The 72,089-nt window shown below is 40.9% G+C and overlaps 1 protein-coding gene across 1 annotated transcript; it reads right to left on the reverse strand.

Moving 5' to 3' along the window:
- Positions 1-28,785: 28,785 nt before the first annotated feature.
- Positions 28,786-33,661, reverse strand: MRPS30 (mitochondrial ribosomal protein S30). Its single transcript, XM_054186594.1, has 5 exons — positions 32,937-33,661; positions 32,546-32,691; positions 31,389-31,491; positions 30,695-30,871; positions 28,786-29,255 (listed from the first exon to the last, which is right to left on the reverse strand). Exons 1-5 carry the CDS (start codon positions 33,619-33,621, stop codon positions 28,987-28,989), a joined length of 1,380 nt encoding a protein of 459 aa, XP_054042569.1. The 5' UTR covers positions 33,622-33,661; the 3' UTR covers positions 28,786-28,986.
- Between the last annotated feature and the right edge of the window lie 38,428 nt (positions 33,662-72,089).

Here is a 72,089-nt window from a genome sequence, read left to right on the forward strand (position 1 = left end):
CTTCAAGTCAGCACAAATGCAGCTAGAAAAGGACACATGCCACAACCCAAATTGCCAAAGAAACAGCAAAACTAGCAGCTATGATGAAGAGCTGAGAAACACTGATACTCTAAAAAAACCCCCAATATAGTTCACTTTTAGAATATTGGGTTTGAACTGAGAACAGGACATTCAGAAAGACAGGCTGAAACGTGAAACTAAATTGAGAGAGACAGAATGGGGTGAAGAGGTAAGCTTGGGAGTTGCCTGCAAAGAGAAGCTAGCAAAAGCTCTCACAATGCTTTACATAATTCAAAAACTAAGAATATACGGAGGGAAAAGAGAGGGAAAGCAGGACCCGTGGTCGTATGTTAAAGAATTCAAATAAGGAAGAAGAGACCAGAGACCAGAAGAGTAAAGGGGATTCTTAAGTAGCAGCCAGAGGAATAAGAGGAAATCAACAGCAGGAAGAGAATACAGATTTGTCAAAAATGAAAAAATGAAAGAATATAGGAAAATGACAGGACTATCTGTGTCAAAAAAAGTTGGTCCACTAAGCAGGATAAAAATTAAATAAGAGTCCATTTAACTTTTACTTTCACGTATATTTCTGAGAGTTTTTTTGTCCATAGCAATAAAGCCAAATATTAGAAAGATAAATATAATAATTATAGGAAGCCCTGGAAAAGCCATTCTAGGAGTTGACTTGCACTTTCAGACAAAAGGATTACTAAGCTATTTGGATTTATTTCAGTATCTTTCAGAAATCTCTACAGCTCCAGTGTGTCCCTATATATTAGTCTTTGGCATTTCATTACAGGACCACAGTATATCATATTACCTCTCAAATAATAATACCCTGACTATGCAGAGTTTTACCTATTATTTAGCTATACATCTCTAATTTCCAGATTTCCCTTCCCTAAAATATTCCTAAAAACCTGCTTATATAAATAAGGTCATTTCAGGTACGACTTTAACAAATTAGCAGCTGTTATGCCACTATTAGTCACTGAGAAATCCAGGCTGTTCCCTCATTCAATTATGATGCTGCCAATTCCATTTCCTGGCTTTTGTCTTTCTAGCCAATGCACGCAGCTCAGGAAAATTCACTTCTGCTGTCCTTGTACCTAATAGGACTGCACCACAACACTTTGGCCTTAGAAAATGATGAATAGTTACTCATCAACAACATGGATGAATTTTGGGGTGAAATGCACGTAAGCAAATTGTATAGACATCTAATAAATTGAGGAGGAAGACATGTTATAACCCAGGACCACAATACATCAAGTTTAACTTGTTAAAATTCAAAGTGTTTTAAGATACCTCTTTTACTTGTACATTTAGTATCATGTCCAGTCAGTTTACATACCACCTAAATTCTTGTGCTTAGTTGATAGGGACAACTAAAAGCAACAGCATTCTGTAGTAACCCAATTCTCAAGTCCTGTCTGGAAGCCATCTATGTTTCTTGCTTTCACTGCTTCTATTGGAAAACCACTTGAAGTAATGATATACTGGTTAGAAAACCAAGGCTAGTGAAACATAAAACAACAGTATTGTCTCTGAGAAATTTGGAAACCTTTTTTCAGTTCTTGACTACTTCAAAGCAAGCATGTAATTATTATTTCCAGTTCCAGAATGCTTTGCCTATTCCAGAAAAAGCTTTTGAACGTTTCTGTCATTTCTGTAATGTGTTGTAACACTTTGCCTTTGTTTTTACAGTTTAAATTAAAATCCTTCCATTTCTTCTCTGATCCCCTGATTATCTTAGGAGACATTTTCTGCACTTGCTCCAGTTTGAGGCCATGCTTTCCAAACACAGGTGATTGAATAATACAGTCTTCCAAAAAACTATTAGTGGCTTGGGCATTGCTGTTAATAATCTCAATCACTTTCACCTTATGTATATATAACGATACCTTGCTAGATATTTTATGCTCACATTTCCTTTTTTTTTGTTTTCTCTCTGCAAAAGCAAATAGCCAACTGCTGTCTTACAGTCATTATAAGATTGAACAATATATTGGGTTTTTTTTCTCTCTAGCTAATGAGCCCCTACTTTATGGCATCACCTAAGTGTGCAACCTTGCAAACCATATTAATAAAATTTATTTTATTTCTGGAATTCCAGTACTCATATGTATTAAGTATTTCCTCTGTCATGTGCTGGTTCTTATATTGATAATTCCTCCCAATTTTGTCTCAAAACAATTATTAAAATTTTTCTGCCCGTCAATACTTATCATTAACGAAAATATTAAATGACACTGATGAAAAGATTAATCCTTTGAGAAAGTCTTTCAGACCAAATATTCATTTCAGAGATCCTATCAGCACATTAGGCTCATTTTTACCAATGCTAACCTAAGTCTAAGCCTTACAATTCCTACATTAACTTCCTTCTCCTGTAGCTTAATTAAATAATATTATAGCTGTTAACTGTATCAAACACTTCAGTGAAATGTAGGCAGGCTTCTTGTTTTTAGTGAATCATTTCAACATGAAAAGCACTAAGCTAGTACAACATGAGCTACCTTTTTGGTAAACCGAAATGCAGTGATTTATGATCTATTTGTCTTCAATCACTATCCCCTTCATTTTTTTTCTTAAAATTAATATTGAAATAATATAACAAGTCTATAATCACCTGAACCACTTCTCCACCCTTCATTTTTATTTAGATACTCCTTTTTTTAGCCCTGGAGTGCTAGACCACAGTAATGCTGCCAGAAATAATCCAATAACGGTCACTTTTGTGGGATGGAGCTAATCAGGTTCCCTTCTTCTCAGGCAGTTGAAGCCCTCTTTCCCTCACATACTGATAAAATTCATGCTCTCCTTCAAGTCCTTTACTACTCCATCTTCATCTTAATATTTGGTCAGATTCCTTTTTGCAAAGAAAGGTATTCGAGTATTTTTTCCTGTCCAGAATGTCTTTAGTCTTGGCCTATCCTTAGTTCCCAATAGCCTCACTTCTCTTTCCTTGTTCTCTTTCCATGTATGTATGAGAAAAAAAATAAAAATAAAAAAAATGCTATTTATCCTTAATTTCCTTTGTAAGGCTAAACTTGGCTTAGCTTCTCATGAGCTACCCTTTTTGACTTCCAAGGTATGCCTTTCTTTGCCAGATTCTTTTTCCATTTCTGTATTTGGTTCTTCTTTGGACATAATTCAGTTAAGGAATTTGGACCTGTCTGGCTGCTCACAGGCAGCACTCAGCATTTTACAAGATCATACCCTGCAATGGAATAAATCTGCATAAACTATCTGTGCATAAATTAAGTCTTAAAATGAAAGCAAGTTTCTTGAAGAAGAAGAAGAAGTATATTCTGAAATGATTTCCCAACAGAAGGAGGGCAAAACCCCTGAACTCATTTTAGGAATAAGATTTCCTCACTCCATGGAAGAAATTTATATTATTGATAACTTTGCTTTTATTCTTCCTTATTCAAACAAAACATCAGTTCTTAAATGAATAGACATATGAAGCTGTATGCAGTCACTTGTCAACATCTCTTACAATTAAATAGTCCAACCAAGCTCACTCAAAGTGTGTTCCACAAAAAGAAAGGACTTCACCAGTGCAACATGAAATTTTAAACAGTACAGAAGTCTCAGGTTTGCTTCTGAATAATAACCAATTCTCTTCTGAAAAGATATGTTCATTTGCTGGTGTTTTGTGGTTTTTTTGAAACAACAAAAATCAATTTGTACAACATTTATCAAGTCTCTCAGTATACGGCACTAAATGGAAAATGTTTTGGTTTTGTAATGATTTACTCTCTCCAGGGAGTCAATCATGGACGGGATGAAATACGCTGACTTAGTATCTTTATAAACTGTCTGGTCTGTGAGGAACTCTCCCCAGACTTGCATTGAAAACTCTTCCCAAAAATTTCAGCCACAGTATGACAGCTTGCTTGGCTTTTCTCGTTGTCAGAGACTACATCCAAATCCAGAATGTGACAGTTCTATATCTGGAGGCTGATGCTTCCTCTAAGGCTTTCATTATAATGGCAGTGACCCATGTAAGTGGTATATAAAAGTTCCCAAATTCCCAAATCCAGCCAGCAAAATAGTCACCCTGTGATGATATCAAGTTCTCATATGAAGCCAAAACCATATATTTGGGAAGTGCTGACTTAGAATAGTGTTTCTCTAAAAAAATTAAAGCACAAGGCCCTTACAAGAATAGAGACTGCCATGCCCTATGTCCAGACTTGCTTAACAATCCCTAGATGGCAGAAGGAACACTGACTGGAGCCAGTCAAATAGGGGTTTCAATGAAACTGGAAGTTTTTGTCTGTCTTGCATTTCTTTTCATTTCTTTCCATTTCTTTCCATGTTGCTAAAAATTCCTCCTTGTGGTGGACCCACCACCACATGTGATATTTCTCTATCTTTAACAGGATCAAGCAGGCATTGGGAGGTAGGAGAGGTAAGGAGGAAGTTGTACTCATCTGTAACAGAACTGGAGTCTCACACCGCAGCTCTCCTCCTCAGGATACCCACATCACTGAGCACAACATCAGGCTCCATCCCTGTTTTCTCCCTTCTCACTCTAATAAACTCTCAGCCATGCCCCAGAGTATTCACAGCCAGAAGAATGACCATTTTCAGCTACAAAGACAGTAAATGGAGAACAGAAACTTCCCACTCCCTTATTTATTCCCTGTTGGTTTTTTATTCCTTAACAAAGAAAAAAAAAACGAAAACATAAATAAACCCATCCAGTCTCCATTTATGAAAACAAGACTTATATTTTATGAATACATGATAACCAGTAAGTCTTTACGTGTTCTAATGCTTTCTTTCAGTTGATGTATTGACTTTATTCAGGTGAGCTTAAAAGACCTACAATCTCACTGGGAATTTATTTCATAACAGAAACCTAATTGTCTCTCCCTTGCATTATCATGGTATAAAAGGTCACCACACTCTAATACAAAGCAAATAAAACTGAAAAAAATCTAGTTTTTGAAAATTAATTACCTTGCCAGAAATCTTTTTCCTTCCTTGGGAGAAAGGTATAAAGGGAGCCCAAGAAATAAGTTTGTCCTGTAGCATTCAGGGAGGCAGATCCAAAATACCATCCTATGCACCCTAACCCAGACAGGAGGCTCCAGCTCAAGGCTGGGAAAAGCTTGACCAGCGTGGAGGTTCAGCCAGGCTCTGCCCTGGGAGGGCTGTGAGCAGCAGTGAATGCAGGAGAGTCCATCCTGGGAAAGCCTCCTCCGCAAAGGAGGTTTCCTGCAGGGCCAGATCACCCTCAGCACCTCCGTCCTCTCCACTCATTCCTGCCCACACCATCCCTCAGCTGGCCCCTGAGAGAATACAAAATTTTGCTTGCTGAAATCTTCCTTCTGTTTACGTATGTTCAAGAAATAATCAGAAACTCTTGTTAATTCATCAATATCAAAATCTCTACCTCATCAAGCTGGGGAATAGAAAACAACCCATACGGACAGACGTGCAAAGCAAGCAGAGCTGTTCCTATTTTCTAGCAGAAATTCTGTCATGCACATATTCTGTGTCTCAGACAAATAATGACTTGAAGCACTTGACTAAATTACTCCCAACTACTTCTGTCAGTGATGACTGTAAGATGTACCTCTCATTTTCAGCCACTGGAAAAATATCTATAATATGTTCTTTGAAGACCTCTGGTGGCAAATACTGAGCACTGACCTTCCCTCTCTAATTTGAGCACTGGGAGGCTCATACAGTAATTTTGGATGGTAATCCTGTGCATTTTCGAACAGCTTGCACTGTGGCTGACTGCAGTTTTGCTGTAGGACACAATTCCTGGAACTAATATATCACTGTCCTCATAATACCCATCATCATGAACAATTGCATAACTAGAGCTGAGCAAATAATTACTTTAGCTTCTTTTTATGCTTCATGGAGTTATCTATAAATTGCAACTACTATAGACATAATGTTAGATGAAAGAAAAGAAATAGAGTTTATTCAAAATACTAATCAAATTACTAATTTCAGCTTCTTTCTTTTGCCTCCCTCCCTTATGAACTACAGGGCTGAGCAGGGCTACTGCGTCCAATTCTGGGGCCCCTACTACAAGAGAGATATGGACGTGCTGGAACATGTCCAGAGAAGGGCCACGAGGATGACCAGAGGGCTGGAGCACCTCTCCTATGAGGACAGACTGAGAGAGTTGGGGTTGTTCAGTCTGGAGAAAAGAAGGCTCCGAGGAGACCTTATAGTGGCCTACCAGTATCTTAAGGGGGCCTACAAGAAAGCTGGTGAGGGACTTTTTAGGATGTCAGGTAATGGCAGGACTAGAGGGAATGGATTAAAACTAGAGATGGGTTGATTCAGACTGGATGTTAGGAAGTTCTTCACCATGAGGGTGGTGAGGCACTGGAACAGGTTGCCCAGAGAGGTGGTGGAAGCCCCATCCCTAGAAGTTTTTAAGGCCAGGCTGGATGGGGCTCTAAGCAACGTGATCTAGTGGGAGGTGTCCCTGCCCATGGCAGGGGGGTTGGAACTAGGTGATCTTTAAGGTCCCTTCCAACCCTAACGATTCTATGATTCTATGACTCTATGACAGGATAAATGTTTATGATATATTCCCTCCTCTCCTTCACTTTAAGAAAAAAAAATACCATTCCATTTTCCTTTTGTTTTCTTTTTCTTTTGTTGATATTAGTTCAAGTAGTCAAAATGATCCCAGGCACTCTATACAGCTCAAAATCTGGATGTAGATTATTTTGGACACTATATGCTAACTAATAATAAAACCTTGCTTTCCAAGATGTAAAACCATCTCTCTCAATGGCCCAGTTCCATCTAAGAGGTTTTATTTTATTAATTAACTTGTGGTCAACCTATCCAAACAGCTTTACTTCTTGCTCCTTCCTAAATCAGGATGGTAACATCTACAAAAACACAACAATATAAATGTCATGAAAGGTTAATTGGCATCCTAGTTCTTTTAGACAGTTTAGAAGAAGTTTTATTACATCCATCTCTCCCAGACAGCAAAACCCACATATGATAAAGAAAAATGAGTCAGTATTAAAAGGAAAGATTCTCTCGATTTGAAGCTGGATTTTATGCAAAAGGGTGCAATTAGCATCCTCTCCATTTTTCAAAAAAAAAGCAGAAATGAATCCTTTCATCTACAGATTTCCTACACATATCAAATGGCCAAAGAGATGTCTTCTCTTTTCAGTAACAACAGTAAAAAGCACCGCTGCACATGAAGGCAAGACCACCAGCTGGACTGATTTAATGTTGAAGACCCTAAATCTTTGGGGACTCAGAGGCCCTGCAGGACACAGCTCACACATTCCCCAAAACGCTGAGCACTCCAACCTCACAAGTTACTTTTTTCTTTATTTAAAGTGCTGCTAGAAGTCCACCAAGCTCTAAGATGGTGAACAGTGCTCTGAGGGCATCTGTCTCCACCAATGTCTTAATACACATCTGAACGTGAATATCAGGCCCAAACTGATCATTACCATGAAAAAAAAAAAACCTTGTTCTTCTTATTATAAATGAGAAATGACTGTGACATAGTTAATTTGCAGTGATATCTTCACATCTTTTAAAATAAAATGTATTTAAAGGGGATTTCCCCATTTGTTTTTACTATTGATTACATAACAGATAAAGTTTCTTCCTTGTCTAAAGTACTGTGCAGACAGGAGCAGAGATGAAAAATGTCAGTTCCACTGCAGATTTTGCAACTGACCTTTCATCTGTTGTGAAAAATCTCCACAAGATACATGGCAATGCGTCCAAATGTAATGGCTTCACTGCCTTAAAAATCAGCCCTTGATTTCTTTTTTAAACTTTCTTATAAGCTGTTCATTGTAGAAGTCACAGTTTGAACCTCAAAGCATGATATACTTCATGGGTGACTAAAGTAAGTATTTTGTAATTCTTGTCCTAGTAAGATATGCTGAAGGGGAAACTACAGTAAAATGAACAAGTCAGAAGGATAATGAACTGTATGCAAGATATGCAGGAGACAGCAGCAGCAAGAGCTGAACTTATTTCAGAATATCAGAACACAATCCACACAGTTGTGAGTGAAACAATCATCAAAGTCATTCAAGTGGTCATTCATCCCTCATATAGCATTATGGTCTCTCCCAGTTCGTCCATATTTCACTAGTCTTCAGCAGCAGCAGCAGCAAAAGACATCAGGCTGGCAAAGGACTGCTGCTTTGACTAGCAAAACCGTGGCTATAAAGATCTGAGATGTGCATTGTTAAGAAAAAGTTGCTTTCACACTTCACAGATTAGCAGCAAGGAAGAAAATACCAACAGCTCACCTCTATCTCAGGAATTGTACAAAAGTTCACAAAAAAACCCAGAAAAGTCTGGAAACACATCTGTTTCAGTTGAAGGTTTTACAAAATAAAAAAAAAAAAAACATTCAAGTGTCTAAATAAGAGACCCAGTGCAACATTTTCAACAAAAATCCACTGTTACCCAATTTACAAAGTCAAAGCTAGTCTCCCAGAGAAAACAGAAAGATAAAGAGGGACAAAATGAAACCCCTACAAGTGAATCTTCATAAGGTTCAATTATCTTCTTCAGCAGAATTTGTTCAGAATATTGTGCTTACTTATTCTAGAAGCCTCCTCCTACCATTATATCCTATAAATGTAGCTGTCCATAGAAAAGAAGTTGACAAAGGTAACCTTGTCTTTACCTTGAGCAGACAGGACCACAAGTTATTTTTGCTGTTGCCTTAAACAGCATGTTATTTTCCTTACCTTCAGTATTCATAAGCTAAAAGAACATATGCCAAATTCTATGATTCTATGAAATCCTATTAGCCAAGAAGGCCAATGGTCTCCTGGCATGCATTAAAAAGAGCGTGGCCAGCAGGTCGAGGGAGGTCATCCTCCCCCTCTACTCTGCCCTGGTGAGGCCGCATCTGGAGTACTGAGTCCAGTCCTGGGCTCCCCGGTTCAAGAAAGCCAAGGAACTACAGGAGAGGGTCCAGTGGAGGGCTACAAAGATGATCAAGGGACTGGAGCACCTCTCTTATGAGGAAAGGCTGAGAGACCTGCGTCTGTTTAGCCTGGAAAAGACTGAGGGGATTTTATCAATGCTTATAAATATCTAAAGGGCGGGGGGCAAGAGGATGGGGCCAGACTCTTTTCAGTAGTGTCCCCAGCAATAGGACAAGGTGCAACGGCCACAAGCTGGAACACGTAAAGTTCCATCTGAACATAAGGAAAAACTTCTTTACTTTGAGGGTGGAAGAGCACTGGAACAGGCTGCTCAGAGGGGTTGTGGATTCTCCTTCTCTGGAGACATTCAAAACTGGCCTGGACGTAATCCTGTGCAACCTGCTTTAGGTGACCCTGCTCTGGCAGAGGGGTTGGACTAGATGATCTCCAGAGGTTCCTTCCAACCCTATCATTCTGTGAATAAGAAAATAGGGAACTCCACTGAATCAAGGTTTATTAGTAGCTTTTAATGCTTAAGTACAACACTGTGAAAACAGTAGGCAGAGATGGAAAGACTTCACTCTATATACATATGTAAAACATACATAATGTAACATACAGACCCCAAAATGTTGAACTAGTTAACTCCAATACTAGTAATAACCCTCTGACTTCATGAAAATCAGTGTAAGCTCATTCATGCTCATTTTTCTAGGACTGAAATGCAGAGAATATCATCATTACTAATGTGATCTCCATTATTTGAAAAAGTGTATTTTACATATAGGGGCTTCACCCAGGATGTTGTAAGAACATAAGCCAGGCAGGTGTGTAGAGATGCAGTATCTTTCCTTGGACTGACTGATACAGCCAGAATAAAATCAGACAAGTTTCTGGAAATTTCTTCAGGTCTGCAATGTTGTCTGAACTACATTTCCCTCAAGCTAATGTGGAGATATAATTTTCCTTTGAAGCTTAAAGTTCACAGAAAATTGGCTATAGTAATCATTTGGTCAAATCATAGTTCTAAAGCCAGCTCCCATTAGTTCAAACTTATTTATTTCTTCCTTATGCTGGATTGCCAAGTTCACCTGTGATGAGTGAAAATTACATGTTTCCCCACTCCATAGGCAGATCACTTTTTGAAAGTCAATAGGTAAATAATTCATTAGAGCGTCAATCAACAGAAATTATAACTTGAGCTATATAACTCCCTCCAGCACGAAGCTATAGACCAATTTCCTTGCATTCTTCCAATCTTGTAAAAGCAGATTTGAAAACTGTATTTTCAGCAGCGTGCAGATCTATCTTAAGGAATAGTTTAATATTCATTATTTGACATTTACACTACAGATGGTCACAGGAAACACAATATAGTTGTCTCAGGTTCTAAAAACAAGATTCTCAGTGCTTTTGTAGAAGTTGGAACAGTGGAGATTTTGCGAGCTGATTGCTAAGCTTCCAATTCAAAAGGTGTGTTCAGACATACAGCTTCAGTTTAAGTCCAGCAAAAACAGGAATCTGACCCTAGATGACTTGAGCCCCCTAAGCTAGCCAGGAGTGAAACAATGAGGAAAGGTGTGGGATGTTGTAACTCACAAAGATGATCTGGCCATAAGGAGGTCCTGCTGTTACCCCAACATCATCTGCTTTAATCAGTCTCTTCAATCCTGAAATTAGGTACCCACCTTCCAAAAATAAGAAGGGACATCATCACAAACATCTATCAGCTCAGAGAATTGTGCTCTTACTGTACCATGGCAAGACTGTCTTCCTTCCCATATCTGATATACTTGCTCCAAACTGGTGCTTTGGATGTCTATCCCAGGTGAGTCTTCTTACCACTGCTTCATTTTTCCAAAGTAGATCATTCAAGTTCCTTCTTCCAAAGTTTTAAAAAGTATTAACTGGTCAAAACACAAAATCTATATTCCACAATATAGAAACTCTGTAGGTTCTGGGAAACAGGGGTTTAAATACATTCTGCAAAACCAGACAAGCAGGAATTTCAAGAATGGCCTTCTGCATTCTAGGACAACTCCTTAGCCATAAGTGAAGCTATGCCAAGTCTATTTCATCTTTTGACCACTTTTCTGAAGGCCACTTCTGCTTTATTGCATCTCTCCGAGACTGTCTTCACGTGCATGACAGACCAGGGAATGCCTCACCTGAGAATCACTGATACTATGGTTTTAGATTTGGTTCCAAGTCGTCTGCATGGACAAAATCAGTCTTTAGATAGCTTTGTACTACTTGATACTCAAATGATATAATATTATTATCAATTGAGCTGCGAATAAAGAATTCTAGTGACATACACCTGATGTCTTAGGTATCTAAAGGTGCTTAAAGCCATAGGTAGCTTACTACTTTGAGGGTCTAGAAGAAATTATAAAGATGTCCAAATGGATTCATACTGCTCATTCCACTTGCCAGAGTAAAACAAATCATCTGCTCCAATTCTAATGCTTTGCTTTTTAAGAATGCTTGCAATGACTTTTTTAAATGTAAGAACCTAAGGAGCTCTCTAAACTCTGATTGACAGATGCTTTTTCTTGTTTAGAATTTGAAGAATAGATTTTACTGAGGCAGACTATGAAAGGAGAAAGTTCGTAGAACACCTGCAATTACAAAGAAGAAAGTGAAAGTACCTGTTCTGAAATTGTATGATAATGTGAGCGTATGATATCATAAAAAGAATTTCATCCATCCTGTCTGCAGAAAAGTATGGAGATTTAAGATACAAAATAAAAAGTACCATGTCAAAAATTTCTCCACAGAGCTCTTAGCCCAGGACAACTTGAGACTGCAGCAAAATGGGAAGCTCCACTGATGCTAAACAAAGTCCAGTTGTTTTGGGGCATTGCTGCCTCAGGCATTTTGTAAGGATAGAAAACAAGTCCACTTGCAAAACTGACATTTGCCCAGAACTCGAGTTCACTTTAGGTGGATGATGAGAGGCATAACCCGTATAACAAAGGAGAGCAAAATAATTCTGTGCTGTAGTCATCCGTTGTGGTCCTTCAGCAGTTTTGTCACTGCATCTTGGCAGTAACACTTTAAGCTTTTTTGACTTTCTTTCATTAGGAATTATGAATGCTGCTTGTCAATATCTTTTTTGGATTCTTCAAATGCTTTCAGTATTCTGTAATACATATTCTACGCAATTTTTGGTCTAAAACAAGTATTTCCTTTGGAATAATTTATACAACAACTTACACTTGTATTACAGACCAAGTTTCTTTTCTGTTTTAACAACATACTTAAAACATGATGACGAGTTCAGGTTATAATCCCAAGCACTGTCTTAAGCCTCTTTTCTGTGATTTTTGTTACAAGAAGTACAGAAAACAATTGTATTAGCCTATGACTTGCAAAGTCCCCTTCACATATATGTAAATGCTGTATTCTTCTGTTTTGTTGAGTCACACTATGTTTTGACTCTGTGTTTGACTTCTGTGTTTCGTTACTTTCTTAATAAAAATAGGTCTCGATATTTTAAGACTACATTTCTTCTGCTATTCTCACCCTCATTGTTCTTGAAAGAACTGGAGCCCTAAATGCATTATCTAAGAAAACATGAGTTAGACAAGCAACTGGTTCCAGTCGCAGGTCGTAATCTCCCTACCCCATCAACCTCATCTTGCTAAACCCTCCTAAATCCCCTAGCTTCTGCTCCTCTAATCATGAGGGTTAGAATCTGCAAGGGCTGCTTTTCACTTCATTAAAATTTCCTTTTAATCTTCTATAATCTGTTTGCACAGTACATAAACACCCATCAGAAGCTTATTCCTTCAATTTCACAAAAGGGGATAATTTTACTATACATTCCATATTTGCGAAGTTAAGCCTCATTTCACACCACCATAAACCTTGGTCAAAAGGATGAATAGTTAAGCGGTTGGGCAAATGGCATTTAGAGATACAGCTGGGTGCATTATTCATGGTGAAGCATTTATTTCGTGAAGTTAAACCTCGGGTTTGCTTATGAAACAGCCAAAAGCTGATCCCAAATGATTTCAGTATGTGGGGCTCTTTTCAGAAAGTATGTTTTGGACTGTGTTGTTGCCTGTGCACCCTTTGCATGACTGGCTGTCTAAATCAGACTAGATTAGATTAGTTTTCCTTCCTGAGGGGGTGACTAAAACTTCTTTTAAAGAGGAACAACTGCTTAACCCAAGCACATAATGAATAGGTCATCTTCTGTTGCAAATTTTCAAAATTTTAATGAGTAAATTAGCAATTACCTAAATATTCAGTCCCAATTATCAATAAAGTATATTTCCCCTAAAAATACTGTTATCACCCTATAGCTCTACGTAACTTATATAATTTTACGGTCCTATGGCAGAAATGCCTTCAGATAAATCCTCTAGGAAACCACAATACAAATCACAATACACACAATGCAAGCTTACAACATAAACTAAGAAGTAAAAAGTCTCAAACAATGGCATTCTTTCAAACTAGATTTTCCAAGAGGTAACATGAGAGAGGTCTCACTCATGAGAGCAGTAATTTACCATCACTTTCCTTCTCTTTCCCTTTGTAGAAGTACCGAAGTATTTAGATTGGAAGGGACTGCTGGAGGTGATTTAGTCCAACCTCCTACTCAAAGCAGGTCTAAATTCAAAGTTTCATTCCGTTCCATTCTCGTTCTAACCTTTCCTTACAAGCATCTCATGACAGAACATGTTAATGTTCAAGACAAAGGGAACTGGAAAATTTCAACCTGATGTTGGCTTTATCTGATTTATTATTATTTCCTTAGCTTTCTCTTCTTGGGGTGGATTTTTGTTGGTTTTGGTTTTTTTCTTTTGTAAACACAAAGCATTGAGGTACTGTTTTTTAGAAGCCAGAAACACACACGAATAAAATGAATATTAAAATAATACTTTATTCCCTGTACCACCATAACCAGCAGCCATCCCTAGTCATAAATATAGGCCAGCTCCTGGTCTCCAGAGCATTTCCATTTGGAAATACACAAAATTGTGAATTGCATGAAGGTTCTCAAATACTTCCTTGAAAACAGACTCCATAGAGCTGCCACTTGCAAATTTGATAAGGGTCTGTTTAGCAAGTATTTTCTGATATATAGTTTTGATAATATGTAAAGAAAAATGGTGGCAGGGGATTGATATATGAGTTGCTAGATCTCAGTAGGATTAAGTATGGAATCATGCAGTTCTACACTCTCACCTATATTTTATTGTACACTGTTTATTTTGCTACTTCTTCCTAGTTTGTTTAATAGTTCTCAGCTCTGTTCTTTTTTCTTTTTTTTTCTTTTTTTTTTTTTTATTCAGCTTTAACATGCACTCCTACTCTTCCAGTATATGCAAAAATCCCCTTGTTTTCATTGGCATTTCTGGACAAAAAAGGCAGTGTGTTTCCTCACTCACAGAATTTTTTTGGCTCACAGAAGTCAGTAACTATTAGGCTTCATACATTTCTATATAGTAACAGAGCAGCCAAGTATTACAATTGCTAGTCTACCAAAAGCCTCAATAGAGTAACTCCAAATTTATATCAGTGCAACTGAGACTACAATTTGCATACTATTAAGTGCAGCAGAAGCTTCTCAGAACAGCTTCACAGTAAAAACTGAGTGACAGTGAAGTAAGGAACATAAGGTTAAACTCCATCTGCAAACGAGCTCCTTGGTTCTCTTTACAGTACTCAAAATAAGCACTTTCCTATTCCACTTTATGTTTAATTTTCTTTTCCCTCAGAAGACGGTGAAATGACTGGATGTTGAAGGAAAAATCACTTTTCTCGCTCAGGCAAGCGCTTTGCTTCCATTAAGTACTCATCTGAAAGTCATGCTGCAAACACTTCTTCCATTCTAATCTTTACATGGCATACAGGACAGCATCTGAATTTAAAAGGCTTCACCTTTTCTCCATGAAACACATAATGAGGAATCTGCATCAGATTTAAACAACAGCAACCAAGTTTTGAAGTTAACTCTAAGTGACACCGAGAAAAATGATTATGAAGTGTTAGCAAATTATTGAAATTTAGCAGTAAAAGGTCCATGGAAATATTGTCAGGCTCTTTTAAATCTTCCACCACTATTTGCAACATTACATCCCCTTAGACTTCAACTCCAACACCGTACTCCATTTGTTCACTCTCTCTCCTCTGTGATGACTCCTTCCCTTCTGCCAATATCACTATATATTTTAACAACTATTCTATCTTCCATAGGAAAAAACAGCTGCAACATTAAAGGATTTTTGAAACTGCTTACCTCAAAACCATGAGGTCGAGGGAGATGATTCAGCCCCTCTACTCTGTGCAGGTGTACATCCTGGTGTACTCCCAGCTGGAGTACTGCATCCGGCTCTGGAGGACACAGCACAGGAAAGACATGGACCTGTTGGAGCAGGTCCAGAGGAGGGCCACAAAAATGAATAGAGGCCTGGAGCACCTGCCCTGTGAGGACAGGCTGAGAGAGTTGGGGTTGTTCAGCCTGGAGAAGAGAAGGCGCCAGGGAGAGCTTATAGCGGCCTTCCAGCATCTGCAGAAAAGATGGGGATGAACTCTTTACCAGGGTCTGTAGCAATAGGACAAGGGGTAAAAGTTTTAAACTGAAAAGGCATAGATTTAGATTAGATATCAGGAATAAATTCTTTACTCCAAGCGTAAGGCACTGGAACAAGTTGCCCAGGGAAGCTGTGGATGCCCCATCCCTGGAGGTGTTCAAGGCCAGGCTGGATGGGGCTTTGAGCAGCCTGGTCTAGTGGGAGGTGTCCCTGCCCAGGGCAGGGGGGTTGGATCTCAATGATTTTTAAGGTCCCTTCCAACCCAAAACAGTCTATGATTCTACAAAAACTGGTTTGAAATTAAATATATTTCTGTAGACAGGAGCTAAACGCATTGATTTTAAAGCACTGAACATAGTTAAAAATTCCCTTGACTTTCCCTAATGAAATTCAGTAACCTCCTTCACAAACACGATAGAAAGCTTTCAGTATGCTATGATGCCACATTCTCACTCCTACAAATATTGCTGAAGGCTGCCAAGAAAAAAAAAAAAGGAATGTCAAAGAAAGAAAACAGTCAGAGACATGAAGATGAAACAAGCAAAAAACCCAAACCCTTGGAAATCCATCCAGCTATTCCTTCTAGCAGCTAAGACCAAGACAAGAAAAGTTAATCAGATACTATTAATGCTTTTAAAAATCATAGAATCATAGAATCATAGAATCATAGGGTTGGAAGGGACCTCTGGAGATCATCTAGTCCAACCCCCAAATAATTGTTACATCTTTTGCGTTCAACAGTGCTTGATATTCTGAAGGATACAGAGATTTCTGCATGAATGTCTTTGACAACCCAGTCCAGTCTCCTTTCGAACAGCAGTGATTGGGATACCCAGTCACTCAGAAGGATCCATAAAGCAACTATTGCCCATGTTATCATATTTCAAGCAATGCAGTTGCCTGAAACTAGGACCTATAGGAGAGAAAGAATCAAAGCTACCACCCCTAAAAGAAAGAGGGAGACTGAAATTATCACTACTATCTTTGAGTAGGCAGTGGCGGAGATTGTTACACTAATTCTGATCAGGACTGAATTGCTCTTCAGAGGGGTCTCTCCCTCTACCGACTCCAAAAGAGGTGAAGTTACTTAGTCAAAGTGCTTCCATTAGGCAAGATAAGTCTCCATTCTCTAGTAACTATTTCTTAAACCTGTTTTAGCAAGCACATCTAGACACCTAAATTTTAAAGTACCTTAAAAGCATAAGAGGGAGAAGGAAACTCCCCCTGCAGGATTTGTGAGGCTAAGCTGTCAGCATCGACCCAGCTTCTGGTGGGATTCACAGAGAAGGCTGCTGCCCTGGTTATCGTAGCTGAGATGAACTCCAGGATGCACTGTTCAGAGCCACCTGAAAGGGTCTGCCCAGAAGGAACTTGAGAGAAGAACGGTGTGTGATCTCCGTGGGGAGACTGGCAAGGGCCAGGGAGGCTCCAGAATGCTGGAAAGCTCTAAAAGGGTGAGGAGAAGGAAAAAAAGACCCTATTTCTTCCTCACAATCCTTCACCTGATTACTACAGGCTTCCCACCCATACCTTTCCCTCTAGTGACAGCACCCAAATGCTCTGGCACTTGCCCCCATCTCTGAACATATATATACAGTTGGTAGCAGAGCTCTCTTTTAATCAATCTTCTTTCTAGTGTGTGTCAGTACAATTTTGGAGGCAAGTCTCTTAGTAAGGACATGCCTAGCCCACGGGTGCCTTGGTTATTTATTGTCAATTTCAATTAAATATATTAATACCTAACCAATGGAACCACACAGTTTGCATTATTTTAATCCTGTTTAGCTATTATTTTTTCAAAGTCATCAATTTTAGATCTTATAAATAATCTGTCCTCTCCTGTAAAGACATTTCTGTTTACAGTTTCAAGATGCACAGTTTACTTTTACACCACTTACTTAGCTCAGAGTTTGCTTTTAGGAGATAGACTTGACTTCTGTCTTCACGATTGTTTCCTTACCTTATTTGGCTCAGGTGGTACTCAGTGAGGTGTTTCAATCCACCCTGCCCTTTCCTAGGCATCTTTTAACACAGAAGGTAAAATGGCAACATCACACTTGACATTTAAACTTCTGTCCCAGTTGCTTCCAGCCATCCACAGATTCAAGGTAATGCCATAGTCTGATCCAATGGCTTGCAACAAAAACATAGTTGATTTATTTAATTCTTTGTGCACATATGACATTTTCAGAAAAGCCCAGTAGGTATAACTCCAGAGAGAGCAAATGTCCAAATACACAGTCATTATGTTGATTTTGTTTAGCGTCTCTTCAATGCCAGGCTGGCCATGTGCTACTTCAGCTCACCATCAGCATAATACTAAGCTTTAACAAGAGTGAAAGCAGCAAGGTTCAGAAGTTATGTACTGCCCAGTCTGAGCAAAGATGAATGTTTTATTTAGTAGATTTGTATTGTAATGAAATCTTGCTGAATGTTTTCAAAAGGCAGATTAGTGTCTTCAGAAGTACATTTAAAAAATCATCAAAATATCTATGTATCTTAGAAACCTAAATTAAAATTCCATTAACGTTATTAGGATTTAAGAATCTAACCTGTTTAGATACTTCAAAAAATTCTAATGGAAACCTACCTAATTGCAACATTAAGTATGTAAGTAGCTTTTTTAAAATATCCAGTCCCAAATGGTGTTCATCAAGAATAACATGCTATTAAGAAACAACATCAGATTACAGCCTGTTATTACCTTCAAAACTATAAAACAAAGTCATCTAATAGTGCAAATCCCTTGTATAAACACAGTTGCAATCCTAAATTGTATTATTCTACCAAAGAGTTTGACTCTTAACTCCACCTCGATTTTATCTTTATGGTTTTGGATAATTTCTCTAAGAAGCAGGCATTACTCTTTCCCTGCTTTTCGTCCAGCCTTCTTCACTTTCCTTATCAACTTTAGAAGCTTTTCATGGCAATGCCTGTCTGTATATTCACAGACAGACTGCGTATTTCCCAAAGAGCTTATTTGGGTATACCTTCAGACAGAATAGTGTCCTACTCTAGCAGTTATCATTGGGAGGTTCAGGAAAAGTTTGCATTTTAAGTCTATACTTATATACAGAATGAAACACCTACATTCACATACAGGCAACACAGGCTGAGTCACCACTGCCTGCTGTTGTCTTTTGGAAGGAAGGAGACACTTGGGCATATCAGAGGTTATATATAAGGAATTACTATATTGATAGGAAGCTCAGAGGCAAATCTGCTTTGAGATAAACTTGGAGAAATAACAATACTGTGTATAGCCTTAACTGCATTCTCAGTGTCCGTACTCTGCCAAGAAAGGAAGATGTAATATAAGGGTCTTCTCTTCTGCTGAAGCTATTTGCAGCTGCATGTCAAGTAAAATTTGTCTATGCTGAATTAATATACAAACATGGATAGCCACACTAAGACCACAAGAGAGAAGGTCCAGGTCCACTATTTACCTAAATCTCCTCACATGTTTTCTTCTTATGCATTTATAGCACCTCATCTACACACTGACCACTAATTCACTTTCACAGAATTGGAGAGTGGTTAAGGTCGGAAGGCATCTCTTGTCTAGTCCACCCAGCATGCTCAGAGTCACCTACAACAGGTTTCCCAGGGCTGACCAGTCTGGTTTTGAGTACCTCCATGAATGGAAACGCCATATCCCTCTCTGAGCAACCTGTTCCAGTGATCAATTGCCATTATAGTAAAAAAAAAAAAAATAAAATAAAAAAGTTTAAGTAGAATTTCCTGGTTTTCAGTTTCTGGCCATTTCCTCTTGCCGTTTCACTGGATACCACTGAAATAAGCCTAGACAAATCTTCACTCTTTCTCATCAAGTATTTATACACATTGATAAGGTGCCTCTTGAACCTTCTTTTCTCCAGGCTAAACAATCCCAGAACTTGAGTTTTAGAATTCCAACTCCTGACCACCTTCAATTACCTAGAGAAATGTGCTGGTGCAGAAATTGCTTTTAAATACAAACAAACGAAAGCCTTTACAGGCTGAAATTCAAGGTTGAAATTTAAGCCAGTTCTGGGATATCTGACTGACAAAAGCATGCACGTTTGCATTGCAGACACTCCTTTCAACAGGGAAAATGGTCCTCTATGGTGTCCCTTGACAGCAGTGATAATGTGTACTGAGTTGATTACAGGTTAAACAAACATTGACAGCAAAAAAAGAGGAAAGAAATAGAAGGAAGATTTCCTTTAAAAGACAGACATTAAGATCAACTCTTCTTGCTATATAAGGAAAGAAACAAATGAAATCAAGCATGACTTAGTAAGAATAAGAAAGGTAATACAGAGAAGACACTGTAGTAGGAGATGTAGTTCAATAAATTGAACTTCAAATAGTTATTAAAAAACCAAGAAGAAATACTGAATGTTCACTCAAAGAATATTTCAGCTAAAGACAGAACCTTCAATTATGCAGTAACCAGGCACAATAAAAAAAAGAGAGTGGATAGATTAAAAATTATTGCAGATAGTTACAGGTCAATACAGCTGAGCAGACACAATAAATCTGCCTGTCCTGTCTGAAAGAATTATCTGTCTTTCCAATAGCATAAGCTAGAGAGCACTTAGTCCTGCAGAGACATAAAAAAGTATGCCAAGTGTCCTTCTACCTCTTTGACTTCTTCAAGGATTTTTGAAAAGGTTGTAAATAAACTCCTTATATGGCATCTGTTACTGGTGGCCCACTCTGAACATCTTCAAAGCTGAGAAAACTATTGTTGACCTCACATCTTCAAACTCCAGCTTCAAGACCAATGGGTTAGTTACCAGGCTTTAGACTGCCTTCCTTCATTCTGAATTAGATATGAATAATCCCTTTGATTCTAAACTCCTGCTCCTGTAGCAGGATGTAGCGAGGTTCACAACTTCCTCCTTCGCATTAACTAACATCCATTAATAAATGTATTAGTAGTGTCCATATGCTAACTCCTTGTAGCTTGTAGTTCTTTTTAGCCTATTTCTAGATGTAGGACAGACAAGTCGTCCAAGAAACACGGTTCTGAAAATTAATTTTACCATGTATTAACCAGGTAAACATTACATAATTTGTCAGTAAACTAGAGAAGGGCTGCTGCACAATCTCTGTAACTATTACTGACCTCCATTTACTAACATCCTCCAACAGTTCACGGTCCAGGGTTTCCAGAATCGGAAGAGAATGGGCTTCTTTAATACTATCTGGAACCTCTCCTGTGGCTAACCAGCCACAAGATGATCAGCCCTGCCAGGAACTCCCCGTGAGGACCCACCTGACAAATCTCTGAAATCTCTAGACTTGGCTGAGCAACTTGTCATTTCTCTCATGTTCTTGATACAATCTCAGCCTGTATTAGATCGTCAAATGCAGTGTTACATGCACTTGTGATCCTTTCACAATAGCAAAAGAGGGGGAGCAGTTCCCTGTTTTCCGCTACCAGTCTCAGGCCTATTGTGGGATTCCACTCTAACAATATTCAGTATTATCCAGGAATACCAATGTAATTTTCAGTAATGGAATTGTAGGAATACTCCTTCCTTAGCAGCTACCTGCCCTTTCTTTGTCAGGGATTTGTTGTGTTTTGCTTTATAGTGACTGGCTATCTTGCTTTTGGTGACACTTTGTTGGAAGACAGAGAATGTGAAAAAAAACCCAAACCTGTTACAACTACGGGCCTCACATTTGCTGTTCCTGGTCCCAGACAGAGGCCTTCATATTAGCTGTTATGTACATTTCTAATTCATGGGTTGTTGTTTGGTTTTTTTATTATTTTTTTTAAGATCCTCAACTTGTATTTCTTGAAGATCTTGTCTCAGTGGGTTTCTGGTACACTACTAGAATATAATGTTTGTGAAGTCACATGCTGTTTGCAACCGGTCTAGTTTTGAAGCTACCTCAAGGTTTGTCATTGCTAACTTACTTCACAGTCTTCATTGTCAGCTAGTTGATGTTCCATTAACTTTGACATTTCTATGCAGCTGATTAAGTTTTTTCCCCCAAGAAAAAGCAGTTCTTGTGCAATCTCTTCTGCAAGCTTTCTTGGGCCTATGTTTATCAGACTAAGTTTTGATTCACAGGATATCATTCTTTTGTACCAGACCAGACTTTGTGCTAACTCAATGAAAAATTCACAGGTCTCCTATTCTGGTGCACTTTGGTGATACTACTGGTTGAAGGTTGCTGCTTCAGCATAGGATGCACTGGAAAAACATTTTCATTGCTTCCATCAGAGATATACTTCCAGTATGCATGGTGTCTACAGAACCACTAGGCCAAGTTGTCAATAGATTCTCTCACCAACAGCTGACTTCAAGACTTGCTCTTGCCTCAGGAAAAAGAAAAAATGGAGCTCCAGAACAAGGAAACCTTCACACGCTTCTGAGACAAAAGCAGCAGGGTCTTCTCCAATGACAGAAACCCTGCGTACAGAAGGGATATCAGGAGAGGCTTCTGCATGACCAAGCAGACACTATAAATGTTGCATCTATTTCTTGTCTGAAATGAAACATAACTATCTACCTCAACAACTTGGTGCAACATGACCCTATACAGATACAAGAAAGTTTCAGAGTCTTCCTATCTCTTCCTTTACACTTTCATTTTGGGAAAGACTGCTTAGGCACTTCCATTCCAAGTCACCACTTGCAGTCTCATAATCTGGAACAACAGGATAGGCAGAATTTCATAGATCAGTCACCCACTTGAAGGTGATACAAGTTTTAGGCAAAATAGTCCAGTACTAGAGAAAATAGTTGCCTCATTATGGAAAACCAGAACTTATTTTTAGATTCCACCTTATATTCCCTTGTGACATGCTACAATAGGCGTTAAACAGAAATTAATACAGGACAAAGAATCCATAGTTGGAGATTTTCATCTTGTGTTCTTTGAATAGCTTTTCTTTGTTTCTTTTAAACAGCAAACTCAACAAAACAGAATGCTAAAGAATGATGCTCCCACAAGACTTAAGGAGTAGAATCATAGGAGTTTTCTGCTGAGCGAAGCTTAAGAATAGGAATTATGCAGTTTCTAAACTTTCTGCTTTTAAATATTTAGTAGCTATACAATCTTTAAAGAAAAAAAAAAGCTTTCTTATGACTTTATTGTTCTCAGGCACCCTGAAGAGATGAGTACAAGATGAAAGATTGCTGTAGAAAACTGCGTTCATTATGTCTCAACTTTGCTACTGGGAAAAAAGTGGAATGCCCATACTTTTTCCTCAGTAGAAGGTAAAACAGTGCCACCTGCTGCTTTTCCAGGGTATCCCCTTACCTTTTGAGACAATTGCGGAAAGCTGAAGTTGGTACTTTGCAATTACAAAACAGCAGTTAACGCTAAGCCTTCCTCCCTTTCTCCCTCACTCCAACACGGGGTTCTTCTACAAGGTTACATGTCTACAGTGATATTTCAGTCACTGGTAAAGCTGCACAAAGGAAAAAGGTTCTTCTTTGAACTTGATCTACGACAGCTGAAACCTCAGAAGAGACAAAGGCCAAATCACAGAAAAATGAGTGTTTTTCTTTTTTTAACCTAGGAGCAGGAGTTTCTTTGACTCTGTATGCCAGCTGTCCACAACCACTATTTGTATGCAACTCATACCATTTCAAGCTGCAGGTAATACCATATTGCACCAACTGTAAAGATTGTCTGCAGGGTCAGAATACCCAACTGTTTTTTTTTTTTTAAATATACTTCCATTCATTTTGCACCATCCCTTTACAACACCAGAAAACAAGTATCAATCACTCACTTTTAAGCTAGGTCACACATCATTCATTCTCTATAATCAACATGACTACCCAGCAGTTTATCTTCTGTTCCTACATGGAACATTCGTTTAATCCAAGGATCAGCAGTGATCAGAACTAGTAATATTCAAGCATCATTAAGACAAAAAGAGTGCTTAAGGACTTTTTACTTCTGTTAAAAAGAAACCCGTACACAAGCACATCTTGCCTATTTAGATTATCCCCTGCTGGTGGAGAAAGTGGCAACTATAGCTGGTTCCAACATTAGCAAAGTACCAATCAAGACTCTACAACTACCTCATCTTTCATTAGCAGAATACTCTGTAAGCCAGTTCACAACAGGAAGTAGGATCCCAAATTGCTCAGGATGAAGAATGTGCAGGCAAGTATTTCAACTAGAGTCACGTATGATTCAAATTCCATGACTCCTAACAAGATCACTGGAAAATTCCAAAAAGGTCAGTCACAGTGTACAGAACTACATAAAATTCTAGGCATGTTTCATAGAATCACAGAATCACAGAATCACAGAATCTTAGTGGTTGGAAGGGACCTTTGAGATCATCGAGTCCAACCACATAAAAAAAAAAAAACAAAAAAAACCACACACACACAAAAAAAGCACCCACCAACTAAACTCCACACCCACAACCCCACACCACAAACCAATAATCTTGGGCACTAGAGCATGCCCTGAAGAGCCATGTCTACACGTTTCTTAAATACCTCCAGGGATGGTGACTCCACCACCTCCCTGGGCAGGTTGTTCTAGTGCTTGACCACTCTTTCAGTAAAGTAATTCTTCCTAATATCTAATCTAAATCTCCCTTGCCGCAGCTTCATACCATTTCCTCTGGTCCTGTCGTTATTCCCTTGGGAGAAGAGGCCAACCCCTGCCTCTCTACAGTTTCCTTTCAGGTAGTTGTAGAGAGCAATGAGGTCTCCCCTCAGCCTCCTCTTCTCCAAACTAAACATGCCCAGCTCCCTCAGCCTCTCCTCACAGGACTTGTTCTCCAGACCCCTCACCAGCTTGGTGGCTCTCCTCTGGACACGCTCCAGCACTTCAATGTCTTTCCTGTAGTGAGGGGCCCAAAACTGAACACAGTACTCGAGGTGAGGCCTCACCAGTGCCGAGTACAGAGACACGATCACTTCCCTGCTCCTGCTGGCCACGCTATTCCTGATACAAGCCAGAATGCTGTTGGCCTTCTTGGCCACCTGGGCACACTGGTGGCTCATGTTAAGCCGGCTGTCCACTAACACTCCCAGGTCCTTTTCTGATGGGCAGCTTTCCAGCCACCCTTCCCCAAGCCTGTAGCGTTGCCCGGGGTTGTTGTGACCAAAATGCAGGACCCAGCACTTGGCCTTATTAAACCTCATCCCACTGGCCTTGGTCCATTGATCCAACCTGTCTAGATCCCTCTGTAAAGCCTTCCTACCCTCAAGCAGATCAACACTCCCACCTAGTTTGGTGTCATCCGCAAACTTACTGAGGGTGCATTCAATCCCCTTGTCTAGATCATCAATAAAGATATTGAACAAGACTGGCCCCAAAAGTGAGCCCTGAGGGACACCACTGATGACCGGCCGCCAACCAGATTTTGCTCCATTAATCACAACTCGCTGGGCACGGCCATCCAGCCAGTTTTTTATCCAGCAGAGGTTACACTTGTCTATGCCATGATTCTCCAGTTTCTCCAGGAGAATGCCATGGGGGATGGTGTCGAAGGCCTTACCAAAGTCCAGGTAGACAACATCCACAGCCTTCCCCTCATCGAGAAAGCGGGTCACATGGTCATAGAAAGAGATCAAGTTGGTCAGGCAGGACCTCCCTTTCATAAACCCATGCTGGCTGGCCCTGATCCCTTGGCTGCCCTGCACTTGCCTTGAGAGCTCACTCAGGATGATCCTCCCCATGATCTTTCCCGGTACCGAGGTCAGGCTGACAGGCCTGTAGTTTCCGGGATAACTCCTTCCGGCCCTTCTTGTAGATGGGCGTCACATTGGCCACCCTCCAGTCATCTGGTACCTTCCCTGTTGACCAGGATTGTTGATAGATAATGGAGAGAGGCTTGGTGAGCTCTCCCGCCAGCTCCCTGAGAACCTTTGGGTGAATCCCATCCGGCCCCATAGACTTATGCATATCCAGATGCATAAGTAAATCATTAACTACTTCCTCCTGGATTACAGGGGAGTTGTTCTGTTCTCCATTCTTATCTTCCAGCCCAAGAAGCTGAACACCCTGGGGGTAGCTGGTCTGACTATTAAAGACAGAGGCAAAGAAGGCATTAAGTATCTCAGCCTTCTCCTCATCCTTGGTTGCAAGGTTTCCCCCTGCATCCAGTAAGGGATGGACATTCTCTGTCACTCTCTTTTTGTTGATGTATTTATAGAAACTTTTTTTGTTGTCCTTTATATTAATTGCCAGGTTGAGTTCCAGCTGGGCTTTTGCCTTCCTGATTTTTTCTCTGTATGACCTAACACGATCTCTGTACTCCTCCTGAGTTGCCTGTCCCCTCTTCCAAAGGTGGTAAACATTCCTTTTTTCCTTAAGTCCCATCAAGAGCTCTTTGTTCATCCAGGCCGGCCATTTTCCCCGCCCTTTAATTGTGCACCTCATGGGGACAGCGTGCTCCTGGGCCTTTAGGATTTCCCTCTTGAAGAGCGTCCAGCCTTCCTGGGCTCCTTTGTCTCTCAGGACTACCTCCCACAGGACTCTCCCAACCAGGGTTCTGAACAGGCTGAAGTCTGTGCACCGGAAGTCCAAGATGGAGGTTTTGTTAACCCCTTTCCTTACCTCACTACGAATGGAAAACTTAACCATTTCATGGTCACTAAGCCCAAGATGTCCTCCGACCTCCACGTCCCCCACTAGCCCTTCTTTGTTTGTGAACAGTAGGTCTAGCAAGGCACCCCCCCTGGTAGGCTCACCTACCATTTGCGTCAGGAAGTTATCCTCCATACACTCGAGGAACCTCCTAGCCTGCCTGCTCTCTGCTGTGTTATATTTCCAGCAGATGTCTGGTAAGTTGAAGTCCCCAACTAGAACAAGGGCTGGCGTTTGCGAGACTGCAGCCAGCTGCTTATAGAATACCTCATCAACCTACTCATCCTGGTTGGGTGGTCTATAGCAGACTCCCAGCACAAAATCACCTCTGTTAGCCTTCCCTTTCACCCTTACCCATAAACACGCAACTTCTTCATCACTGGAGTCTATCTCTATAGAGTCAAACAGCTCCCTAATGTACAGAGCCACGCCCCCCCCCCTCCTTCCTTGCCTATTCCTTCTGAAGGGCTTATAGCCACTCATTGCAGCATTCCAGTCATGACCATCATCCCACCACGTTTCCGTGATGGCGACTATGGTGTAGTTGTCCTGCCACACAATGGCTTCTAGCTTATCCTGTTTGTTGCCCATGCTATGTGCATTAGCGTAGATGCACTTGACCTGGGCTACTGATTTCACCCCCAACTTTGGCCCTTGACACTCAGGTTCATTACCAGCGGGCCTGGTTTTATCCCCTTCCCCCTTAACTTTCGGCTTAAAGCTCTGTCCATGAGCTTTGTTAACTCTTAGCCTAGTACCCTTTTCCCCTTCTAGGAAAGGGTTTTCCCATTGTTCTCTAGCAGTAATTTCTAAACGTCTATCACCTTTCTCTGATGAAATGTCAGAGTGGGAGTCCTCACTAATGTGGTGTCCTTCAAACCGTGGCATGCTTTCCTCAGGTTTAATCTTGACAGGCCCAGTTATCTCCCCTTCCCCCCTCATATCTAGTTTAAAGACCGGTCAATGAGCCCTGAAAACTCCTGCCCCAAAATTCTTTTCCCCCTCTGGGACAGCTGTGTCCCACCCGACAATGGCATGACAGGTGTCTCATATAGCCACCAATGTTCGAAAAACCCAAAGCCCTGCCTGTAACACCAGTCCCGGAGCCACAAGTTGATCTGTTGCCTCTTCCTATCAATTTCTTTATTCACAGTTGCCACTGGTGGGATAGAAGAGAAGACAACTTGTGTTCCTGACCCCTTGAGCTGCTGCCCTAAGGCTCTAAAATCTCTTTTAATTGATTTCGGCCTCCTCCTACCCATTTCATCACTACCCACCTGAAATACTAACAGGGGGTAGTGGGGTTTACCAGGTCTGGGAGTTTGTTCGTCACATCCCTGACCCGTGCCACAGGGAGGCAACAGACTTCCCTGTGTAGCAGGTCAGGGCGGCATATTGGTCCCTCTGTCCCCCTCAGCAGAGAGTCACCCACAACTATGACCTTTCTCCTTTTCCTTTTGGAGCTAGTAGTGAAGTTGGGTCCGCTGTGACATGTACTTTCTGTCTTCTCTAGTCTTGGGTGTGCCATCCTCCTCTCCATCGGCCAGTTCCTCCTGCAGGGCTCCATACCTGTTCTGCGGGGGTAACTGGGAAGCTGGGAGAGGTTGGGAGGGGACTCGCCTGCTTCCTCGAGCAGGGACCTGTTTCCATTCCCCCTTTTCTCTGAGATCCTCTCCTGTTGCTTGGTGAGAAGAGGGGAGAGGGTCCTCTGATTTACACAGGGCCTCAACCTGTTCCCCTACTCTCAGGGAGTGGGCCCACCAGTCAATTTCTCTTTCACACTCCCTGATGCTCCTCAGCCTCTCCACTTCATCCTTCAGCTGGGCCACCAGGTTGAGCAGATCATTCACCTGTTCACATCTTATACAGGTGTTGTCTCCACTACCCTCCATTGCCAGCGCCAGGCTCCGGCACTCTCTGCACCCAGAGGCCTGCACGCCCATATGTTTGTGTGGGGCCTCGGTCCGGGTGCCCACAGCTTTCCTAAACACAGCCTTCAATCTGGTAGCAACCACAGCTGCGTCCCCAGGAGCGACTGACCTTACCATGTACGCCAGTAGAGGCACTGGGCCCGGCCGGTACACACACGAGCTCTGGTTGCTCCCTCTGTACTCTGTTTAATTACCTCAAAACCAGATACACTTTTTTGATAAGTAAATATTCCTAAACAGTCCCTAAATCTTTTATCTTATTCATCAGAGATCCTAGTCACAGTCTGGGCTCAGCTGTGGTCTACTAAAAACATCCAAATATGAGCAATGAAAACATCAGGATGCCTACAGCTGAAGTGAAGGCCCCAAACTAAAGTGAAAACAGTAAACACATTCGAGAGTTCTCTCTGTGGTTCCTGAAGTGACAGCTTAATAATGAGTATGCATGTTGATAATCATCTTTGCAAGCAAGTTTCGTCATCTTTATACTACTGCTTAATAAATGTCTAAAAATTTCCCTTGCTATGTAACTGAATTGCCAACCATTCACTTTCAAGTAACACTTCTTATTCTGAGATCACTTTCTTTTTAGAATGAGTAAGCATTTAAGGCAACTAATTTCTTTTGAGGCACAAAATAAGAAAGTTTTCACTGGTCCTGAATAACAAGACAGTAGCTACCTAGTGACATAATCAGATGGTCATATGAATTCATACTTTGCTGTAACAGTTCAATATAGAGCTACGGCTAAAATAAAGTATTTACATGACTTTGAATTACTGCAATACACTTCTAACAGTAAATATACAAGAGACATTAAGGTATTCTAGAGATTTATTTTTCAGTGTACAGTATCATACATTTAAAATAAAGAAATAAGGCCCAAATATCATAAAACGTGTATATAGTGTTTGCTAGACAAATACTTGACTAAAACAAGGCATATTTTAGCCCATACTTTGTGGAGTTACAATGAAGTTCAGGCACATAAACAGGAATACTTTGTTACTTAATGATTTACAACTCTTTTGGCCTGTTTAACAGAAAACGAACCAACTGAAGCAAAACTTCATCATTAAAGCCTTTCACACTACCATCTTCCACAACATCATACAACGGCTTACTGTCTGTACCCCAACAGATATTCTTCCGAGGGTTATTTTGGATAGTTTCTGCAGTTAATGCTAAAGTATTTAGCTGGTAACAAAAGAAAGCGAAGTATTTTCCATCAGTCACTACTGCCTGCGATACAAAAGGACGGGTCACATCTGCTTCACTCCAGAATCCTACAAAACAGAGAAACAAAACTGGTTATACAGGACTTAAAATTCATATCAGCACAGAAATCTAAACCCTGATCCTGAAATACAGAAAAATACTGTGAATTGCAACAGCCACATATTAAGGGAAAAAGTCCTGTCTGCTTTAGCAGCACAAGCATTCTTCATACAGACTAACTAAAATGCAACCACCAATTAAGGGTACTTCCAAGATCAAGGACACAGAGGCATATTTGCATTTTGTACAGTGTTCCCTATTGTTGACTGATAAAAACCCCACAGTGATCAGCCAAAGTGACTTCTCAAAATTTCTGAACTTATTAATGTATACAAGTCCTACAAGTGATCTGAGGGGAAATGTCTTTTGACTATTCCACACTTCTCACAGCAGTGAACGTTTGTTTTATAACAGAAGCATGCTTACGTATGGATGAGCATAACTGACTATAGCAACCAGCCAGACAACACCAAGAACACTATGTCAGTAAGTATGAATGCTGCAAACAACCCCCGTTGAGCATTAATAGCCTTTCTGAAATATTTTCTTTACATATTTATGCATGCGTGCTAGCACACACGGTAATATTCTTAAAAGATACTTGCTATCATGTGCAATGAACATCACTAGAAACTGTTATAGACCAAAGAAAAAACTTCATTGATTTGAATCATGCTGTTCTTCTATCTCATAACATGTTTACAACTGTAACCAGCTTTGAAGCCAAGACTTACTTTGCTTCAATGTTTCATGTCCACAAAAAAAAGTAAAGCTTTCTAACATATCATTAAATAAGAAATTTGATGCAGAGCCAGCAATATACGTCATAGTCAAAGGATTTTTCTTCTGTCTTGTTTCACAAGTGAAACTACAAACCAACAGGTATCTCCCAGCAACACTAGGTAACAATTGCATTTACATGAATGAGCAAAAGACTGATCTGGTCTATCCATCCAGGTCTTCCCGGATTTTCAGACAAACACAGGCACAAAATCCTGAAGTAAGGCTGCTGACATTTTTCTTTCATAATCTGTAGTTCCATAGAATTGACATTTCTGAAACAAGGGCCTAAGCAACATAGCTGTTTCAGGAAAAAAAAGTAAATAAATAAACTGCTTGATATCTAACACCTTTCCCTGTAACAAATGTGGAATGAACACGTGAATACAGGATTGAGATTTCTGCACCAACTTAGTGTTATATATGAAAAAATATTTTTCTGTGTACTTAATTCTCCCTGGGTCGAAGTACTCAAAGACGAAGTCTCAACTAACTCCTTTGTGTAAGGTTTGCTTCATTCATTGGTTCAATTAAATATTCAAAGACCTACTTAAAGCATGGTCTTCAAAACAAAAAGCATGAGAAAAAGGTGGTGGCAAGAAAAGGTTAGAGAACTTTATAGTAGGCATTCATCACCAGTAAGATTTTATCAAGTTGATTGTCTCACCTTGATACATTGCTTGTGCTGCTGTCCAGGCAAAGAGACTTGCAATACCATTAGCTCGATAAACAACTTCAATCTGATCCTCAAGATTTGCTCTGACAAACCTTTCCCGTTTTAGTTTATCAGGAATAAGATGAAACTGGGTATGTCCATAACAGCATGGGTCTGCCACTTTTGATCCTGTGTTCCACCCCCCAAACAAAAAAAATTAAAAGTCAGTGACAAGAACGCTCCTTACTATGCATACAAACACATCTTTACTATCAGACTCCAAACAACACAAGGTTAAAATGCTGTAGATCTGTATTAATGTTGAGATACCTCCATTTCTGGATGAGACTGGAGGGCTCGCCCAATTCCAAAAGGCAGGAGTCCACATACTAAACTGTCTCTGAGGAGATATATCAAAATTCAACACCAGTTTCCTGCCAACGTTCTGTTCAACCCAACTCCTGCAAGCAAATCTGGAGAGAGTACCATATGCACAGGAGGATGGATGCTACTCCACACTGTCTAACTAACACGGAATCTCAGAGATTTAAATACTATTTATATAGTATAGTTATAGATAGAAATTTACAAATCTTTTTTTTCTGTTGATGGGAGGAGAAAGGTCAGGGGAGCACTGTTTCTTTAGGAGTTGTGGGGGTTTTTAAAGCAAAAAAGTAGTTAACATTTCATAACAAGAAACTCTTACCTATATATACCTTGTTTTCATACTGCTTTTTGAACAATGGCAGTTTGGATGGTTTGTGATCAATAACGGGAACATCTCCAAGATCTGACTCCAGCGGTACAAACTTGAAAGAAGAAAGAAAAGCCATCATGAAAGTCACATTTCTGACATCAGACCTCACATAGTATGCCACTTTCTGGTCAGACAGCAGAAGGTGCAAGTTTTGCTTACATACACCGTGTATATAACTTTAACTGAAATTCAGATTTTGCAACAGAACGTCTTATCTCGTGATGAGTGCTAGTACATGCATCTTATATTGATGTCCGAACTTTCTGCAATATACAAAAAACATTATGTCAAAAGGTGCTAACAAAGCCGCAAATTGCGACTCTCTTCAAAACCAGAATCTGCTTCTGTAGAAAATGTGCAAAAACACTTCTAGCAGCAGTCAATAAGCTAACTTGAACCAGCAGAGTTTACAAGTATTCAATGTTTTGCACTATGTAAAGTTTTTAATTGCCCTTACAGTTCTTCCAAAATGCCAAGGTTTGTAATATCTGATAGTACTAACCTGAGCAAATTATACAACTAAGTTAGCAAGAAATGTTCAGCATTTACAGAAAGTGGTGCACTGCTTTCTGTTTGTGGTGCAAACTGGGCAACAAACACCCTAACAGGCTATACATTTTATAAACCTACAAGAAAAAGATTAGAATATTGAATCAGCTTACAGAAAACTGAGCACTCAAGAAAACAACTGTTAAGCAGTACTGAGAGGTAACAGAGCTCACAATCAGATTATACATGCTCTCTGATACTCCATTCTTTTCTTCTCCATTTCTCTCATCTTATCGTCCTCCACTGAGGAGAGAGCATTCCACACCACTTTTTTTTTTCTTGCCTCCACTTACAAGCATAAAATAAGTTAAAACGTCCATTTATTTCAATGTAACAACATGCATTTTATCTAAAACACAAAGATGACCAACCTGAAGTTCAGAAGACTGCCTCAAGATCTACAAATCATTTACCACTACAAGGTAGTAAAGGTATTAAGACTTGAAAGATGCACAAATGTGCTACATGCCACATACTATTTACAGCATGGTTTCAGTGGCTGTGAGAAACATAAGTAAAAATACATGTGATTAACTTGCTGTTGAAAATATCCACACCTCTGGAAGTTGCTTTGGTACACGGATCTGGAGGTGCGGGTTATCATCTATCTGAAATCGCACAGGATCGACTCTACCCTTTCGATGTCCATGAACAACAACCTCCTCACCATGATGCCAGTAATAGTTAACTTCAGGTTTTAGATCTGAAACAGAACAGAAAGATAGACAGAAACAGAGATCACCCCTTTGCATTTAAAACCCTCACAACTCCTGCTCTGTAGCTGCACTAAGAAAGAAAAATCAAAAACCATGTCAGACGGCGGAGCTGAATTATTAGTGACGGTCAGAACAACTCAGGTTACACCAGGGACTCTCCTGCAGGGTTCACAGACCAGCCCCACCGCCCATGGGCTCCCACTTCCGTCTCCCTCCCACTCCCGTTCCGCACCAAGGGAGGAGGCAGCCAGCAGCGGGTTGCGACCGCAGAGAAAAGCAGCCAGGGTGGAGACGAGCTGCGTGAGGAACGGGCCGGGCGTGTGATCCTGATCGCGGTAGAGGAACGGCCGCTTCTTGTTCTGGTAGAAGCTCTCCTGCAGGAGGGCGTCGCAGGCGAGGGAGCGCAGCTGGCCCACGTCCAGATACGGCGCCGCTCCCGCGACCTCCGGGGTTTTCGCAGCCCCTGGTGCCGCCGTTGCCGGCTCCGGGGCCTTGGCGGCCTGAGGCGCCGCGCCCTCCGAGGCTTTCGCGGCCTCCGGCGCCACCGCTGCCGGGGCTCTCGCAGCTGCCGGCGCTGGTCTCGGGGGCAGCCCCGGCACGAAGACGGTCTTGGTGAAGCTCCGGTACCAGCGGTCGGCGTTGAGGGCGAAAGTCTGCGGGTAGACCATGTACTTGGGCCGCTGCAGCTTCCCGTAGAGCCGCAGCTTCTCCTCGATGGAGGCCGCCGCGTGCACCTGCTGGTTGAAGTGCTCCAGGCGCCGCCGCTTGGCCGCTTTGCTCTTCGCCGTGGAGGACGCCACGATGGGCGGGTAGAGGGAGTCGGACGGCGGCGGCGGCGGGGGGGGAGCGGCGGACTCCGTCTGCGAGAACCAGCGCCGGCCGTGCCACAGCAGCCGCCGGCCCCGGGACGCCGCCATTTCGCAGAGCCCCCAGATAGCGGAAGGACAGCGTTCAGCAAACCGGGAAACTCTATTGGCTGCTGGGAACCACGTGAACGAGCCACCTACCAATCGGCAAGCTTCCCCGAGAGAGGGCTGCCGGGACAGGAAGGGGCGGGGCCTTTTGGGAGGTGCGTTGCTGGGTCTCCCGTGCGCAGCGCGGCGCAGTCTCTACGCATGCGCAATAGCGCACTTGCCTGTGCGGGGACGGGAACTACAACTCCCAGGATGCACCGCGGGAGGCAGCCGGAAGTGTCAGGTCTCGCGCGGGCTCCTCTGGGCGTGGCGTGCCCAGGTTTTAGAGGGGAGCGCGGTGTTAGACGGGGCCGTTGTGCTGAGGAGGGAAGGAGCCTTCTCCTGCTCTTATTCGAGAAGACAGCGTTTTTGGACCGATTTTCTACATGCTCATCTTCAGGAGATAGTTACACCCCATCCCGGTTTGAAAGATCAGCTGCTCAATCTAAATGACAGGGATAAATTCTCTCTAAAATAAGTGAATAAGTAGAGTGAACCCGTTTTTGTGCTAAGAACTGCCCAGAACTCATACGCAACCTGTACAGAACCCTTTTCTTTATAGGGACAAAGGATTTTGTACAAACAAGAACTGTTGCAGAAATATAATTTATTGACAAAATCTGGAAGCTTATGCGTGCGTGACTCAGCCCGGAGCATGAGGAGTGTACTGGGCCTGGTTGCCTCTGCATCCGTCAAATCACAGGTGCAAGTCCCAGGCTGACCTGTTCACTTGTACTGTAGTAAAGACCGGTTTTCACATGGTAGTGTGTACCCACAGCACTGAGTGTAAACTGAAATAACAGCGTGTTTGAAGCTGCGAAAGCTGGCTGTAATAAAGGAATTCAATTCTGCTAAAATACGATCTGTTATGGCATTTGTTTATGAAACTGGAAATAAGCTAAAACTGGCATACAAACACCACAAGAAGTGCTACAGTTAACCGTGTTTTTATCTTTGAGATACTTGGAAAAACTGAGGGTACTTCTCTTTGGTGGGCAGGAGAAGGTTACTATTTATTATTCTTACAAGTTTCCTTCTTTCATTGTTTTTTAACTTGATCACTCGGAGTATTCTTGGGAGATGTCTTTTTTCTGTATTTCCATGACACTTCTATATTGTCTGAACTGTCTGAGGCATGCGGAGTGACCCAGGGTGAGAGAGGAACTTACGAGCAGAACTGGGACAGGGGACACGTTACATACATCCCAGATAATCTGCTCCCTTTCATTAACATCGGCTTAGTTTTCTGCTGAATTCATGGTCAGAGCTACAGTAGAATTTGGAGGAAGTTTTGGAATACCTGACAAAGCTTGGAACCCAGTGTTTGGGCTGAGGTTTTCAAAGAATGTAGAATATAAAAGCGTTGTCTTCTTTAAGAGGAAGTAATATAGAAATTAAAATATTGTTAATGCATAGGTAAACAAAGCTGTCCTTTAGTTAATGTTCATGACTTATTTTATAAAAGACAGATTTAAATGTTAAGTTGCAACTCAGTTAAGTATCGAGTATTTAAACTTTACATGTTTAATTCTGAATCCAGACATGTCTCTTCACCAGAAAGGTGAAGGGACAAGGCCTTAGATCAGATGACTGACTATTTAGGAAGCAACCTCCCCCCTTTTCCTCATCCCACATACTACCATCTCCAAGTGCATCTGGAAGCCTGTTTTTCACTTGATTGAAAAGACACTAGCCAAATATGGCCGAGGAAGAGCTATTGAATCTCTTCCCCTGTGATCGCAGCCAGCCATGTCATAAATTTACACAAACTGTTACAGAAAATCACTGTTACTCTTAGGCATTTTGCTGCTGCATGTCCCGTGTCAAAACTTGTTTCCTTTGGTGGTTGGAAATGTTCTTCTCATTTCATGCTTAAATGTATGGTCAATTTATACCTGTTTGTCATTGTGCCAACATTATCCTTTAGATAATTAGCTTTTTTTCTCTCCAATGCATGCCTTCTAAAATATTGATGGAGACCAGTCATATCACCTCTCAGTCCTCATTGATGGAGACTAAACAAGCTCTTCTCACACAGACAGGTCTCCATTTCCCTGATATCTTAACAGCCCTTTCTTTTATTTCCTCCGGTTTTGCATTTGTCTCAGGGATATGTGACCAGACTGTACCCATTATTTCATACACGGGACTGTATTACCTACACCAGGTTTACTAACATTTTACCACTGTTAAAAACCTTTTTCATCATGCTGTGAAATCAGAATTGCCTGCCTTATGGCCGTAAAACACCGTGAACAGCTTTTGTGTACAGTATTTTAAACCCTCAAGAAGTTCAATACAGAAACAGAATGTAAGTGGTGAAGTAAGGGAATGTTTAAAGCACCATTTTTATTTTCCCAACTTTAGTCAAAGGCTTTAAATGTTACCTGATACGGACTATAACATTAGATAAGAGGTGTCAGGAACTGGTGCTATGCTTTAACCTACACTTAAAATCCCTGAACTATCTACTGATGTTCCGGTAACAGGTCATATTTTATTTGCTTGATGTACATTGTAGTATCATTCGTTCTGATGTAGGAGCTGCAAGGCTTTGGATGAAAGGGCCCAATAGACAGTCTGGTTAAAAGTAATGACATGCTTTGCTGACAGCTCCGTCATAAGCTTTTGATAAAAATATGTTATCTAGCCATAGATCCATCGGTTCTAAAAAGCAAACCAACAGTTCAAAAATTATCTATTTTCCTTCTTTACTGAGATAATCCATGAGATCCAAATTACCCTAAATCTCTAAAGGCGGAGCATCTTTTTGTTGGTTAAATGAATGCTAAAAAAAGAGCCTTAGATTATTAGCCTCAAAATGAATCTCTAAAATTGAAACTAGAAAAAAACGCTGCATCTCAGTTCCAACCTGAAGGTCGTTGGAGAGGGTTAGTTTGAAGCCGAGAAGTAGTTCAGAAACTAGCTCAGTTCACCTTACTGGACCTACTTTGTAGGGAGGGATAACATAGAAATCATTCTGTTTCTGAAACTCAGAGATGAGACAAAGTACGTTAAAGGTACTCAGAGATGAGATTGCATAGATATTAATTACTGGGCAGGCTCAGTATCTCCTATAAACCAGTGTAGAAGTGCTTAAGTGCACACACTTCTTCAGTAACTTTCAGCAGAAGTGCAGACGCAGCCCAAGTGGGATCACAGGGATCATGTAACGGAGACATATCTTATCCAAGGCCCAGCAGGAGGAGGTATGAGGTCTCAGTCTGCTTCAGCTGGCCGTGGTATGGCTGCGCTGTGTCCCATGGGAGTCACTGCCAGATCTCCAGTCACTGAGAAAGGGTTCAACCCTTGCACCTGATAAGCAATTTCTTCCATACCTGTGCTGCAATGCTGGCACCATGCACCTTCTCAGAGACCTGCATCTTATTTTAGAAGGCAGAGAAAGCAGATAATAGTGAGATTGAAGCCCTTCAAATTTGGAAAGCTCATAAGGAAGCCACAAGCTAGCCATGGCTTTTTTTGAAGACTGAGTAACAAAAGATACTGTAGTTTAATTCCAGAGCAGTGATGGCAGGCCCTTGGCACATCTGAGAACATGCTGAGGATTGATGCTCTCCCATTCCAGTTCTCTTAGCACGTTAGTCAAAAGGTACACCAGAAAACAGGTTAGAAGTCAGTTCTGGAAAGTTCATAGTGAAAAGAGTCTCTAGAGCTGTGAAAAACAAAGTTACTAATCAATACTGGGTATTCCTCTTGTAGTAGTATCTCAAGACCTTGGAGGAAGACTGATGCTCCTTTGTACAAAACATCACGTCCTACACCTGCATAGTACTTCTTCATTTTGTAATGTACTTCTCGGTATGTTAGGTTGTAGAGAGGACCGACAGCTGACTCTTAGATTAGTTGTACAAGGCAGACAACATGCCTTTCAAATTATTATTCTGACCGACTCAGTTTTATTTTAAAATTTGTGCAGAAGCTGCAGTAAGCCAATGTCTCTCTTAATTTGGGGATAGATTTTGGACAGGGCATATCCCTTCTTGGTGCTCATCTTGGAGGATGAGAACCAGATTCCAACCAAACAGAAATATCTCTGGGTTTAACTAGTTAAGATTTACTTGTTTTCTTAGTGACAGTCCACAAAATAACTAGTGAGGACTCTGCCTGGCCTTCTCATGCCTATCTAAAGGTCTGACTAGTTCTGAAATCTGCCTTTTTGTTGCCAAGGTTAATAGACTAACTCAAAATATATGGGGTATTTAAAAACTGGAAGGAATAGATCTCTCCAGAAGACCTTTTCACTCTCTTATTGGCCCATCTGTCTTTATAAGAGACTTTAAAAATTCACTATTCTCCAGAGCAAGCATGGTATTGGATATGAATTGGAGAAGAAAACAGTGTCATACACATACTTACAGTGTCTGTCTCTGACTGACTTAATGGCTAAAGAGGGGGTGTCAGCTCCCTCCTGCCTGCTCCAGATGAGATTCCTGTGTTTACAGATGTCTTGTATTATGTACAGTCTACAGAATTTGCCAGCTTAGGTAACATCAGTGGGGCTGTATCCTCCATGTAAAATTCCACATAGTGCAATAGACACAGTCTTAACTGTTGAAAAGGTGGTCGTTATTTTATGACTTACATCTTTAGCTTATTTTAAAGCAGATCACGTGTTCAGCCACAGCTGCCAGATGGTAATTTAAAGCAACTCATAGTATAGATACATGCAGTAGGGAAAAGTCATTATCATCTTTACTAATTGAAATCAGTGGACAAAACCAAGTTTCTTACATGATTTCCAGATCTCTTTATAGGAATATAAAATGACAGGCTGAAGTCTTCCATTATGCATCCATCAAAATTAAAGCGCTTCTAGAACTACATAGCACCCCAAAGTGCGCCAATTAGAATTAGGTTTGTGTTATGTTTCAACCGCTATTTTAATGTAGTTTCTCAGACAAATTCCTTTTAGGCTAAAATTGCCTATGTTTGTCTATAGATCAAAGATCACACCACACCCTCCCCCCACACCATTTAAAGCAAAATCAAAGCACCTTTGTTGCAGGACTGTGTAAATGGGCAAAAAAGAGATGTGTTTCTGACCAAAGCTTCCCTTTAATTAGGAAAAAATGTTAAAACAATTAACTTCAAAGTTGGACCACTTTCTAGTTCTCATGTAAGAGCCGAGAGTCCAGATGAATTTAATGAAAGCCCCTCAAATCGTTTCAAATGAAGGAGCCTTCCAACTGGGAATTCAAAAGATGCATAGGCACATTCTACCGTCTGTGGCTTTAGATGCCATTACAGCTGGTGATGACATTTAAGACCACTCTGGCTTCATAGTGCCGTAAAGATAAAAGCTTATCTTGAAGACATACTTTGACAAAGCTTAGTTTCACTGCATCAATGCCCATTAGCTAAAAAATCAGAAATCCTTTGGGAAAACTAGATTTCTTAGTCAGTTTTATATAGTATTTCAGTGCTGTTGTAGCAATTACAAAAGAATACCTCACATATTCCCCATGCATTTTGGGTAACTTCTAACTAGTGGGCATCCCATATGTGCTGTTTCAGGGACATTGCATGCAATTTTCCCAAGGTCTTTTTTGTATATGAGAAAATCCAGGAGTATGAGCTAATTTTAAGCCCTATTCTTTGAGTTAACTTAGTGCAACACAAAAGATCTTTACTGTGAAATAATTGAGTAAACTGAAAGAAGCAGGTACTGATTGACTGGAGGAATTAATATGCTGTAATTTTGAAAGGCAGATAGAGTTATTTGGATTCTGATGTGATAGCTAAGTGACAATTCCAACATTTGCAGTAAGAGACACTGTCGTTTGCACAATTACAATATTCAGCTGGTGAAAGAGGTACATTTTTATAAGAAAATTTGTGAAGTCAGCTACAGTGTTCCAAAGATCACACAAAGAGAAGACTGATGAGCAGTCTCTGCTCAGTTTGAAGATGAAGGGCTGGATGAAGAACACAAGTGTTGCAGAAGAAAGCTAATGTATATAAATATTATTATAATATGGTATTACTGAGGTGGCAAGTGTTTATGTTTGTTCTTAAAAGGTGTCATGAAGGGGGAATTTGAAGAAGAGCAGGCATTCCACTTATTTTCTCTTTTCTTCCAGTAACAAGGACACCACACCTTTTCATGCAATTTAAATGGAAAGTTGAAAACCTAACTTCAAGTCCCATAATTAACTCATAGACTTCTTTTGGCAAATGGAGGCTGATGATCAAGTATTTATCTGCCGCTTTAAAAAAACCCAAACCACTCGTTTCCAACAGCTGTGTAATGTGAGCTCTGTTTTATCAACTTAGATGCTTATTTTAGACAGCCAAGAGATAATTCTTCTCTCAGAAAGTGAAAAGTGCAGGTAGGAAAAAAGAAAACTTTCCATACCCATCAAAACCCAAAGAAGACTGCCTCCACAGATTGTATCTCTAGTATATCTCCTATATTTCTCCAGCTTCATAAGCGAGCTCCTTCTCACCAGCAGGCAAGAATGTAGGCCGTGCAGCACATCCTGAAACTTCATTTCAGGCTATTACAAGCCTAAGGAAGTTACGGATCTGAAGTGTGGATCTTCAATTAGCAGTGTGCTAAATGAAGAATATCCTGCCATCTCCGTTTTACGCTGTTTCTGCCATCCTGAGAAGCACTTGAGGAGGATAGCACAGAGTTGAAGAAAGACATGGATCTGCCCTTTGCAGACATTTAGGTGGTGTGGCATTGGGAAGTGTGCTGCTGGGCTTGTTCCCTATCCCCACCGGAACCAGGACACATGGTAAATCCACACACTGGTCTTACTAGTTGAAACCCAGCGCTGTGCAGAGAGACATTTTCTGGATCAGGTGTCATCTGTGTCCAGCCAGCTTGGACACTGAGCCATTAAATGGACCCTTAATTATTTGTGTAGCTGTAGTATTCAAAAGTGTAATAAATCCAGCACCTAAAAGCCAATGGGAACACTTAGCAATATAAAACGCACAAAAAGAACCAAAGGATCATAGAAGGAAGTCCTGGTAAGTATAGATTTCTAACTGTAGCACCAGATTCAGTTTGTATCTGAGTCTAATATGTCTGTTTTTTCTGTGATGGAAAAATGCACACGTGCACATCCTTCTCAACCCAAATGTTCCACACTTGAAGCATCATTTATTTAGTTAGAGTAGCTTGAGGCTTGAGACCAGTGTATTTGGTAATTAAAGAAAATTGCATATTCTTCTAAACAGTAGAGGAATCTTCATTGCTTAGATTCTCAATTACTTAGACTGTCTTCCCTAACTGTACAAAAATTTTGGTATATATGAAGGTCAGTTGATACTTATCATTGGTGATTAAGTCTAGAGGATGACTGTAAAATGAATACGTGACCTGGTTAATGATTCACAACTGACTCACAGTCAAATGATTGCCAAGACTGTATTTCTAAAAAGAAAAATAAGTACATATAGTTACAGATTTCTTTTTTTTCTATATATCCTTAAAGTGCTGATTTACTGACTTCTGGAATGGCTTCCTCTTAGCATCATAGAAGCGTGCAGATTAGAGGGGACCTCCAGAGGCCACCAGTCCAACCTCCTACTCAAAGCAGGGCCAGTAAGGTCAGATTGCTCAGCACTGTGTCCAACAAAAGGTTTAAATACCTCTGAGGATGTAGATTCCAGTGCTCTTGTGGGTCTCTTTTCCAGTGCTTGACCATTCTCATGGTAAAAACACTTTTTTGTATATCAAGTCAAAATTTCCCAAGCTCTGTCGTGTGCCTGTTGCCTCTGAGCTTTTTATTGTGCTCCTCTTAAAAAAGTCTGGCCCTGCCTTCTCTAAGCTCTTCCAATGGGTACCTGAAGATATCAATCAGATCTTGCCTGAGCCTTCCCTTCTTCAGGCTGAAGAAGTCCTGGTCCCTCAGCCTCTCCTCACAGGGCAAGTGCTCCAGCCACTGAACATCCCTCAGCAGTGGCCCTCCACTAAATTAACTTCAGTTTGTCAATGTCCTTCTTTTACTAGGGAGTCCAAAATTCGACACAGTGCTCCAGATTCAGTCTCACAAGTGCGAAACAAAGGGGAAGAATGACTTGCCTCAGCCTGCTGGGCTGCCCTCCTGTTGTACAGCTTATGATACTGGTGGCCGCCTGCTAGTGGCCAGGGCACAGTGCTGGGTCATGCTGAATTTATTGACCATCAAGACCCTCAGCACATTTTCTGCAAAGCTGCTCTCCAACTAGTCAGTCCCCACACCTGTAAGATGCGTAGGGGTTATTGTGTCCCAAGTCTTTGCATGTGTCTTCAGCTTCAGGAGGTTCCTGTAAGCCCATATCTCCAGCCTCTCTGGATTGCAATAACTTCAGTACAGTCATAACCATGAAGTTATGTGGACAACAAAATGTCTTATACTACATATCACATATAATACCAAATCTGCTTGGGAACCTGACACTGGACTAGCTAAAGGTGAAGACAAACTAGGAGGAGTCAGTGTATGCTGAAAAGTTTTAGAAATTCTCTTCATTGTTGCATTGTCAAGCTGTATCACAAACATTATAAGCACTTACCATTGTGTTGGGAGAGCATCTCGCTGATATATCTCACCTTACTGATAAATCTCACCTCACTGATACGTCTCACCTCACTGATACATCTCACATTAGAATAACAGACTACATCTGTACTAGTAACAAAAGTGGCAATGAATAGCATACCTCCTTACTGTGAACCTGTCTTAGCTCCTAAACCAAGGGGTCCCACAAACCCAGCTGCTTGGGAATGTCCCCTGCCCATGCCAAGCAACTACTTGGGAGGGTCCAGATATCCCAGATCATGGGCTGGTCCAGCAGGTTAGTAATTTATATTTTTGAGCTCCAGCAATAAAAACAAGCCCTGGTGCTAGTTAATTTTCTGTTACAGATATTACTTTGATTTCTCTACATACCCCTGTCTTTTATCTTTCGTTGTCCAAATTTCTCTTTAAGACACTTCCAGCAGTTCTTCCAATGACTGAACACATTAGACTGCATTAACTTCGAATAGAAAGAAGCACCAGTCATTTTAGGATGACTCAATTAATTTCAGCTGTCACAGTTAGGCATCTGGGCTATACTAATTAACAAACCAGAGAGAGGAAAGCACCTAAAAAGTGATTTATTCCATCCTTTCTTAACACTTTTTTTTTTTAGGAGGGGTAAATCACTCTCTGGAGCTAAGTGTCTACTGAAGGAGTCCATCATGTGATTCTGATGCAAGTAACTCTTGAACTTAACTAATGAATTTAGAGAGAAAAATCTAAGTTGTTATCACAATATTTGCAAAATGTTTTATGATACAGACTACTGGATCACTCCTTTATGACAACTTTTGTTTTACAGTATAACAAAAAATGGGGCAATTATATTTGAAAAAATCAGAGGCCACAGTGTTTGGTGAAAATCTGATACTGCATAAAGTATTAAAGCTTTCAAAAAGTGAATTGATTAAGTATGTAAAGTAACATGTCATCTTACTACAGCCAACCTCTTTCGAGAAATAATGAGACGTGCTGTGCCAAGAGCAATACCACTAGATGTCACCATCCTTCCACCGAAAATTCATCAGCAACCAGCTGGCTTTTACTGAGTATGATTTATAAGTACCACTGGTTCTACCAAAACCACACTGAGATGAAGCCTTGGGTCGTGTTTTGCCAGCTCTGTTTCTGGCAAAACAATACAATCAAAAGCTATGTGTTATCATTTCTTTCTGGTGCCATTGTGTTTAGATAGTTCTAAAATGTTTAATTCTCAGCTGAGAACCTGCTTTGGGGTTAGTGCAAATTCATGAATCTTAGAAGAAACATTGTTGGTTAAGTTCATCCGGTAATGATGATGCAGCTCAGTCCAGTAGACTGTGGGTTGGTGGAAAGTATGAAGTCAAGATCCTATTCCCATCTCTTTTGCTGAGATACTGTATGACTTTGGCAAGCCATTTCACCTTAGCTTTTCTGTTTTCCGTTTACTATTAACTCTACCTTCCTCAGTACAGGAACTGTGCCCAGTTATATTGGTTTTTGGATTATCTTTATCCTAATCCAGTGATGCAATTACCCTAATTGCGCAAACGGTCTGAAAAAAATAGCCATAGAGGTCCCAATGAGAAAAATGCTGGAGCGAGATATCCACCCGCTATTCTAGCCTTACTCATTACCCCTTTACTCAGTAATCACTGAAATGTCCCTAGAGCCAGGGCTGGGGTTAGAGGACTTAGTGGATCCACTTAGTACTGGACATCTGAAGACATCAGTTACTGCTCCCTCTCATTCCACTGAGTGACATCACCTTGCACTCAGGTTTAAGTTTGTAATATCTTATCTGATACAGATAGGAGATGAATTCAATTCATCTCCTGCATAGTCCGTCCATTTTTTATGTGCTCTGATCCAGGGTGAGGTTTTCTTCTTATTTTTTTCATCACTGTCTTTCACAGAAATATGTGTAAGTGGAACACTATAAAAACATCTCATTGATAGGATCTTTTTTTTCTCATTAATAGATCTGAGCATTTGGAACTTAAGGGGAAATATCTAATCTCATGTTTAATAAGACAATGGAGAAAATGGAGCCTTCCCTGCACATCAGTTTTCTCCTATCTTATTCCATTAAGTGCTTCTGTTCTTCAAAGAGAAAAACACAAAAATAACTGCACATTATCCACAAAAGAAAAGATCGTATCAAAGGTCGAATCAAGTATGTATACTCCACACACAGACACAACCAAATATGCTCAACATGGATCTAAAAAGCACTCATTTTCCCACTGGCAGTCCCTCCTCACTCCTGCGGTGATCCTCCCCTTGAGTTGAGCTCCCATATTATCAGGTATGAGCAGGTAAGATTCCAAACATGAAATGCTCTTTTCATGTGCTGATGAGAGTACTGTGTTTTGGATTTGAAGAAGAAAAGGATTTTTTGAGCTAACTGTTCTGTCCCATTACCACTGCAGTTTGAATGACTAGAGAAACAAAAAGTGACTGATGAGGAAAACTACAAAGGTTACTATATACTTCCTAATAAAAGAACATAAATTGTCAGGCATAATATGGATTGCCATTGTATTTAATTACACATTTAAATGTTGAACAGCTTGACTGAGACACACTCATGTCTATCAGTATATGTTACCAATGAAAGGCTGTGCCAAACATTTTTCTTCATCCTGTCAACACAGTAGGTGACAACACAAAGTAGTAGTCCGCACTGTCCCCTAGAGGCTGCTCAGTTTGGAATGATGCACAGGATGGAAAACAACGCACAGACTGCAGAAGAAACAGTAATAAACGCACATAACATCTCACAGACTTTTCTTTAAAATAAGCGCCATGTACATAAACTCCCAGCCCATCATGCCTAATTTTCCTGCAAGCACACAGTTTTAGTGTTACACATTCTTAAGTGACCAAAGGAAAAATTTATTATATTCCAGTATTAGATTTGATATGTATTCACAAATCCATAACACCAGAGATACTTTCAAAATATAGGAACTCCATAGTCTTCTGTGGCAAAGCATTTGACTGACATTGGTCAACCACAGGACTACTCCTTGAACAAATCTTACCTGTTGTTCAGTGAAAGCTGTCAGATACTCAGTACCCCAACTATTTCGAACAAGATAGTCATTATGTCATAACAATAGGCTTTTATTCTTTATACAACATTGTCATATGTAGTGCACAACACAAATTTAAATGGCTTTCAACTCCTATTTCACAGCCATTTGTTAAAAAGAAAATGGCCTGGAGCTTCCCTCAAAGAAGCTATGCTGAAGTTGGATTGTGAAGAAGGCGATTTCTGTACACTTGGGTTGACATGCACTTGGTTTCTGATAATTCATTTCAACACTCTTATATCATATTACTCTAGTAGCCATGGCAGGATTAGTAGCAATACTGCAAATGGCAGTGTCATCAGGCAAAAATGTATAGCTTTGTGGTTTCAGAAAAATGAAGGCATTCAAAGTCATTAACATATAAAAGATTGAATAATGGCCTTTACAATAGGCTGCTAAAGAAGACCAGATGTTGCTCACAGGAGATCTGAATCTGGGCGACAAGATGTTGCTACTTGTTCATTAAATGAGACAATCGACAATTACAATTGCACTTCCACCAAAACTTCTGCAGATATGTCAGCTCTTCCACTCTTAGCATTATTTTAACATGACAGCCATGCAGACAGTGTATTATAGTGTAGATAGGAAATTCACTGCTAAAGAAGCAAAAGTGAGTAAATCTGTAGAAAAAGAAATCATAATATATTTATATCTGTTGTAGATCAGAGCATTGAGGAACATCTTCTCCTAAACAAGCTTTTTTGCACAGAGACATATTGTGAACAGGTAACAGTATATTCAGAATAATGTAAAGAAAAACAAATAGATAGTGAAGATAGTGACTAGGACAAGGTTCAAGGATAAATACATTATTAGCAAACTGTCATTGTATTCTGCTCAGATTAGAAGTCCACTCCTAAGTCTCCAGATAAGATCAGTTCATGAACATGCGTGTATGAGCTTTTAAAGGAGGATGAAGGATGTAAATTGACATTTCATGAGGTTTTTCAAGAATTCATAAGCTTTCAAATGAATTTTTAAAGTCATGGTCTAAAATGTTCAATGGGCAGCCCTAGGGCCAACCAAAGAAACATTTACCATTTTTACTTTGTGCAGTTTGAAAGTTTACATATGATGCATTTTATGTATTCATTTTAAGGACATCTTGTGTAAAATTAATCTCATCAATTTATTAGTGTCTATACCTGAGCAGGTGTTTAGGTTAGGTAAGTTGTCCAGGCTTCTTATACAATGAGTAGATGTCTAGTAAACAGAATCGGTGGAAGCAGTTTCTCTCTTTCGAGTAAACACCTACATTTAGTCAGCTGAGTAGGGTCTCCAGCTGTTCTCTGTAATGGGAATTAAGCATCCAGCCACCATAGCAGACACCCACACAGTAGACACCAAACTTGAATCCATCCCTGATCATCTACAGGGATAGTACCTTTTCTTCAGCTAACACATTAGGGTTGTACAAAGCTGGCTAAAGGTGTTTTAGCAATGTACGCAAACTTTAACATTACTGTGACATGAATGTTCCTGCCAAGGGAAGGAGGCAGCTATTGCTTTCTGGAGGGAATGCCCTGGAGCCCTGCAGTAACCACCTCTGCATGCCCCTGCCCCTCTCACAGTCACCCCAAAGGTTGTGATATATGCAAAGCAAGAAGAGGAGTCATCGTGCAGTTCCTGCAAGTGTGCTGCTCTGGGCAATTGCCTTTATAGTGCTGAGGCACAGCCCAAACCTACTGGAAGCAGTGAAAAGTCTGCATTTTATTTCAGAAGACTGGGATTTACGCATTGTTCAAGTACCTGAAAAGGCTGGTTTTATTCTTCAGTTACTAACTGATAGCAAGTATTTAGATAAAACAGGTTTCAGCTACCAAAACTGAAGGGAGAATTAAAAAAACAGATTTGCTTTCTGTCTGGATTTTAAGACATTGGAGTCACTCACAACACATTGTTTTTATAGTTCTGTATAACTATACGGGACAGAAACTTCCTGTAAAAAAATTATTTTTCCACAAAAAAATAAATAAAATCATCTTTTATGAAGAATCATGCCAATTCAGAATGGGAATAAGTTTCAACATATCAGAATTTCCTGTTGGAAATATGCCTTTTTTCCCCTTATTTTAGAGCCTTTGCTAGAATGACATCTGAAAGTTGTGATCTCTGATGTATTTCCTTATGTCTACACTGTACCTTGTGCCCAGCAATTTGCACTTTCCCTCCTTCAATTTTCTCATTTTCTTCTTCTCAAATGTTAAATTAAACACTGAGCCTGATTTGCTTTTTTTACTCCCACATTTCTTTCAGAAAAAAAGTCGCTTTTAAAATCGTGCTGCTATCGCACATGCCTGTTATATATCAACAAATTATATTTTTGTTTGATTCCTAAAGAAGTGGAGTCAGCAGTTGGAACCAGACAATGTCCTTCTTTTTTCTGTTTTTATTTGAAAGTGTGGTGTACAGAGTAAAATATTTATAGCATTTATTGCTCTTATATTTGCTCTTCCACACTAAAATACCTCCATTTCAAATTAACAGCTTGGTTTAGGGCTTTTACCTAAAACCCACATATTTTTATGTGATTATTTTAGTTCTAGTTTTGCTTTCTATTCCCTAACAAAATCTAAACTCTCTCCTCCAAGATGTAGCTTCTTCTGGGATTTCAGAAAAACTTTAAATCAATCTCACAAATGATTTTGAAAAACTCAACTTCCCTCAACTTTCCTTTCTGAGTGTCCAATCTCATCATTTTCCCATTCAAACAGAGGGAAGGCAGTAGGTTTAGCTGTACTTAGGGTGGGCTGAAAGCCTGCTCTTCCTCACTACTATGAGCATGTCTGCACTTATCCTTGGACATAGACATCTTACCAGCATTAAACACTTCTCAGCACAAAGTCAATAGATAATGTTAAAACACCAAAAATCACCAGTACCTGGACTCACTTCTTACAGCAGAGAAGGTGGAGGAATGGTAGAACAGATACACTAAGATTTGTAACACCAAAGGCTTTGTATTTACCTCCTCCTCCTCCCTGAAAGTGAAAGTTACTCACCATTGCAACCGACACTAGCCCATTCCTTGCCTACCACAACTTCTTAACAACTCTTCTGCCTATCCAGTTGACTCTTTCTTTTTGTCTGTCCCCACTTTTAATTGCCTCCTCTCCATCTGGGGATGGAAGAAGCCATACGAGGTGGAGCTGCATGGCACACCGCGTGTGCTCTCTGAGCAACCATCTACTCCCACGTCATCGCCTGCCATACTGAGTCCATATATTTGGAGTCTTTCTGTCCCTCTGTGTCCTGAGCAAATAAGGTCTTCTGGGGACCTTAATGTTTAAAGAATTCAAGTATTTAATATTCATGTCAATGTGCAAATGCTTAAAGTTAAGCAGAAGCTTAAATAATAGAGGTAGTTTGCAGAATCAGGGTCTAATTCTGGCAGAGGACTACGTATTGGCAGTATACATTCTTCCTCCCAAAGAGCTATATTAAGTCCCTCTGCAGGCCCAGATTCTAAAGCACTAGGGCCAAAATCATCCCTGGAATTACACTGTTAAGCTTCCAAAAACAATTCTGCAAAGAAAACAGTCTGTAAGCCCAGCAGATGATTTTGATTAATAAGAATATGCTCCTAAAAGAAAATTTACAGAGACTCTTAAAAAGTGCTACAGCATTCTTAACTACTAAAACAAAATGTGAAACAAAGACACCTTCTAAGATAACACACACTTAAGGGTACAAATTACCTGACAGATTTCTCAAAAGAAAATAACTGGCCCTAAACAAAGAGAGAGATGCTGAGGGACGGTACCCGTAAGCATGTTTTGCCTTTACCATCTACATTCTGGAAACATTTTTGGAGGTTGCGTTGCGAGAGGCAGCCAAATCACCCCTAATTTAGAAGTAAGCATGAGATTAAATAAGCTTTCTGTAAAAGCTGGTTAAAAGAAAATCCTCAATTTCTTCTGCTCTCAGCCCCTTTTGTTATCCCTGCCTCACATTCTCAGCATCTTCCAGATGTGCGTGTGTGTGTGTGTGTGCGAGCTTGCATTATCATGAGCGCTGCTATTTGTGAGGCACTAGTTTTATGAATAAAGGAGTCAGAGTTCGTGTGCCAGCCCAACATCTCCCTCCCTGTAATAAAATTAGTTTAAAAAACATGGCACTTCAAAAAACTCTAAATTGGGATTGTGTTTATATAGTCTTGTAGATTTTGAATTGTTTTGCAGGGAGAATGGGAACAGAGTACCATTTATTTGCAACTATTTAAATCTTACATTTCACTGAAGACTTGCAGAAGGCTTGAAGAACTGGAGGACAATAAAAAAAGACATAAAAATAACAAGAATAATGAGAAAATCACAGGCTTTCACAATTCTTTTCCCTTAATCTCTTCCCTTGCTCCAGGATATTTTCCTTTTTTGATTAGCTTGTTTTTCCTTGTATTTACCTCAGAGATGTACACAACCACATCAGTGCTGACATGCCATAAGTCTCTTTGCTGCTGCCAGCCCCCTGTCCCAGCCCCAAACTTGATCTTTCACAGTTTGCTGATAACAGCCTCTTTTTTCCTTTCCCCTGTTTATTCCAGTTCTTCTCAACTTTTATGGGAAAAACGCCTTTTAGTGTTTCATTTTGTTTGTACACTCTGATAACAGCTAGTCTGTTGAGCCCCTAGGGAAACTGTGATATTTCCTGGTATTTTGATTCCTGTGTGGCAGTAGGCTGGAGGTATGTGCCATGCTCTGTGATAAAAAGGCTGTTCAAGAGAGCTATGGGCATGATCAAGGGAGGAGCAGAGAACTTCACAAACTGAGACACAACAAAATTGAGCTGCCATCTGAATGGGTGGGTAAGGATCACAGTTTTGGGCTTGCATGACCCAGTTCTGCCTCATTCACATGCTGGAGTGCCACTACACTAACAAACGTGGACAAACCTTCTCGCATTGATCCCAAAACTGGAAGTACTGGAGACATCCACACAGGCTGACGTAAGCCAGTCCGTGTCCACACGCAGTGTGGCAGCGTCAGTCCAACACTGCACCTGAACTAATGCACTTGGCCAAGGGCTTACTACCTTGGATGCCTCACCACACTAACAGCTGGACTCCGTCTGGATCCAACAGCCTATTTTCACAGAAGTCTCGGCTTGCCACAGCTGTGTGGCCGCAGACCTCAAATCTCTGCTAGATAAGACCTAGTTTCCCTTGAGATTTAGCTCTAAACACATTTGTCTCTTGAGCAGAAATACCCATACGGTGTCGGGGGAAAGAATGGTGGGCAAGAGACTTCAGCTTGGAGAGGTAAGGGAAGACCATACAGGACTGCAGGAATAAGGGAGAGACAAGCGAAGAGTGACAGTCTGTGAAGAAAGGCCACAATGGCAGACAGGGAATTGTGTGCAGGCTCCCAAAGCTGCTTGTTGTCATTCAGAAAAATACGGGCATAAAGTTTGAAATTACAGGCCAGCCCTCAACTTTTGAAAAGAAAATGAACTCTGACTTCTGCGCACACACACAAAAAAACTGCAGCTTATATTTAATTGATTGTATTTTATTTTTTTTTAGTTTCCAAGGGAACAGAACATATAGTGATTGAAAGCACATGTTGCTAAATTGATGCCCTGGAAAAATCCCAAGTGGCTTAATGTCATGCAGCCTAATTTAATTTGCATTAATAGTACAGTTTGCCAAAAACATTGCTGGTAGTGTGAGGTTTGGTGTGTGTGCGCTACTGCAAAAAGAAAAGGGAAATTGTATCAACGTTTTAGCATACTGTGTCCACTGACTTGCACAATATATCCAGCGTCCGGATCCCCAGAGTTATTTAGGTGCCTACATGCCACTGTCATTGTCACTTTGAGACAGTGACTGTCTTATTATATGGAGGTTTTGAGTCATGTTAAAGAAGTGTTAACAGAGGCATTTTAAAAGCTTGTTACAATGAACTCATCCTAGATATGCTGTAGATTCCAGTGGTATTTCCTATACTTACAGCAGTCTAAAATATAAAACTGGTGATATCTCTAAAACCAGAATGATGTTTAAGCGTTTCCATTCCACAGCATGGTAACAACAGCATAGCTGCCAAAGGTTAGAGATTGACAAAAAAGGCATATGTTAAAATTAGTATCAGGAGGAAAGCTGTTAAGATCAAGCTTAGTATGCTGTGATGGTGACAGCCGAACCTGTAGCCGCAGTGACACACAGAAATATCCATGCAGCTCAGGGGAAGAGATTCACAGCTGCCACTTGCAGGACTAAGCAGAAGTCGTGATATCTGGTGACTCCCTCTGCAGAGTATGAGGACAAGAATAAATGTGTAATTCAAACAAACAGGAAAAATTCAAGAAACAAATACTGTGCAATAAGTAAGGTCCATGAGGTAAAACAAGAACCATGGATGCCAAGAAGAAGACCAGTGAAAGAAAGGCCAGTTCTGCTGCTGACCAGAGGGTCAGAATTATCAGGGAGAGTTTGATAAAGAACTCCAAAACATTTAATACCTTTTATACTAGTTTTAATTAACAAATGATGTTATCACAATTAATGACATCAACAGAGAAAAATTCTCAGCTTTAAATGAGAATAGATCATCTTAAATATGTTCAAATTATCAGGAACTATTAAATAGAATCATAGAATCACAGAATGGTTTGGGTTGGAAGGGACCTTAAAGATCACCTAGTTCCAACCCCCCTGCCATGGGCAGGGACACCTCCCACTAGATCACGTTGCTCAGGCCCCATCCAGCCTGGCCTTAAAAACTTCTAGGGATGGGGCTTCCACCACCTCTCTGGGCAACCTGTTCCAGTGTCTCACCACCCTCATGGTGAAGAACTTCTTCCTAACATCCAGTCTGAATCAACCCATCTCTAGTTTTGATCCATTCCCTCTAGTCCTGCCATTACCCGCATCCCAAAAAGTCCCTCACCATCTTCCTTGTAGGCCCCCTTAAGATACTGGTAGGCCACTATAAGGTCTCCTCAGAGCCTTCTTTTCTCCAGACTGAACAACCCCAACTCTCTCAGTCTGTCCTCATAGGAGAGGTGCTCCAGCCCTCTGGTCATCCTCGTGGCCCTTCTCTGGACACGTTCTAGCACGTCCATATCTTTCTTGTAGGAGGGGTTCCAGAACTGGACGCAGTACTCCAGGTGGGGTCTCATGAGAGTGGATTAGCCTCCTTCGACCTGCTGGCCACGCTTCTCTTCATGCAGCCCAGGATACAATTGGCTTTCTGGGATGCTAGTGCACACTGACGGCTCATGCTGAGCCTCTTGTCCACCAGTCCTTTTCTTCAGGGCTGCTCTCAAGCCAGTCACTGCCCAGCCCATATCGGTGCTTGGGATTGCCCCGACCCAGATGGAGGACCTTGCACTTGGTCTTGTTGAACTTCATGAGGTTGGCATGGGCCCACCTCTCCAGCCTGTCAAGGTCCCTCTGGATGGCATCCCTTCCCTCCATCGTGTCAGCCATCCCACGCAGCTTGGTGTTGTCATCAAACTTGCTGAGGGTGCACTCAATGCCACTGTCCATGTCGCTGACTGTACTCTCTGGGACAGGTCCCCTCACTCAGGGCTCCATGCAAGGAAAGAAAAGAACAAGGTCTCCCCGATGCTCTGGTTGCTCCACACAAGGGGAGGTGGCAACAATTTGTGCTTTTTCACCATCTGCAGGCACACAGTGCAAGTGATCTTCTCCTTACATTCAAAAAGTGTGTCCATGGTTATGAAATATTTCTGACTCAAATCATTAAAGTTAAAGGCTTTTTTTGTACTTTCCAGCCCAGTGTTTTTCTTGGGTGTATATTCATTATCATGTTATTACTGGGGAGATACATGCTGTCTCCTGTGCAGTTGCAGGACGTACATATCCAAAATGGATCAAAGACACAGCCACAAGGTTTTGGTCACTTGAAAATAGAATGGAAATGTATCATCCACTCTTCTTTCAAAGCAGATTACAAGTAACTATGACATGTGGCACATGTATTGGAATAATTTCATTTTGTTGGCACAGGCCTAGCTCTATGAAAGCTCTATTAAAAAGAAAAACTAGAAATCAGACTCTACACTTTTTAGTAAATCAGTGCTGAGCTTCTGCTGGGCTGATTCTATTATAATCTATTAAAGATTTTGCAAGCATGTCACAAGTCAAAGGCCAAATCTATCCCTTGAAAACAAAGTTGCAGGCTGAGATTAATTCCATTCACTGTGAAGTGGGCTAAGGTTGGAAGTTAGTGCTTTAGCTCATTTAGATCCCTTGAGTTAAAGGCAGGCATCTATTATAGAATTCATGGTCCTCATGCATTAGGAGTTTAGTATGCGTTTTGATAATTCTGCAGGTAAGCTGATACTAGACCTTGATTTGTCAGATCACATGTCTCCTGGCTTTCTGGTCCTGGAGTAATTTCTAAAGTTTGCCTCCTTATGGGAAAGCTCTAGTGGCATAATTGTAGTGGTGGTAATGCGTTCTGAGTGTGTGATTGTGCCTCACAACAGTGCATCCAACTCAATCTTCCTATGAATTTCTTAGCATTATTAATAGTTTCTGTAGCTTGGAGTGCCTTAGAGCCCTAAACATTTTACCTTTTGTTAGCTACTGAGGTATTGTTGTGTTTTTATGCCTAACAAATTCCCTTTTTGATGCCACAGCTGTGTAGTAGATGAGTTTGCCAAAATACCCAGCTCACGAGTTTCACTCTTTAACCACAACAGCCAAGACCTGCGATTTCAACTTCCAAAATGCCTGGTGGTATGTCAGGTAATATAGAATCTGTTGCATTTCAATTCAGAGGCGGAATATTACTCCTAGCAGCTGCGGCCAAGTTAGACAACTGTTTCCTGAGACTCCTGTTAACTGGGCACCAAACTTTAACACTTTGCCTTGCCTTTGCAGAAAACCACCTGACTCCTGTGACTAGTGAGGGAGCTCAGGGAGACTGCTGAATGTAGCTGGCTAAATTACGTGCCTGAAGTGGGCTGGTATGAATCCCTCCAGCTTTCTAATTGAGAAGGTCTGAAGCTGGAGGAAGGGACCCATTCATTTTTTCCCATAAATTTCTGCGTCTATCCTTTTGGCATTGTAAATAAAGTTAAGGCTGTTTCTTTCTGTAAGTCACTGTCAGAGTTTGGAGAGTCAGACACTTAAATGAGCTGTTTTTTGATTCATCCCATGCTGACTTAGACCCACACTATTCCTTTCCTCTTCTCTTCTCTTGCCATTGTCTCTGAGTCCAAATTTTTTCTCATCTGCCAGAACATACTCATGTGATGAGCACAAAGCAGTGCTCTTATTAGGACGATTAACTTCCATTTCAGGAACTTAGCGACAACATTCCTTCTACCCCCTCGCTATCCTTTCTATCTGGTTAACTTCCATGGCATGATTTTTCCAAGTTTTATAAGGTTCAGTTTCTCTTACATGGAAAAGACAATCTGTTTTTTGATAATGCATGAACTGTGCCATGAGTTACAAGTCAGAGAGATTGTTTTAATAGTCGCTTTTTTTCAAAGTTAAAATAAAGTATTCTAAAAAATGGACTAATGCTCATACCCAAGAGGAGTTATCAAGGAGTAGACTTTTCTGCCAGTTAATCTGTTTCCACCTTCCCTTACCTACACTCCTCTGATCAAATTCACCAACAACATTTTCCCCTATATAAAGATATGTGCCTCTCTGCTGTGCCCTGTTGTACTTCTTTTCTCCTTCCTACAGTTTATGCACACATTTTCTTCCTACATTACAGTCTCCTTGTACAGTCTCCCTGAAAAGGGACAGTTTTTACATTGCACAGCATTTTGCACATTGTAGATGACTTAGAAATAACAAATAATACTTAGGGCTTCATGTGAGCTGAGAGAAATGAATAAATGTACTCATAAATATTCCACATAAATAAATGTGCTTAGATTTACTATATACCCCAGAAATAAGAGAGAGAAAAAAAAAATGTGATTTGTTACAAAGGAAATTTCAGGCATTTCTGTACATTGTTTGCTACTGTCATATGCACTTACCTTATCAAAGTCCGTTGAAAAATTCACATAGGCTTTGTGGGGCTTTGAAAAAAAATCCTTTCGTTTTTTTAATCTGTTGCATTCATTGTGGAGTTTATAAACATGATTGCTTAAACAGGACTTAATTCAGAAAGATGACCTAGTTTTTGTTTTGTTTTAAGTTTGCATACAGGCAAAAGAACAAACAGAGGTCAGCTCCCTCTCAGGTCCACAGCATGCAGGTAGCAGATGAGTCAGCCCCTCATGTGGAGTCTCACAGTTTTAGAATACAATTTTTGTCCAACATTTTCTCTATATCTTATATATTTTTGAGCTTCCCCTGTTGTAATTGCTTTTATTGCTGACTTTGATGCCTCTACTATCTATTTTCTGTAATCGCCAGAGAAACTCCTCCCACATTCCTTGCAGGCTTGACCCACTCTTTACTTCAAATCATGCCGCTGAGTTCTTGCTCACTTGGCACAAGCTCAAGGAAGGTTTACCGTCTGTCCTCTTATTTCCTTCTGAATTTTGTATGCTTCAGTCAAATCAATTCACAGTTACCTTTCCCCAAAGAAAACAGACTTTACTTCTGCAGTTTCTCCTGTAAACAAGATCACAGAGCTGAAGAACCACATAGGAAGGAAAAAAAAAAAAAAGAAACTACATGGAAATATTTATTATTGTAGTGAAGGACCAGGGCAGTAAGGGAAAAACTAACTGACCATGTTTATTTTCCACAGTAGTAAAGTAAACCTCTGAAAAATAATGCTGTAAATATATGTCCATTACATTTAAAAATAAGAAAAAAAAAAAGTCTATTAGTAGATAATTACAAAAAGGTGCAGACATTTCAGTTTGCAGGAGTTATAGCCAAGATTAACCATTAGTGCATATTCTGCTCCCTGGCTCCTCCTCAGGCAGAGAGCACCTCTCTACCATGATACTAATATAGTGCAAGCCATAGGAAGTTTCTGGGCCTGAGCCTTAAAGCATTCTGTTGGTGTAATTGCACGTTTTTGCGTGAAGTGCATTTGAAGCAGTATAATGAAGAAAAATGAACATAGTGAAATATTTTAAGGTTCTGACATTTGGTTTCATTTCACAGTGGGATGAGAAAAAAAAAGATCTTTTCAAACAAGTATCATTTTGAAATAAATGTGCAATAGAAATACTTCATCAATAATAATTTTGTAAGCATATTTCAAGAACTGCTTATAAATCTTAAGTACTAAATAAAGGAAACTCTGACTGTCTTAAAGATAAACCGCATCTGTAAAAGTATACGATAAACATAACAGGTTTGTTTCTCATTATGGGACATACTTTGGTTTTCCCACTACTAAAAATTGGACAAAATGTTATAATCATTTACCTTGATCTGATAGCACATTGTTCTGGAAAGCCTGGAAAGACATCTGCCAGACATTTCTTACTTATCCAGACTCTCAAAAACAATTTTGAATGTTCTTCAAAAAATTTTGAATGTTCTTCATGTTTCTGGAATCTAAAATTGTACCTTTTGAGAGATAGCTTTTTTAATATATCTTGATAAAACTTAAAACTACTCGCTTGTCAAATAGTTCACAGGCTTCTTTCTTCTCTCATATTTTATGTGCCATATAAGCAAATTGAAGATACACTGAATGCATTAGATAAACAGATAAACAAGCACCACTCCTGTTTCTGTGTTTGTAGATGCTCTGTTTATTGGGTCATATAAAAAATGTTTGATTCCTTCTTCAATACCATGTTATTACTCCTACATTCTTCTCACCTAATTTTGGTTGTCTAAAAACTGAGTATGAATTTTAAGCCTTAAGGCATGTATACTCCTTTTCTAGCCTATGGGCTGTGAGAGGAATATCCAGAGGGCAATTCGTTGGTGTAGTATGTGGAATGGAAATAAAAACCAGTCAGCTACACATGTAAGTATCACACAGCTGCTGTTTTACGGGAAGTTAATTCTGTCCTTATCCCTTATTCCCCCGGCCATAGGCTTAGAGACATCCCACCTCACTTGTATGACCCAAGTGGGGGCTCCCTGGACTCCCCGTGCGTCACCGGGGAGAGGGAGGCCTTGGGGCCGTCAGCTATAGCCATGCCTGCAACCCATCTCCTCTTGCCGGTGACGGGAGGATGAGGAGGGTCCTCACCTGCACACCGTATTAGGTGCCTGGAGGTGAATCTGCATTCACATTCACTAACTCTCTTCACGTTGTGCCTCTCCTCTCCAGCCTCATTCACTGCCTCCTTTCTCCACAGGTCTCGGAGCTTCCAAGGTCCTTCTCTGAACCGCCGGCTCCTCTCACTCACGGGACACCACACTCCTTTCCCTTTTCCCAGCTACTGCTGAAATGGCTTACCACAGGAGGATAGCCATCAGCCAAACTCCCTCTCACAACCAAGTGATAAAAGGGACAACTAAGAAAGGAGCACAACTTCAAAAAACTTTATATCAGCCTAATAATTGCTAGAAATTAAATGCTTCTAAAGTATATTCCTAGAAAGCTTTGGATCAATATGTTTACCTCATGTACATCAAAGCTTCCAAACATGTTAATAAACTTTTTTTTGGGGATTGTTTAAAATAGACTGTCTTTTATTTTACGGAACTCACCCGCTGTTTGACAAATATGGGAATATCTTGTATAACTTTTCCATTTTGCAGAATGTGGAATAAGTAGCAAGTTACACCTCTGCAGCTAAGGCAACAAAACCTGTTAGACTCATAGTCTCAAACGAGACTTTAGACACACTTTGTTACAGCAGTTTAAATGAGTACAATGCCACTAATGCAATTGGAGAGAACATAATTATGCTATGTTTCTGCTTCAGAAGAAATCCGAGATGTATGCTTATTCTTATGGAGGACTGAAAGCCTGAACACAGAGCTTTTATTTTCTGTCTAAAAGTCTTAACGCGTTCAGGCTGAATGAAATTTTACCAGCAGTACTTTTTCCCTCAGCTCTGGTCCTTTCTTGCCTATTCTGTCAAATCAAAAAAAGCTTTGCTGTGGTCAAGTAGCAGTGGTAGGTAAAAGTACAAACACTCCATGGAGATACTTGAATAATTTGGTGAATGACTGAAAGTTGTTTAAGACTGCACTTTAGCCAAGATTTGCATAACCAGTCCCTGGTAATATTCCTGTAGAAGCCAATTCAGTTGCTCTTCTTTAACTTTTGTACATAGTCGTTTGGGGAGATGCAGGAAGTGCTGATGCTGGCCTCTCTGACATCTGCACTCCTTCATCCACCTGAAGCTAATTTAAAAATAACATTAACAATGTTACAGTAGCTCCAATAAAGATAAATCTCTTGAACTGTCTACTGAAGTTAAGTCATTTTGTAAATTAACTTGCTTCATTTATCTGAGGTTTATCCATGGGTATGGAGATCCTCACATTTATTGCAGATCAATTAAAGGCTGAATAATCCGTGTAAGCAATACAAGCTCCAAAGCCAATTTATGAGCACTTTATTGTAGACAGCCTTGTCAAACATTTCATGAGGAGCAAATGAAGAGACTAAGCTTGTCTCTTTCCCTGTTTACTTCTTAAATTTTTCACCATTTATTTAGGGAACTGGTTGTGTCTGTGGGATTTCATCTGCTTTGTAGCAAAGATTTCTTTGTAATTCTTGGCTTTTAGTTATGCAAATTACACTATGTGCTCAACTTTCCGACAGATAAACTAACATGGCCTTGCAGAATGAGTAGGAATTTGTGATGCTGAAGTTTTTCTGGGGTGGATTAAGATCACTTCAAGGAATCAGAGAGAGTAGAAGATGAGTTTGTAAGTTCAATGTGAAGTCTTACAATCTTCATCGATGTTATTGGGATGAGGAAAAAACATATCCACATGTTGCTTTGGCTGCAGAACACCTATATCGAGCTATACAAATTGCCAGACAGAATTTACTTCTACCTGTCCCCTGTTATCCCCAAGCAGCTGGGGATTTTCAAAAGCACAAACAGGCAGTTAAGTGCTCAGTTAGAGTGAAAATAGATGGAATTTCATTGGTCGACTTTTCTGCATTCAAAAACATATCTTTTTATTAACTTTGTGTCAAATGTAAAACTGGTGCAAAGGGTTTCATGAATACTTTAGAATAATATTTTACAAGAATTTAGACGAATGTTGATGTCCTTATTCATGTATTGGTGACTATCAGTACTTGCTGAATAAAAAATAACAATTCAACTATTTATTTATGAGAAACAAATTTGACTATTTCAGTATTCATAAGATTTGCCTGGCAATTTTCTGTTGAATTGAAAGTAAAATTTAGAAAACATAGGTATTACTTGCACACCACACTTTGAGCAACAGGTCTCCATGTTTGACATCTGAATGCAACCTGATATTTTTACATGCATTTCTGCTTCCTAAAGGACTGTCATATCTTATGTCTTCGAAATTTGCTCTCTGAGAATGTTTTTGGCTATTCTGCTGCTCAGGGGTGCTGGGAAGGAGTAAATTGCATAATCTGAAGGGAGGATAAAGTATCCCTAGAGGCCTGTCTGGCCAAAAGAACCAGGGTAGCAAGCAATAACATCCTTGTATTTCTACAGCACCAAGGTGAGACAGGTTGTAGAAGAGAAAAAGTAATATTTTGAAATATCTTCTTTAGTAACAGCAAAGGTTTGGAGATGGCTGAAGTTTATTAGAGCCCTCTTGCCCATAGGCTCGGTTAGGCATGAGCATTTGACCCCTCTGCAATGGAGCCTGTGGCAGAGGAGAGGCAAGATGCAGCGAGCAACATCCACTGTAGCTGCATCACCAGCACCATGCATTTGCACTCCTTTACCTCCAGTAGTCTAAAGCAGACCTCAAGATTCACTTTTGTTTGGCAGAATTCTGGACTTCATGTGAAAAATGCAGCTTTTAAAATTCCACAATGGCCCCAGTGTATAGGTGACCATCACTTGTGTGACCTCCCACACAGGATCAGTTGGCTAAGCCCCTTTATGCTCTGCACAGAAGACTGGACTCGCCATCTGTCTGAGAATTGTCAAGACTATGAGTCAGCCATGCTCTCAAAGGTAGGATGCTCCTACTTCCTCAGACAAGAGTGCAAAAGAGTTCATTACTTCAGAGACATCGCTGGTTGTGTGAACAAGTTGCCCAGGGAAGTTGTGGATGCACCATCATTGATAGTGTTCAAAGTCAGGTTGTATGGGGCTTTGAGCAACCTGATCTAGTGAAAGCTGTCCCTGCTTGTGGCACAGGGGTTGGACTAGATGATCTTTAAAGGTTCATTCCAACACAAACCATTCTGCGATTCTATAATAATACTGATTGTGTAGTAATACCATGAATATGAAGAACTAGTGTGCCCTATGTGAAGCGTATGGAAAGAATACAGCAGATAGGAAAGGATTCAGGGATCCACTATGGTAATCTGACAAGTGTAAACATGGGCCATGAAGAAAGTGTTTCAAGCATGTCGTAACCACAAGCCTGTGGACCTTGACAGGCTTGAGAGGTGGGCCTGTGCAAACCTCATGAAGTTCAATCAGGCCAAGTACAAGGTCCTGCACCTGGGACATGTGCCTGCCCCTGCACATGGCAATCCCAGGCACAAATATATGTTGGGCGGAGAAAGGCTTGAGAGCAGCCCTGAGGAGAAGGACTTGTGGGTGCTGGTGGACAAGAAGCTCAACATGAGCAGGCAATGTGTGCTTGCAGCCCAGAAAGCCAACCGCATCCTGGGCTGCATCAAAAGAAGCATGACCAGCAGGTCGAGGGAGAAGCCTGGAGAAGAGAAGGCTCCCAGGAGACCTTACAGCAGCCTTCCAGTACCTAAAGGGGGCCTACAGGAAGGATGGGGAGGGACTCGTTATCAGGGAGTGTAATGATAGGACACGGGGTAATGGTTTCAAACTGAAGGAGGGTAGATTTAGTTTGGATATCAGGAAGAAATTCTTTACTGTGAGGGTGGTGAGGCAGTGGAACAGGTTGCCCAGGGAAGTTGTGGATGCTCCTTCCCTGGAAGTGTTCAAGGCCAGGCTGGATGGGGCTTTGAGCAGCCTGGTCTAGTGGGAGGTGTCCCTGCCTGTGGCAGGGGGGTTGGAACTAGGTGATCTTTAAGGTCCCTACCAACCTGAACTATTCTGTGATTCTGTGATTTGATTGGACACTATCAGGCCTATGCTTTTAGTCTCTTAGCTACATGTAGGCACTAAGGTATATACTACTCTGAGGCTTCCTGCTTGGTCAGGAAAAACCTAGAAGAGGCATAGAGGCAGGAGCTGATGGGCACAGGATGGGTAGGCATGGAGAACTGTGTAACAGGTTCTGTACAAAAAAATCCCTGCCTGCCAGTCTTGACACCCAAGAGATTCAGGCTGAGGGATCATATCCCATAGCAAGATCAGAAATACTAATCTACCACAAATTTCGCAGTCTCCAAAGAGTGACTGGTTCTTCTCTTGTTCTCTTGTACAACAAGAGGGGATAAACAAAAACAAGGAATATTTTTATTCTATCTGACACAAGACAAATGGTCACCAGTCAGCAAATGAGGTATCCTGGTTTACCTCAAGTTCTTATTGTTGTGATGTTGCCAGAAATCTGCAGTTGATGAAGACTCTGGCAGCTCTGGACAATTACTGGAAAATTGTTTTCAGGAAGATCTGTTCTAAGAATCCTTTATTTTAAGAGATACATACAATAGAAGTACCTAATTTACGAATGGCTGTATTACTGAAGATGACATGCAAAGTATTTGTAGATAACCAAATTTAGCTGTGCTAAAAGATACTGGACATTGCTTTGCATTAACTGATTTCCACTTATTGCAGTAAATTCGAGTAGCCAGTAAGCCATTACTAGACTAAAATTAATATATTTAATGCTAGATGAGGTAACAGACACTGTAGTATAATAATGTTTATTTATTTTTAAATCAACCTAACTTGGACTGTGTGATAGATGTAATACGTGCTGAGAATCCAGTTGCTAACCTTTAGCCAACACTAGAAAAATTTAAATTGTTTGGAATGTGACGATACTTGTATGCTGCCAAGAAGCAGCAAATTTACAAACTGAAAGACTTGGGTCATTCAATCAAGGGAAATCTGGAAGGAAAAATAGAAGTTAGTCATAGAAGTATCATGTGAAAACTGGACAATATAGTAAAATAAGATATTTTCAGCTTATAGATGCAGTATATTCAGTTACAGTGTGGGTGCTTTTCACGCCTAACCTGAAAAAACAAATTTAAAGACATTTTTCAATTTATCAGTACATAGAGTAAAAAAACCCTTGAAAATAGTACAGACTGCATCCAAATATTTGGAAAAAAAATATATAGGATATTTATGTGATTAGATGATCTCCTTAGGGTGAGCAAGAATGCCCATTAGAATCTCTATATCAGGAAAAAAGTAACAAGTCATTTAAAATTATTCTGTACAGTAAACACACAGAGACTATTATATGTTCATATTTCAGCATATTCATTGAATTTGCTTATACGAACAAATCTTCCTCTTTAGGTCAAGTAAGAATTTTGAATTATGGTTGTGATAAGGCAACATTTATCCTATGCATCTTATTAAAAAAAATCAGGCCCGATTGTGTGCTGATTTACAAACTGAGAAATCCCCATGGAAGGTGACTTCATTATGCAGGCTATAAACAAACACAGAACTTGTCTTACTGTATTTAATTCAAGTTATAGCCCAAAGAAATGCTTTCACTTACGCAGACTTAACCTTTGTGACTTTGGTAGGGCAAGGCGTCCAAAGATGAGATCAGAACTGAACTCTTTAATTTGAAAATATTGAAAGGAGAAACAGCACCACAATTAGAGAGTGTATTCCTTCCTGTATTACAAAGAAGGAAACCAAGTTTAATGAATAAACCAAGCTCATACTAAAATTCTTTTCATTACTTGAAGAACACCCAGAACAACATTTTGCATTTTGCTGTAAAACTAAATTAAATACTTTTAAGTTAATATACTAATTAAATCTAAAATCGTTAAAAAGAAATCTGACAAGCTATGATAACTAAGAATTGATGCTTTTAGTCCTTTTCTGGTTACATTGTTCTAGTACCTATCATTACTTTACATTGAAATTCTATAAAGTACTCCAGCTATCTTCTGTGTCTTTCTATTGCAATGAAAGATTAAATTATTTAGGATGATTAATTGGGTAAATTGTGGAACACTACACGGATCAAAACAAATGTGACTATTACGAAAGTAACTTTTATTGTTATAGTCTCTTAGACTTTTTTTAATTTTAGTATATAGAAAACTTGACCTTAAGACTTTATTCTACCCAGTAGAATACATTCAACCAAGATTTTCTGTTATACCGCAATCTGTTTATATGGTGTTTCAACACTGGGAGGTAATAAAAAAAGGATAAACTTTATCAAGTGGGCTTTTCCTTAATGGAAAAATCATTAGAATTTGGACTAGATAGGTTCTGTTCACCTGAGATCAGAAACTAAATTTGCAAATTAAGGGTCAATATGTCAAAACTTTTATCGAAAAGTTTAAATATGCATCTGGTAGGATTTTCAAAATTAGATACTCTGTCCCTTTTAAACCAATGCAAGCTCACTTAATTATTTTTTTAAAAAGCCTTCTGCCTATGTCAGTCTTTAAATAACTTAATAGCAAGTTAACACATTCTTGCTTAATTACATGATTCTAAAAAAATGCAAGTAAGAGAAAAATTTAGTTTGCATTTTGGAGGAAAAGTAAAAAAAAAAACCTATGCAAGTCAGTAGGTCAAATATGAACTAGGAACTTTGAAAGAGAAGCTGTTTGTAATTATGACGTTACCTATAAAAATGAAATATTAAAAACGCTTACTTCACTCCCATACTGACCAGGCTCTTGTGTTCAAGCATGCCTTTTGCTTAATCTTCTGATTGCACTTACACCAATATTTGCAATATCCTCTGCTAGGCGGGAAAATATTATCACATCTTGCAGAGGAAACACAGAACCTCTGCACGCAAATTTTGGCAGATTAAAATATTTCTCAGTTCATCTTTTGGTTTTGATTATGGCCCTTAAAATTTGCCTCCAGCTTTCTGGGTACCATTTTTGTTTCCATAATCAATTGCAGGCTCAAAAGCAAGGAAAGCTTGGTTTTGCACTTTTAGCACTTCGGCTCCAGTCCTGCAAACACCTCTGTGCAGGTGGACCCACCCTGTTGAAATCACTATAGCGTTATTTTAATCCTTCCACTTTAATTGTCTTCCATTTTTATCCATGTATGGTCTTTTTTTCCCCAGAGAGACGATTGTCACTGAGGAAAATAGTGACAGGGGTGCAGCAGAGCCTATGCCAGGAGATGAAGAAAATTTGCGAGATTACGCCAAAGTGAGTTTTCAGAGGTGTTAATCACCAGCTCCTGTGTACACACCTCACTCCCATGGAAATCTACTGGGAAATGAATGTAGCTGTCCTGAACTGTTTCAGGAACTGGAGGGCAATAAACCAAAGGCCAGCTGGAACGTGAGATAGGACCACCTCCACCACCACCTTCTCTGCTACAGTGCTGTACTGCAGATTACTCCCTCTGCAGCAGAGTCAGAAGAAGTGTCTACCTATGTATCACTGCCACAACTCACAGACTCTTGTAGTTGTAAAAAACCCACCTAAATTGTCAGGCTAAGTGAACACAAATTGTATAAATCTCCCTTTCCATCATAGCTACCAAGAGGAGATAAGTTTGAGCAGAGGAGCATGGAGCTACGCCCTTGCACAGCTAGTATAGTTAGAGCTCTTAGAGCTTGCTTAGGAGACCCAAGGCATAGTGAAAGCCAGGAAGACTTGGGTCACAGCAGGCATTGATTTTAATTATAATTAGTAGCCATAGACTGTTACTAGCTTCTCAGTATTTCTAGGCCCCAACTTGAACTACCTTTGGAAATCCAGGCCTTGGTGCCTTAAGCCCTTCTGAGACTCTGTTTCAGACTCCTAAATTGTTTACACATATTTTTAACCTTAGTAAACCTTCAGTCAAGCACCACTTCAGATATTTATGATCCCTAAGCTTTTATTTTGCACCAGCCAGGAAAGGAGTTTGTATTTGTGAACACTGTGACTAAACAAGAAGTCTAAAAATTCAAAACATATCGCTGCTCTGATTTAATTTAAGAAGACTTAAAATTATTTTAGGAATCACATCTTTTTGGTTGGGGGAAATCTCCTGCTACTAGAGATAATGCAAATCAAACAGCACCTGGGAGAAAATTGCATGCACACACACTGATATCATCCTTCTATGTGTGTTAATCCCTGGATATTTCAGGCAGTCTTAAAAGCAGTATCTCTTACAATGGGATGAACTGAAGAACAGCAAATATATTGTGTGAGGATTAAAGCAGTTTGACACTTTGTGGATTCAGGTCTTCCGTGACTTCTGTCCTTTGGGCACCCGCTTAGAAAGTGGGCACTGTGGGCCGGCACTGTGGGCCAGCACTGTGCCCTTGTATTGAAGAACGCCAGTGGTACCTCGGGCTGCATTAGGAGGAGTGTTGCCAGCAGGGCAAGAGAGGTGATCCTTCTCTACTCAGCACTGGGCCCACCTCCAGAGTGCTGGGCCCAGTGCTGTGCTCCCCAGTACAAGAGAGAGATGGAGCTACTGGAGATCAAGTCCAGCGAAGGGCCACAAAGATGATTAAGGGGCTGAAGCTTCTCCCATAGGAGGAAAGGCTGAAAGAGGTGGGACTGTTCAGCCTACAGGAAAGAAAGCTCAGGGAGAATCACATGGTGGAGTACAAACATCTGAAAGGAGGGTGCAAAGATGACAGAGCCAGACTCTTTTCAATGGTGTCCACTGGCAGGACAAAAGGCACAGCGCACAAACTGGAACACAGGAGGTTCCATCTGAACATCAGGAAACATTTTTTTACTGTGAGGGGACTGAGCACTGGCACAGGTTTCCAAGAGAGGTTGTGGAGTCACCGTCCTTGGAGATCTTCAGAAACTGTCTAGACATGGTTCTGGGCAAGTGGCATTAGGTGACCCTGCTTGGTCAAGGGGCTTGGCAGCCTCAACCATTCTGTCATCTCTGGGGCTTTCCCATCAGTGACACAGGGTGAGTCCTTCTCCCCTGACAGGCCTCAGAGGAACTGAGTCAGTGCACTCTGTTTGCTCCAAGGAAGTCACCAGGGTTCCACATCTGCATTGCTGGGCTGCCTGTTGCTGGGCCCTTTTGTGCTTGGGGGCATCAGACTCTCATCACAGGACCTGAGGTGAAACCCCTGACCCACCACAAGGCAAGGCCACGTGAAGATGACCAACGTCCTATGAAGCAGGGCTTTCCCCCTTGGGATGTTTGCCACCCTCACTGAGCGGTGTTTGAGGGGCAGCCCCAGAGACACCTGCGATGCCACCGTGGAGCAGCCATGACTGCCCGTGACGTCACTGCTCTTTAGCAGCCCCCGTCACTGTCCCAGCGTATTGTGCTCAGAGATCCTGTGGATACATATGCATGATGTGCACACTCAAGCAGGACTGTGGGCTTCGTCTTGAGTCTTGGCTTTGAGGAGAACAGCAGCTCTGGGCACTGAGCTGAGGCCACCCTTTCCTGAGCTCCTCTCCCCACTGCTCGGCTGTGGGTGGTGCTGGGGATCCTACGCAGCAGTTGTCCCAGGAGTGTGGGTCCCACTGAAGACTCCCAGCGAGTTCCTCTGTCTTCACGTAGCACCTCCTCCTTCAGGTACACCCTGCTAGCGTGAGCTGTGCTGGTCGTCTGGGAGCTGGGGCAGGGGGCTGGGGCTGGTGGGCAGCATGCTGTGGAGGAGCTGAGGGGGCAGGTGTGGAGGGTGGCCCATGGGACTGGGTGCCCCTCAGGGCTGCTGCTGCGGCTGCTGCTTTTCAGCCCTCTAGGAGACTCTTTGGGAGGCCCTTACTTCCCCCCTCCCACCTCTTGCTTGGGTTTTCTCTGTCTTTCTCTTCCCCCAGCACAAGGAAAGCTCAGGCATGTTGCACATCTGTCTTTGCAGGACATGGTGCTGGATGCTGAGGAAGCTCTGGAGAAGAGCAGCTCTGCCATGACATCCAGTGGGAGCCAGCTGCAGTGGGCAGGGCAGTCAGAGGCATCAGAAAACAACCCATGCCCCATCTGCCTAGGGGAAGTCAACAACGCAGCCTATGTGGCCTTGTGCTTCCATCGCTTCTGCTTTGGCTGCATCCAGCAGTGGGCCACAATGAGAGCTGTGTGCCCAGCAGATGATGAGGAGGAAGAGGATGGAGACGGCTCTCTTGCCTGCCACCAGAGGAACATGGCAACGAAAGGTCCCAGTGCAGATCTCCCTGGTGGCGCCATGTCCTGGCTAGATCTGCCATGACTGATGAGACCCCAGCTTGGAGGAGGAGGCGTATGGGCAGCAACCGAATGTCAAGGGGTGACAGAGCTCCACTGCTCCCAAGCATCACCTCCCAGTGGGTTCCTGTACCCAGCATTTCTGGGGCACAAACCCCACCGAGTGCATGGGAGTGCATGGTAGGGGTGATGCGTGTAGGCTCCCTGGGGATGAAGCTATGCCCACATTTTCATGCTGGGGCTGCCACCTCTGCACATCCAGTTCTCCTTTTGGAGACCCCAATAAACATCCAGTTGCTTTTCACATGGTGTTTTTTCAAAACCAAAGAACATCCCATTGCAGGGAATACTCTCCAACATCTTCTCAACAATGTAGGAAATCCAGAGGGGAGAATTTCCAGGAGTGCGCAGTGATTTTATTTAACTGTGGTAGGTTGACCTTTGCAGGCTGCCAGGTGCCCACCAAGCTGCTCTGTCACTCCCTTTCCTCAAATGGTGGGGAGAAAATACAGCGAAAAGTTCCTGGGTGAAGGTAAGGACAGGGACATCCCTCAGCAATAACTGTCATGGGCAAAACAGACTCGGCTTGGAGAAACTAATTTAATATATTTCCAATCAAATTCAGAGTAGGATAGTGAGAAATAAGAACAAATCTAAAAACACCTTCCCTCACCGCTCCCTTCTTCCCAGGTTCAACTTCACGCTTGGCTTCTCTACTTCCTCCTTTTGAGTGGTGCAGGGGGACAGGGAATGGAAGTTGGGGTCAGTTCATTACACATTGTCTCAGCCGCTCCTTCCTCCTACTGCTCCAGTGTGGGGTCCCACTGACAGGAAACAGACCTTCACAAACTTCTCCAACGTGGGTCCTTCCCATGGGCTGCAATTCATCATGAACTGCTTCAGCATGGTTCCTTTCCACGGGGTGCAATTCTTCAGGAAAAGATTGCTCCAGTGTGGGTCCCTTGCAGGGCTACAGGTCCTGACAGAAAACATGCTCCAGCATTGGCTCCTCTCCATGGACTGCAGCTCCTCCCAGGAGCCTGCATCTGCATGGGTGTTCCATGGGCTGCAGCTTCCTTCAAGGTACATCCACATGCTCTGATGTGGGGTACTCCACGGGCTGCAGGTTGATATCTGCTCCATTGTGGACCTCCGTGGACTGTAGGAGGACAGCCTGCCATACCATGGTCTTCTCCATGCACCCAGGGGAACCTCCTGGAGCACCTCCTCCACTCCACCTGTGGAGGCTGTTTCTTCGTGTTTCACTCTTCTCTCCCATCGGCTCTTGCACAGCAGTTTTTAAGCTTTCTTAAATAAGTTATCACAGAGGTGCTACCAACATCGCTGATATTGGCTCAGTTTGGCCAACAGCAGGTACATCTTGGAGCCAGCTGGAACTGGCTCTGTTAGACATAGGGGCAGCTTCTGGCATCTTCTCACAGAAGCCATCCCTGCAGCCCCTTCATTGCCAAAATCTTGCCACGCAAACCCAATACATTAACGTAAATGCTGCAAGAGGGGAGGCGTCGCTCCTACTCCCCCAGCTTCCAGGCATCAGGGCTGGGGTGTCCAAGCTCTTTGGTCCTGAATACCATTAGAAAAAAAAATACTTTGGCACAATAAGAGCATCAACATTTATTAGCTTAAATGCTAATGCTAGATGTCGGAAGAGCATGGTCTGTGTGAGGTTATTACCCAGACAGGCTTAAAGCTGTCTTTGGATCAGGGTGCCATCTTTGTTACTCCTGTTTGGATCGAGACATAACTCCTGGGATGTATCAGTTTTGTTCACTGATAATATACATTACAGACAGCTTCACTAGTTCCCTTCCCATTATATGAGTCTGTAGTTTACAACATTTTGAAGCAAAAGCTCAGCTGATTACAGATTGCTTTCTAAGTGAAGAGATGCAATTACAACACCTAGTTGAACTTGTCTGTTTAGGAATCCTGTGATAGGCTTTTAAATATACAGTCAGAGGGGTGGAAGAATTAAAGGACTCAGACAAAGCAATTGTGTGGATCATGATGAATGCACTGGTGGAATGACTTTGAAAGTGTAAACTCTTGAACTGAGCCTAGAAATTCTTTTAACTGTGGTTTATATAAACATTTCACATCCTGCTCCATAGCAAACCTGTGCCCCTACTATGCTAAGATAAGATTAACTTATAGTGCTTGGAAGTATGCAGAAATTGTTTAACATATGACCTTATAGCATGTTTTTACTCCTTTTTAGCAGAACATTTACATTTTATCTGAAGAAAAAGTAATATCCTGTTGTAACAACATTAAAGGCTTGTTGGAAACTTTAATAAAGCAAATATAATACTGGCAAAGGTTTATACTAAAATATGGCATTTAATTGGCTCAGTCTCATGATAACAGCAGCAAAGCTATTGTTATGTTCTCGACCACCATTTATATGTGCTGTTATATTATTAATCACTGCCCTCCAGCTTGCTGCCCTTCCACTGAAGCAAGAAAATTGTCTGCTTAAAGAGGAAGAGGGTATAGAAGGCAGGACTGGAAGGGACAGAATTTAATGGTTTTCTGTTCAGGACCTGTGACGGAAAGTCAGTTGATGTGGGCCAAGAATTTCCAAAAAACTAGATTCCAGATTCAGGCATCTTAAATCCATCCAAGCCCTTTTCCCTAGTGTTTCCTGTTGACTGAGTCTGGGCCGCAGGAGGTGCCCTGCCAATAGAAAACACGAGGCACAGAGAATTAGGTGGAATTTTGGATGTGGGAATCAGAGCCAATGCCTATATACAGTCATAGAAACACAGTCATGTTGCCATTCTAAAATCCCTTCAAAGACCCCACACAGTTATAGGAACTTAATTTTAAGTAAGTTGGCTTTCTTTTTTTTTTCTTTTTTTTTTTTTTTTTATTTTTCACAGATCTTTTGGTTTGCTGCAATGAGAACTGCACCACATACAATTATTCTGAAAATTCACAGCTTTTGAAAAACAGTACAATAACAACAAAAAAATCTAGCATACTGCTTAGATTGCTCTGGTGAAGCACAAAGGAAAAGTTGTTCTTAACAGACAAATTATGCCTGTCAGTTTTAATTTTTCACTGTTTCTTGTCCTGTGAAGATATGTGGTATACCAAGAGATCCAAATGGTCCAAGGAAAGAGGTTGTCTGTGCAGCCTTGACTTTCATAAATTAAGGGAAGCCACTTTTTCTGAAAAAAGCAAAATATGTAGAAGGAACTGAGTATATTTATAACAACGTACTCCTACTTTCAACAGCAAATAAAAACTATTTTAAAAAAAAGTGCCAGATGTATTTTGTATGTAATTTATTTGGGGAAAACTACCTTCTTGCTATCTGTATAATCTCCTGTTGTCTTATTTCCATTCTGCACAAAACACGAGCTCTGATGCCTCCATGCTTGATCCTTCCAGGAGCACGTCTGTCTTGTGGTACCACTAAGAACCACCACAGCACACTCCTCTCTCACTAAAGGTACGATCCAAATTGTATTGATAACTTGCAAATCAGCCACTTGCCTACCAGAAGACTTCAGTTCTCATCAAAATGCTTACCATATCTGCCAGCCCATCTGTAAATACATGAACAGACCACATTCAGCAGGACCTTATTTCTCTGAACTTTTAAATGAACTGTCAAAAAGCCTCATTGTTAATGTAATTCCTTAAAGAACACCGAGATTTAAATGAAGTCAGTGCATAAATGGCACTGTGAATGATGATATATTATTAGCAGAACATCACAAGCACACTGTGATTCAAATGTGGGTTTCAGCTAGCAAAGAGAAGAGGCAGAAATAGAACCACATGCATTTAGTTCTGTTTGTCTGCAACCCTGAATGGAGGATGACTGCAGGAGCCTTAACTCAGCTTGTACATCTTGTCTTAGTTCTAATTTAAGCACAACTATTTTTGACGCCATCTGCATTCAAGATTAGAAGTAGACAATGTACTAAATTGGAAATTTGTAAATCCTGAAGGAGTAATACGTCTTCAGTTGCATCGTGTCCCAGTCTTCTGTGCCTTGCTCCCACCTAGGGAGCATGGACTTTTGTGTTCATTTACATTGCCAGTCTGAAAACACCATGACTACTCAGAATAAGAAATTCCGCTCAGCGGGCCACCCAAATGATGATTTTTGGCCACCCAGGCTCTTGCAGGTTAGTGAGATCCTAGAACTCCTCCATACAGTTTGACCATAGGAAGAATTATAGCTCTGCTGCATATGCCCTCCACAGTGGTGGCTTTGGGAGTCCAACTAATGGGATAGTGTCACCATAATTTATATATATCATTAACCCCTGTGTCATGAGAACCCAAGTCTTCTTGCCAATTACAATTATCCTAATTAAGAAGCATATATCAGGCTAATTATTACTCTGCTTTAGTGTCTGAAATCATTCTATCTTTGGTCTCATGCCTGAAAGTCTAAAGAAACTGACTGCAAGTTAAAAAAATACTTCAAAAACCTCAATATGCCAGTTGTAGCTGGGCCAAGCAATGACTAATAGGGACGATGTTTGCAAGGATCCTCAGTGCATAAACACCAAGGAAAGAT

Source organism: Rissa tridactyla, chromosome Z (genome assembly GCF_028500815.1).
Source record: "Rissa tridactyla isolate bRisTri1 chromosome Z, bRisTri1.patW.cur.20221130, whole genome shotgun sequence".
NCBI classification, from domain to species: domain Eukaryota; kingdom Metazoa; phylum Chordata; class Aves; order Charadriiformes; family Laridae; genus Rissa; species Rissa tridactyla.

What these genes read in the sequence shown, in the direction of transcription:
- MRPS30 (XM_054186594.1), bottom strand. Translation starts at nt 33,621, where the DNA reads ATGGCGGCGTCCCGGGGCCGGCGGCTGCTGTGGCACGGCCGGCGCTGG. An exon ending in TACCAAAGCAACTTCCAGAG is followed by an intron (nt 31,492 to 32,545) that starts GTGTGGATATTT and finishes TCTTCTTTCAAG; the next exon opens with TTTGTACCGCTGGAGTCAGA. An exon ending in TGAAAACAAGGTATATATAG is followed by an intron (nt 30,872 to 31,388) that starts GTAAGAGTTTCT and finishes GGTGGAACACAG; the next exon opens with GATCAAAAGTGGCAGACCCA.